The 72,089-nt window shown below is 36.0% G+C and overlaps 1 protein-coding gene across 1 annotated transcript; it reads left to right on the forward strand.

Annotated features, from left to right (window-relative positions):
- Positions 1-23,111: 23,111 nt before the first annotated feature.
- LOC131077888 (uncharacterized) lies at positions 23,112-44,122 on the forward strand. Its single transcript, XM_058015481.2, has 3 exons — positions 23,112-23,484; positions 23,760-23,861; positions 42,968-44,122. Exons 1-3 carry the CDS (start codon positions 23,334-23,336, stop codon positions 43,582-43,584), a joined length of 870 nt encoding a protein of 289 aa, XP_057871464.2. The 5' UTR covers positions 23,112-23,333; the 3' UTR covers positions 43,585-44,122.
- Positions 44,123-72,089: the final 27,967 nt, after the last annotated feature.

Genomic DNA, 72,089 nt, shown 5'->3' on the forward strand with positions numbered 1-72,089 from the left:
GGAAGTCAGGTGAGCTCAAATGAAAATTGATAGTTGAACTACTGGTTGTAGGAGTGAAACTCAATAGATTGAATAGATTAATTGAGTCAACTGATTGAGAAAAAGAAAACGAATGATTGGAGGAAATAAAGAGGATGACAAAGAAAGCTTAATTTAGAAAAAGCTAACTGAAAGATAGAAATAGAGATTGGAGAGATAAATGATTTAATTAGTTAATTTAGCATGTGCTTGCATTTAGATTTAGATTTTCAATTTAATCTTTGTATGATGTTTACTCAAATAATTGAATTTATTTAATTCAATTTAGTATTTGAATATATTTAGAACTTGACTTTGATTTTCAATTTGGTTTTTGAAATCATGCACATGTAATTGAATTTAGAAGAAATCAAAAGAATATGAAATTAAATGAAATTAGAATTTGGGGATTTGGAAATAGAAAAATTAATTAGTTAATTAAATAATAAAGATTATTTAATTTAAAGGATTAAATCACAATTAATTAAATAATAAATATTTAATTAATATTTAGAAAAGAGTTAAATGATTAGATGATTAGAGAGATAGAAATTGAATAATTAGTAATTTATTTAAATAATAAAGATTATTTAAATTGGGGAATTAATTGGAATTAATTAAATAACAAATATTTAATTAACATTTAGAAAATGGTTAAAATGATTAAATGATGATAAAATAAAAAATAGAATAATTAGTGAGATTATGAGAAAATATGAAATAGAAGAATAAGATTAATTAAATTAATTAAATAACTAAAGAATTATTTAATCAATTAGAGGAATAATTAGTACGTGATCAATGAGACATTTTTAGGTGTCTACATTTGCCCCTCTTTGAGACAATGTTAGAATGACTTTGTTTCAAAGAAAACGAAAAATTCTGCCCCAATATGCCTTGGTACTGCTGTATAGTGTAAATATGCCCCCTCGGAAAAGGTGGTCAAAAAATTCAAAAATTGAGACCATGTTTTCGATATCAATTTAACGAGCAAGCGTGTAAAATTTCGTGCGATTTCGAGATCGTTTGAGTAGGCTACAAGGTGTTTGAAGCTAGCGGGGACCATGGGCGTCGAGGTGTCAAAAAACCCTAATTTTGTGCTATAAATAGAGATTTTTAGGTTTTCATTTGCTCATTAGCAATTTGGTAATTCCTTGGTTTTCTCTGCAATTTGTGTGCTTTTTTCTGAGTATTTGATCATCATGGTTGGTTATAGAGCTCGATTGCACCTGTCTGATCAAGTACGTTCATATCAGAGACCTCCTGGGACTGGCAGCATGGTATTTTTCCATTTTTTTTGCCTATTTTATGCTATTTTCCAAAAAAAATTCCATGACCAATTTTTGCACTATGTTACGCAATCGCTTGTCGATGTTTACGTATTTGTTGTTAATGTATCACAAATGCTCTAAATGCTATGCATTCGCCTTAAGTGTTACGCTTTTGTGTTAAACATGCCGCATTCGCTCATTTCTTTATGCAATAGTGTGTATTGTAACACATGTGCTCATTTCATTACGCATTAGCTTTAATCGTCACACAAGAGTCATAATTGTACCGCATTAGTCATAACTATCACGCATTCGTTGTACACGTAATTTTTGTCATGCATTTTGAAAATATTTTTGTTTTTCGAGATTCGATATTTGATATTTTCAACATTTTCTCGTTGTAGGACAACATTGGAGTGTTATACTGTCGACAGAGCAGAACTAGTGGACTTGATCTTCGAGCTGACTTACTTGATGAGGAGATTGAGCATATTTGATAGCTTGGTCTATATCATGTTTTACACTTGCTAGAGGTTACGGCCAACAGGGCCATAATTATAGCTTTGATAGAGCGGTGGCACTCTAAGACTTGTTCTTTCCATCTTCTGACTGGTGAGGCATCCATTACCTTAGAGGATGTATGGCGTATACTGCATATTCCTATTCATGGTGAGAGAGTTGTATATGACCATGATGATGGCATTGCTAAACTATGTGCACTTTTAGAGTGTGGGATACAGGACTTGCAAATTAGTGGTCATTATGACATCCCTCGTGCCCGATTAGACTATGATGACATGACTATTGTCTTATGCGGTGTTGTCGGTGGTTTACTGATACCTGACAGACGAGGTCATGGATTTCCAGTTGGATGGGGCAGAGTGCTCCATGATATGATTGTTCATCATTGATTGTATGTGTGGGGTCCTTGTCTACTTGCCATGTTGTACTATTAGTTGCATGGTATTGTGTATCTAGGATACAGATCTATCAGTTGTGGTGTGACTCTGCTCCAGACTTGGGCATGGGAGCATATTTCTATCTCTAGGCCTGTTATTCATGTAGATTTGCAGCCTGGTGAGCCTTATGCTTTTAGGTACACAACAGGTATTAGACACAGGGGTTCAGGTAATACCTTGTATTGGAGGCATCAGTTTGACATATTGCAGCATTTTATTTGGAGACCATACTTAGATTGCCCCGGTTGGGAGGATGATGCAGTACACTTGCCTTTCTGCCGACAACAAAGATATCTGATCGGTAGGACCTTTGAGACCCAGCGGATTATCAAGATGTATCTTCCAGGGAGGGTTCTGAGACAATTCGATGAGGTATAGGTGACACTAGTGGTTACTGCTTATTTTGCTCATGTATTGCGGGAGGTATCTATTTGGGGTGTTTGCATACAGCCACATGTTGCTTCTGCTGAGTTTGATTCTCTACAACCATTAATCTAGGGTTGGGGTATAGGTACAGCAGATCCAGGGATGACGACAGAGTATGATGTGTGGTTTGCTAGGCATAGGCCAGTGCCTTTGACTGATCTTGTTGTTTCGATTATAGCACAACAGATTCGCCATCCTAGACAGTGGTTGAGGATAGACGTAGGGGAGAGAGCCCGAGGAGGAGGAGAGGGTGGAGCCAAGAGAGGAGGTGAAGATGATGAGAGAGGAGGTGAAGATGATGAGGGAGGAGGTGGGGGAGATGAGGGAGATGAGGATGTAGACATTGGTGGAGACACCAAGTCTATTAGCAGTGAGGATAGCGATGATTCTTCTGAGTCATTGAGTAGTGAGGATGGAGGTGATGATGAGGATATGCCGGAGCTGGAGGATGTGCCTATTGTCGAGGCTAGGAGAGGATAGGTTGGTGAGGAGGATGAGCTACAGACTCTTAGAGCGCAGGTCCAGAGTTTGGAGGATGAGGTCGCTAGATGAAATGTCGAGCAAGAGACCTACCATGCAGATTATGGTTCCCTTGAGGCTGAGAGAGATCGTCTCCAGAGGGAGAGAGATGAGGTAGTGTGGAGATGTCAGATTACCATGGATGCCTTTGATCAACTTTTTAGAGTAGGTACTGATGTGCGTGACCAGTCAGAGAGATACTTCACTACTACGCAGGAGGTTATTTATTATAGACAGGCATATGAGAGAGCCATCCTTGAGGGTTAGAGAGAGCCTAGCTTCAGTGCGTTTATTGGGAGGAGATCGAGTAGATCTACTTCATGATGGACTAGCAGTGGTGGCATTATGGGACCACCTTGACATCTTGGGGTAGGATCTAGTGGACAGGATCCACCTGCTGACAGAGGCAGTGTTGGTTCATCATGTTATCTGAGCCTTTGGGCTTATTTATTGTATTCACACACATTATCATTTTTGAGTTATATATATATGATATACAAGTTTTGATAGTGATCTATTTATGTTTTGCTTTCCATGTATGCTTATATGATGCTATGAGTTTTATGATGCATATCTATTTGATTCTATGCAATGGTAGTACATGTATGTATTAATGGTGCAAATGAAATCTATTATGAATGCTTAATGGAATCTATAATGAATGCAATGAAATCTATAATGAATGCAAATGAATCTATATGAATGTTTTTTGTATGATAATGGTTGAACCAATTTTAACTCAAATACACCTTGAAGAATTGTTAGTTAGATGATAGAAAGAAAAATTGATGATAGAAAGAATGTTAGAAAGAATACGATTTAGAAAGAAGATGAGAAATCAACAAACTATCAATAAGCAAATGAGATGAGAATGAAATTTGAAAGAATAATGAACCCGTGTCACATATTTTATTGCGTCATTATATATTCATCAATGAGCCTTATTATTGAACAATGAAGCTTAGCACATCAGGGTATAAGGAACCAAAATGCAAGGATATCTCATTGTAGAAACAAACACGTAGCAGACAAGGAGTGAACCCTCCATTCTGGTAATTACGCTAGGGGTCGAGGTATGTGTGGCATCCAATAGCTGGAAGCTCCTATCACAGACACCCACTAGAGCAATTTCCCTAGAATTTCATCGGTTCACACCACAAACAACATACAAAGAAAAAGATAATGCCCGTCATAGCTCCTCTAGTCACTTGTGGACATCCTTCAGTAGCATAGGAACAATATCTGTCGCCAAATGATAAAAGATAAAGACTAACCCGGACAAAATTTAGCAGCTATACTGACCTTGTGCCTTCGTTCTCAGTTTCTTGATGTGATGGTTGATAATGTCTGATCTCAGAAAGTTGCAGACCCCATTTAAGACTGCCCTGTCTGATTTCGAGTGTATCCTCTTCTGTTTAAGACAAGATGATGATCACTTTGTTTTGGATATGATACGATTGATAAGACAGTTTGATTAGTTGATTGCAGATGTTTGACTGGATAGTCATATCCTTTGTTAACTTCGTGGGAAGTGTTTGTTGGATATCTGCTAGGGTATTTATTTCTCACAAGACATTTTATTGCAAATTTTTCTGATTGATTGATTTTCGATTTTTAGTTCTTTTTTCCAAGAGCTTTTTCGATGTTTTTGGATTATGTAGATCGATATTTCAATGTTTTTGATTGATTTTTTCAAGACATTATATGGATGTTTTTGGTTGATTTTTTGAGGATCGTATTTGAATATTTTTGTTATTTTTTCAGGACGTTATATGGAAGTTTTTGGTATTTTATGATTTTCAATGTTTTTGGATTTTGAATATTTCAATGTTTTTTGGATTTTGAGTTTTTCAATGTTTTTGGATTTTTTCAGGACTATATATGATTTTTTGGATTTTTTCAGTTATGCCCCCAATGTGCAGACCTGTATGACATGATGATCTGTAGAATATATGTGGAGACAAATGAATTTTTGACATGACCTATGTGAATGCAATATGCAAGATGAAGATGCATTTCCTATTCGAACAAGGTTGATTGTGTTTATTTTTGCATTTGTAATACACCAATTGAAATGGAGGTGCAAAACCTTTCATAGATAAGTGGTCAATCAATCCCTAAGGTCCCTTGGATCATTCAAATTAACACACTTAGTGACTAGGATTTACAAATGGAGACGCGGAAAACTTCCCCATTGGTTCTTGAGACTTAGATCTTTGTTTGCCCATGTGTGTGCAAATGAGTTAATTCCCACTCTTGTGTTCACTAAAGATCCTTATCATCCTATATGACTAGCTACATAGATTATTCTAACTTCAAAAGCATCCCGAATAGAGCCTCATTGCCAGCAATCCTTGAGAGCTCTGACGAGGTTATAGACTGTAATTTCTCAAATATTGCTCCATTGCCAGTAGGTGTTCATAGCCCTAATGGAGTTACTTGCATGTTCCCATAGTCAAGTTTTTTGTCGCACTTGCATGCGCGATATTTCAGTTATATGTCATTTCTCTTTTTCCTTGAGAGGGATATTTGGCATAGCATTTTTTTCTTTTTGTTTTCTTGCCTTGACTTGTAAGTAATGAAACCTACTTGGGTGTGACAATTACAGTGGCGCTAAAGTATAATTTTAGATTTTTCACTAGTCATATGATCAACTAGGTGTCTAGAATGAATTAGAGATGTATTATGTTTGAGATATAGTAATTGATAGATTTTGGGTTAACAAGTCTCAAATAGTGAAATCACTACCCAACCATGAGTAAAGCGTCGTCATGGGGTAATGTTGTAAATGAATGACCTTAGGACTGATGAGACTAGGATGTGTTATTTATTTTACCCTTAATTTGCCATTATTTGTCATTCCTATGGTATCCATGTCATTCCTGTCACCATTTGGTAAGGAAGAAAGGAGGGAATTTGATAAATATGAAAGAAAAGTCAAAACCAAAACTATGAATGAAAACCATGGTTATTTGCTGACTAAACAGTTTAAACTGCCATAACAGGGGATCTATAGGTGGACAGGTACTTGGAAGAAGGGCTTGCTTGGTGCATGGATCATGAGAATGAGAGATTGGCATGAAGGTGATCTATTTTTGATAGATGGTTTCGGCATAGTCTTGGAATAGCCTAGAATTGTTAAAACTATTATACTGTTTTGATTCAGTGGCCTGCGGCCCTAGAATTGTCAAGGTTGTTATATTGTTTCGATTCGGTGGCTTGCGGCCCTAGATTAGTTGATGGTATTTATTTTGTTTTGTATAAAACAAGTTTCATGGTTACAAACTCGTAATTAGTTAGAGACAATATTAGTAAGCAGTGTTATATAAATATGTATGGGATTGTTCAAAAAGATAAGCCAATTATATATATGAAAAACATTGTTGTTCCAATTATTATTCTCTGATTGTGAGTGCATGGTTTGAAGTAGCAAGCATTTATAGTTTCAGCACTTGGTGACCGAGAAGGCAGGGCCCCCTTGCTCGTGTTATCAGGTGACTTCTTTATAAGTGTGGAGTGAGTAGTTTTATGTTTCGATTGCATGATTACATGTTCATTGTTTTAACAGTGTGATTTAATAAACAGTTTAGTTCAGATTTAACTTAGTATCGGTTTGAAGGAATTGTGAGTTTGCAGAACATTTAATAATCTGTATAGTAGAATATCTTTTGTTTGAATTCTAATATCATTTCTGCATTCGCAAGTCTAATTGGAAATTGCAGGATAAGGAAAATACCTCAGTTCAGAAATCAAGTTATATCTATCCGAACTTATGTTTGATCTGATTGAATGAGCTGTGATTCAGAATTTTGATATTCAGACGAATACATGCTTGAACCGGTAGGCTGTGACTCATAATTCTGGTGTTCTTCCACACTATTCCACTTCCTATCACTACCATGACAGGAAGTAGAACTATTTTGTCTTCACTCCTAAATTGCTTTGGAGGAAAGTAGTTTTATAATTAGTAATAAATTAAGTGAATGTTTTAAATTGATGTTCATAAATTAAGAAAATGTTTTTGATTGAAAGTGTGTGATTTAAGTTTACATGTTTTGAGTGTGAGATTTAATTTGTTAGTTTAAGTGTATGAGCCTTAGATTTGTTCTGAGAATAAGTGTGTAAATTAGAAATGCATTCATAATCACTTAACATACTATCTTCATCCCTTGAGCAAATAGCCATTATACCTCTCATCAGCTTACAAATCTCGGATTGACACTTTAAGGTACAACTGAGGATGTCCGCATAAGTTCCAAGTTAATTTGAAGAGAAATTAGACCGCAATTTTACCCTACAAGGACCTCAAAGACTTCATGTCCGAATATCTAAGAAAGGAGATGACCCTTATTTCTCTTGAATGCAAACAGATGATAAACTTGAACAATTGCCTTGTTTTATTGATGCTGCTATATGTAATTGTGGACATTTTTGAGAATGTGATGCATTTAAAAAAGAAACTATATGTAATGCAGTGTTTTGAATAATATGATATGAAATGTAGAAAGTAAAACCTAAACTACACAACCCTTAGGTATAATATCACTTAAGGTGCATGTTGTTCATAGGGTCAGACAGTGGATCTCCCTCCATGGTAGCCAAATTATATGCTCCATTGCCTATAACCCTTGTTATGATGAAAGGACATAGCCAGTTAGGTTCGAATTTCCCTGGCTTTTCTCGTTGTATTAGGTTTCTTTGATTCTCTTTAAGTACTAGATCTCCTACTTGAAAAGTTCATGGGCAGACCCGTTTATTATAACTTCGTCTTAGTCTGTTTTGATATCCTTGTAGATGGTTGAATGTCGTTTGTCTTTTTTCATCAAGGGTTTCAAGTTCTTGTAACCTCGCTACCCTGTAGTCTTCCTCTGATATGATGTTCTGTAAGGAGACTCTTAGAGACAATATTTCTATTTCAATGAGTATCGCTTTTGTCTCATAGACCAAGGAATATGGTGTTGCTCCTATAGGTGTGTATACTCCTGTTCTATAAGCCCAAAGAGCGGGATTTAACTGGAGATGCTAGTCTCATCCTATGTCAGTGACTACTTTCTTAAGAATTTTCAATATTGTTTTATTTGTATCCTCTACTTGTCCATTTCTTTGTGGATAATATGGCGTGGCAAATCTCTATTGTATGTGAAATTTGTCACACAACTCTTTCACTTCCTGGTTTTTAAATGGACGTCCATTATCTGTAACAAAGCACATTGGAATTTTGTATCTACATATAATGTAGTTGAGCATGAATTTTGATATCTATTTTCCAGTGGTGTATGTAAGAGGAATTGCCTCAACCCATTTGGTAAAGTACTCAGTGGTTTTCAAGATGAACTTGTGCCCATTGGAAGAAGTAGGGTTGATTTTACCCACTAGATCGAATCCCCATTGTGAAAATGGCCATGGTGATGTAATGGGTTGAAGATCTTGTGTTGGTGCATGAATGAGGTCTCCATGCATTTGGCATTGTTTACACTTTTGTACATACTTGTAAGCGTCCTTTTCCATAGTTGGCCAGTAATAACCTATTCTCAACAATTTCTTTGACAATGGCGGACCGCTTTGGTGAGCCCCAGAGATTCCATCATGGACTTCCTTTAAAGCAAGGTGTGCTTCACTCTCATCCAGACATCGGAGAAGAGTTCCATCGAAACCCTTTCTATACAAAGTATAAGCTATAATGGTGTATCTAGATGGCTGACGAATAAAGGTCTTCTTATGATTTCTGGATAGATCTGGTGACATGTATTGAGTATGTAAATATGTATATATTTCATTGTACCAAGGTGATTTTGGACCCACAATTGCACATACATATTTTGATAGGGGAGTCTCATATGTCGGTAGCATCAACTGTTCTATGATAAACTCAAATTGAGTTTTGTTATGCCTCCTAGAAATCCATTCAAATTCTTATGCCTCCTATGGGCTTAGTCATAGGTACCAGGTTGGATATCCATTCCACATAGTCAATAGGTCTAATAAAACCTACATCCAACAACTTTTGTAGTTCTATTTTAACTAGTAATGCAATACTTGGATGCATTTTTCTCAATTTTTGCTTGTAAGGTTTAACTCCCGGTATCAAAGGTAAGTGATGCAACACTAATTTAGAGTCTAATCCTGGCATGTCTGAATAGGACCAAGAAAATTTGATAGGTTGTTGCTTGAAAAAATGAATGAATCTGTCTTTTTCTTCTTTGCTTAGTGATTTTGCCAGATGGATGTTATGTACAACCTCCCCTTCTGCTATGTTTACTTCTTCTGTTTCCTCTATAAGTAATGTTGAACTTTCTCTTTCCCTAGGAAGATTACCCAAGTCACTCTTGCCATTATGGGTAGTTTGATCCTTATCTTCTGTTGTAGAAGAACTCTCTTCTCCAAAGTATGTTGTTCTATTCAGGTCTACAACAAACTCTGCTTTGTGATCACCTTGTGGAAATCCCTCTCTGACTCCTAGAAATTTTGAAATTGCTTCATCATTTTCAAACCAATCATGTGTTGGTTTTCCTTCTTTCCCCCAATCAATCAAGTGTGAATGCACTAGGGGTAAATCATTATTCCCTTCTTTAGTAGACTCTGATAACATGAAGACTTGATTGTTTGAATGACTTTGTGTATTTTCATCCTGTATAAGCTTTATTTGATACCTTGATATTACACTTTCTGGTGGGATAGAATCATGGAGTGATAAGAATTCGTAGTCATGAGAGTCTATCTCACTTTCAATAGATGTTTCATCATATGAGCTATCATCACTTATTTCTTCTTGTTCCTACCTCTGATTCTGTTGTAGATTGGCCGGTCTTCTTTGGACATTAGTTACCCTTCTTAAGCCTGGTATAAGCCTTTGCAATCTTTCTTCATCTATTTCATTAGGTTGAGCCTGCGTTGTTTCTCATGGAAGAAGTAGTGACAATAACCACAGATAGGATTCGGGTGGTGGTGGTAAACCTGCATTTGTTGCCACATTATCTTGTAATGTTGTGTCAACAACTGCATCATTTTGTAACTCAGTGGTAGGTTCTTGTAAGAGTTGTCTCATGTCTTCTCCATCTGATTCTACACTAGGTGATGTGGGTACCTGAGTACTTGTTTGAGATGAAGACAGAAGCGCCTGTGTGGACAAATCCCTTTGTGGTATGTAGTCTGACGGTTTCCTTGGTCGATTTAATATATCAAGGGTACTTTATCTTTCTTTTGTGATATGTTGTACATGCTTATATCTCAATCCTTAATTCCCTGGATTATCATTAGGAACAACAGGTTCTAGTCTTCCTTGTTTATGTAGCCCAAGGCCTGTGGTACCATCATATCCATGTCTCTGGAGCATTTTGAATCCATTGCCATACTGATCTATGGGTATTCTAGGTATCGTCATGTGATCTTCTTCTCTATATATCCAATGGTTAACATCTTTGTTTAGGGATTCTTCTTGTAAGTCACCCCATCTAATGAAAGAGCATGAGTCTGTGTATCTGACAATTTATTTTCCTTTGTCCTATTTTTGCACTGTAGTGTGAGGTTTCCCAAAGGACTTAGGAGAAAGAGACAACTGTCTCCCACTTAAATTATTTGCAATAGAGTACTCTCCACAACCCATATCTTTTATTTGTAAGGAGGATGTTGTAGGCATATCCTTTTTTGTTTCTGTGATTTTTAATGTTTCTAGTTGTGTAGTGAAAGGTGCGGCCTGATTGATAGGTACCTGATTATCCACACTATCTTTCAAGTAATTGCAATGTTGGAATGGGTTTGGATCACCCTTTATGGTGATTTCAATACCATTGTATGGGAACTTGACACACTGATGAAATGTGGATGGTACCGCTTACATGGTGTGGATCCATGGGTGGCCCAATAACATGTTATATCCTAGTTCTCTGTCCAAGACTTGAAAAGTGACCTCTGTCGTTATAGGTCCTACTTGTACAGGTAATGTTACAATGCCTTTTGATGGACATTCTTCATCATCGTAAGCCTTGATATTTATCCTCTTGGAAGAATCAATGTGAAGTTCAGAATATCCTAGTGCTTTGACTAGCTTTAAAGTACAAATGTTGAGACCGACTCCCCCATCTATGAGTACTCTTCTGATTCTTCTCTTATGAATGTAAGCTTCCAGATGTAGTGGGTCGTTATGATGCAGTCTATCACTAGGAATATCTTGTTCTCTGAATGCAATGTGTGTGCCTTGTGTCAGATTTCCTACCATAGACTGGAAGACATTTTCATCTATATCTCTGTCTACTATTGAATCTTGAAGTGCTTTGTCTAGTATAGTTATATGAGTGGGTGAAATATGCAATAGTTCAAATAATGATATCTGTGTCGAAGTTTTCTTAAGTTGCTCAACAACATTGTAAGTCCCTACCAGTGGTGGATGATTTGGTGGTATGCCTTGTAAAGTTACCTTTGATCTGTGAGTAACCACTACACAGTCTCTGTCTCTGGGAGTTATGGTGATCGTAGCTACTGTATCATTTGACTTACAAGATTTGTCGGTATCATAAGTTGTTTTATCAAGATTTATGTTAAATCCCTCTTCATAGTCTTTATGTGTATGTTTTGACATCCATGATGTGTTCTATGAGTTCATCTTCAAACCAACCTAAGTGAGATGGTTGATCATGCCCCCAGTCTTTGAGACAAATATTTTTATCATCATCGTACTTCGGTGCCTCTGATATCATGCAAATTTGGTTATCATCTCTATGAGTGTCTTGATATTGGTCATCTTGATCAAGTGTTTCTTGTGAATCATTGTTTGCTATATCTCCTGAGCTAATGGCATGAATAGTGTATCCTATGGTAGCCATTGTATCTGCTACCTTGTTTTGTATCCTTGGGATCTATTCGAAAGTAATTTTGCTGAAGTGCTCCTTGTAATCTTCGACCAACTTCTTATAAGGCATGAGTTTTTCATCCTTCGTGTTGTAATCATCATTGACTTGGTTTACAATCAATTGCGAATCACCATAGACCTATAACTCTTGTATTCTTCATTGTACAATTGTACGAAACCCTATGAGGAGAGCTTCATATTCAGCTATATTGTTTATGCATTGGAAATTGATCCTAAATGACTTAGGTATAACATCCCCTTGAGGGGTGATGAAAAGAATCCCTTCTCCAGATCCATGACTTGTATATGACCCATTAAAATATGACTTCCATATTACAAAGGCAGTTAATGTAAACACGGATTCATCTGGAAAGTCTATCAACAATGGGTCAATGTCCTGTATAGGAGCCTCTACTAATTGATCTACTATAATTTGTCCTTTGATGGATTTTATGTCTATGTATTCTATATCAAACTTGCTCAGGATCATAACCCACTTAGCCAATCGCCCAGTCAATGTTGCTCTGCTCAATAGGTACTTGAGTGGGTCAAAGCATACAATGAGTTGTACCTGATGACTCAACATGTAATGTTTGAGCTTTAGGGATGCAAAGATTACTGCTAAGCATGCTCGCTCTATAGGGGTATAATTAAGCTCATAGCCGATCAGAGTCCTACTTATATAGTAAATGGCTCTTTCTTTTCCATTTTTGTCATGTTGTGCCAATAGAGCTCCTAGAGTTGAGTTTGTTGCTGATATGTATAACAATAGAGGTTTTCCTGGAGTAGGAGACATTAACACTGGTGTGTTCAAAAGATAATCTTTCAGAGCTTGGAAAGCTTCTTGGCATTGTTCTGTCCATTTAAAAGTAACTCCTTTCTTGAGTAAATGCTGAAATGGGTGACACTTATCTGCCAACTATGCTATGAATCTCCTTATGGATTACAGTCTTCCTTGTAACCCTCTGAGTTGTTTAAGTGTTGACAGAGGTTGCATATCAATGATTGCCTTGACCTTGGCAGGGTCTATTTCAATTCCTCTGCTTGACACTATAAACCCTAACAGTTTACCTGTTGTTACACCAAACACACACTTCTTCGGGTTTAATCTGACATTATACTATTCCAACTGATCAAATATCTGTGTAAGAAATGCAAGGTGACTTTCTTTTGTTTGTTATTTATCCAATATGTCATCCACGTAATCTTCCATTATGTTGTGGATCATGTCACGAAACAATGTTGTCATGGCTCTTTGGTATGTTGCTCCAGCATTTTTGAGACCAAATGGCATCACATTCTAGCAGTATGTGTCCCCATGGGCATGTAAAGGTCATTTTATGTTGATCTTCTGGTGTAATTTTAATTTGGTTGTATCCTGAAAAACCATCCATTAAGGATAGCATCTCATTTCTAGCTGTTAGGTCAACTATCATATCGATATTTGGTAGCGGGAAGTCATCCTTAGGACAAGCTTTATTTAGATCCTAGAAATCTATTCAAATTCTTATGCCTCCTGTGGGCTTAGTCATAGGTACCAAGTTGGATATCCATTCCACATAGTCAATAGGTCTAATAAAACCTACATCCAACAACTTTTGTAGTTCTATTTTAACTAGTAATGCAATACTTGGATGCATTTTTCTCAATTTTTGCTTGTAAGGTTTAACTCCTAGTATCAAAGGTAAGTGATGCAACACTAATTCAGAGTCTAAGCCTGGCATGTCTGAATAGGACCAAGCAAATTTGATAGGTTGTTGCTTGAAAAAATGAATGAATTTGTCTTTTTCTTCTTTGCTTAGTGATTTTTCCAGATGGATGTTATGTATAACCTCCCCTTCTGCTATGTTTACTTCTTCTGTTTCCTCTGTAAGTAATGCTGAACTTTCTCTTTCCCTAGGAAGATTACCCAAGTCACTCTTGCCATTATGGGTAGTTTGATCCTTATCTTCTGTTGTAGAAGAACTCTCTTCTCCAAAGTATGTTGTTCTATTCAGGTCTACAACAAACTCTGCTTTGTGATCACCTTCTGGAAATCCCTCTCCGACTCCTAGAAATTCTGAAATTTCTTCATCATTTTCAAACCAATCCAGTGTTGGTTTTCCTTCTTTCCCCCAATCAATCAAGTGTGAATGCACTAGGGGTAAATCATTATTCCCTTCTTTAGTAGACTCTAATAACATGAAGACTTGATTGTTTGAATGACTGTGTATTTTCATCCTGTATAAGCTTTATTTGATACCTTGATATTACACTTTCTGGTGGGCTAGAATCATGGAGTGATAAGAATTCGTAGTCATGAGAGTCTGTCTCACTTTCATCATATGAGCTATCATCACTTATTTCTTCTTGTTCCTACCTCTGATTCTATTGTAGATTGGTTGGTCTTCTTTGGACATTAGTTACCCTTCTTAAGCTTGGTGTAAGCCTTTGCAATCTTTCTTCATCTATTTCGTTAGGTTGAGCCCGTGTTGTTTCTCGTGGTAGAAGTAGTGACAATAGCCACAGATGGGATTCGGGTGGTGGTGGTAAACCTGCATCTATTACCACATTAGTCTGTACTGTTGTGTCAACAACTGCATCATTTTGTAACTCAGTGGTAGGTTCTTGTAGGAGTTGTCTCATGTCTTCTCCATCATTTTGTAACTCAGTGGTAGGTTCTTGTAGGTGATGTGGTTACCTAATTACTTGTTTGAGATGAAGACGGAAGCGCCTGTGTGGACAAATCCCTTTGTGGTATGTAGTCTGATGGTTTCCTTAGTCGATTTAATATATCAAGGATACGTTGTCTTTCTTCTGTGATATGTTGTACATGCTTATATCTCAATCCTTAATTCCCTGGATTATCATTAGGAACAACAGGTTCTAGTCTTCCGTGTTTCTATAACCCAAGGCCTGTGGTACCATCATATCCATGTCTCTGGAGCATTTTGAATCCATTGCCATACTGATCTGTGGGTATTCTAGGTATCATCATGTGATCTTCTTCTCTATATATCCAATGATTAACATCTTTGTTTAGGGATTCTTCTTGTAAGTCACCCCATCTAATGAAAGAGCATGAGTCTGTGTATCTGACAATTTATTTTCCTTTGTCCTGTTTTTGCATTGTAGTGTGAGGTTTCCCAAAGGACTTAGGAGAAAGAGACAACTGTCTCTCACTTAAAGTATTTGCAATAGAGTACTCTCCACAACCCATATATTTTATTTGTAAGGAGGATGTTGTAGGCATATCCTTTTTTGTTTATGTGATCTTGAATGTTTCCAGTTGTGTAGTGAGAGGTGCGGCCTGATTGATAGGTACCTAATTATCCACACTATCTTTCAAGTAATTGCAATGTTGGAATGGGTTTGGATCACCCTTTATGGTGATTTCAGTACCATTGTATGGGAATTTGACACACTGATGAAATGTGGATGGTACCGCTTGCATGGTGTGGATCCATGGGTGGCCCAATAACATGTTATATCCTAGTTCTCTGTCCAAGACTTGAAAAGCGACCTCTATCGTTATAGGTCCTACTTGTACAGGTAATGTTACAATGCCTTTTGATGGACATTCTTCATCATCGTAAGCCTTGATATTTATCCTCTTGGAAGAATCAATGTGAAGTTCAGAATATCCTAGTGCTTTGACTAGCTTTAAAGTACAAATGTTGAGACCGACTCCCCCATCTATGAGTACTCTTCTGATTCTTCTCTTATGAATGTAAGCTTCCAGATGTAGTGGGTCGTTATGATGCAGTCTATCACTAGGAATATCTTGTTCTGTGAATGTAATACGTGTGCCTTGTGTCAGATTTCCTACCATAGACTGGAAGACATTTTCATCTATATCTCTGTCTACTACTGAATCTTGAAGTGCTTTGTCTAGTATAGTTCTATGAGTGGGTGAAATATGCAATAGTTCAAATAATGATATCTGTGTCGAAGTTTTCTTAAGTTGCTCAACAACATTGTAAGTCCCTACCGGTGGTGGATGATTTGGTGGTATCCCTTGTAAAGTTACCTTTGATCTGCGAGTAACCACTGCATAGTCTCTGTCTCTGGGAGTTATGGTGATCGTAGCTACTGTATCATTTGACTTACAAGATTTGTCTGTATCATAAGTTGTTTTATCAGGATTTATGTTAAATCCCTCTTCATAGTCTTTATGTGTATGTTTTGACATCCATGATGTGTTCTATGAGTTCATCATCAAACCAACCTGAGTGAGATGGTTGATCATGCCCCCAGTCTCTGAGACAAAGATTTTTATCATCATCGTACTTCGGTGCCTCTGATATCATGCAAATTTGGTTATCATCTCTATGAGTGTCTTGATATTGGTCATCTTGATCAAGTGTTTCTTGTGAATCAGTGTTTGCTATATCTCCTGAGCTAATGTCATGAATAGTGTAGTCGTATGAGACCTTTGTGTAGTTAGCTGTATTGTCTTGGGTACCTGATGTGGTAGCTTTCCCTTTGTCATGCTTAACAAAAGGATCCTTAAAAATTGTATGATTTGTGTTTGCTGAGGTTTTATCGGTATCAATTGTGATGTCCCCTTGGTCTATCATATCTTGGACCAAGTTTTTCAATTTGTAGCAACTTGTTGTTTTGTGATCTTTAGTCCGATGATAATCATAGAAATCATTATCATTCCACCATGTTGGTTTGAAAGGACCTGGTTCATACACTCTTACTTCAGGTAAAGTGATCATGTTTGTCTCTATTAACTTTTTGAGCGCTGACTCAATAGGCTCTCCTAGAGGTGTGTAATTTCTTCTTGGAGCATTTACCCTGGGGTATCTTGTGTTCATGTTTTGTGTAGCATTTACATTTGTTGAGGTTGTGTTATTCCCTATATGTGGATTAGATGACTGACTCATTCCCAAAGATAAAACGGGTTGAGTTCTGTTTATCGTTCTGGCGTCTACAATACCATCATTGGTCACATTTTTGTTTTTTGACCAAAACTAGATTTGTCATTGTTGTTGGTGTTGCCATACTTAATAAGACCTTGTTCTACTAGTCCCTTCTCACATTTGAGAGCCTTTTTCATGATTTGTTTGAATATGGTTAAACATTGCATTTGTATCAGATATTTAATCTTAGGAATCAAGTTTTCTATGAACATATCCACTTGCTCTGTTTCTGGGATAACTGTCTTGCACCTCCTATAAAGAGCCCTCCATCGTTGTATGAAGGATGCAAATATTTCATTCTCATATTGTTTAACGACACATAAGTCCATCAAAGTAACTAGGGTGTCAATGTTATGTGAGAAGTTTGCAATAAATTGTTCAACTAATTCTCCCCATGATGTGATGGTTGGTGTAAATGTAAAAACCATTCTAAAGCCGAACCTCCCAGACTTTTAGGAAATAGTCTCATTAAATAAGTATCTTTTGAGGCAACTTCTATACATGTCGTAAAAAATTCTCTGATATGATCTCTAGGATATCTATCAAATTTGGGTGTTTCAAAATATTGTGGGAAAGGCGACATGTATAATGTGTGATCAAATGGATAAGGACGTAGATCCTGCATTGTGTAGCTTTTCTTGTCGTTACCGGTTTGCATGGTTGTCATTTGTTGTTGCAAATTTTGTATTTGTTGTGTCAAAATATCTGTTTGTGTCAAAGGTAGACCTTGTGTTTGTGTATGTCCCACAAAAGGATTCGTGGTTGCATAACTAGGAGGTTGTTGGAAGGTACCAAGATTATAACTTTGCGTGTTGTGAATTCCACTAGGTACTGTGAAATAGGTGATATGCGAACCCATGTTTGGTTGAGTTGTACTTGTTGTGTTGGCAAGACCTATATTTGCATTTTGATGACTATATGTTGATCCCATAGAATAGGAAACTGGAGGTTGGGTTGCACTTGTTGCTTGTGTTTGAATAGGTGCTGAGACACTTGATATTATCGATATGCTTTGTGTTAACATTGATCACCGAGGTTGATGCACTTGTTTGAAAGTTTGCATCTGCATTGACATTTGTTTGGATAGGTACGTTTTGAGGAAGACTGGAGGTCGTTGCTTGTATTTGTGTCATGGGTGTTGTTTGACTGTTGTCTTGACCTAAAGTTTTTCCCGGTGGTAAAATCTTTGTGACATCAAAATCCTCAGGTAGTTTTGCCCCATTTTGTATTAACAACGAAAGATACTTGTCCCTATCGCTATGTATAAGTGCATCTAGGATCATGAGGACATGTGGGTCTTGTTGAGCTGACTCAATTTATTCCTTTGTCAAATGTTGTTGTAATTCGTTTAGGGTGGACATTGTCTTTGTACCCGAGTGTTGACTTGTTGACATGTCCATATTCCAAGTAGGGTTTACTGACTGTGTGTTGTTTGGGTTCATTATTCCTTTCGCTTTTTGTGACCTTGTGATGGGCATCTAAAATTTCTTATATGAGGGTGGTTCTATGCAAGACAATGACTTAACACTAGACTGTAGATGTAAATATGAGGTATGCAAGGCTATATTAGACTCTCTATTGAGGATTTTGATGTGAGACCTGCTGAGCATTTCTAATTTCTCTAATGCAAGTCTTTCCATTTCTTGACTAAGTTGTTCAGCCTCGATCTCTATATCAATTCTATGGGAAATCTTAGAATCAATGCTTATCTTGTGTATGACTCCTATATATTGAGGTGCGCTTCTTCTTAAGTCCCAAGTTAAGTTAGCTAGACCATGAATGATTTCTCGTTGACCGCCATTTGGCACTAGATTAGGTTGCTCGAAGGGGAGCAAACCATCACCTGGGAGACCCATGAAGACACATGCTATGAATCTATAACTGACAATGGACTTAGATGTATATGAGGTCTAGATGACAACATATATGATAATGTAGGACTATGTAAATAATATGGATGATAATGCAAAAGACTTAGGACGATAATGAGGATGTAAGTGGGACTAAGAAAAAGATGTAGGACGATAATAAGGACGTAAGTGGGACTATGCAAAAGACGAAGGAAGATAATGAGGATGCAAGTGGGACTATGCAAAAGACGTAGGACGATAATGAGGATGTAAGTGGGACTATGTATAAGACTGCCTAGGGTCACAAGTATGTAAGGACTTTTGAGTTTTGGTTTCAAAATGGACTTTGTTTTCTATAACTTCGTGTGTGGGATAATGTTTTGCAGTTTTCCAAATCTGAGAACAATTGCTTAGAGGTATGTATAGTTGACTGACTCAATTTTCATACAATCTTGGAAAATCTAAAGATATGTGGGATAGGGCCTGAAATAGCCCAAGGGACTGACTCAATACTGGTCTATCACAATGATATATAAAAAAGCATGGAATACAATCTTAGGCTGGAAAGTGGACACCATTCAATGAGGCCCCTGCAACAAAGTACCGAAACAAGACGGACAGATAGAGAGTCTGGCAACATTGGCTCCACTCCACGACACACACTTCTCGGGCATGCCAGTCTCTCTTACCCCGAAGATCTGAAGATCTTATCACCGAGGGATTTCTGTCTCATAATGTAAGGTACATGAGGGGTATCTATGGGGTATGATCCGCACTCCCGGAATCACTGAATGTAGGATTTTTGGCAACTAAATTGGTTCGTAGTATTAGGTTTCGTGGGATCCCGATCCAACGATGAATTCTCATAGCAAGCCACTTAAGACTTTAATTGAGCCTATCAGTGTAGGGAAGGCCCCCACATACGTCGAATTCACTCAACACTCTAGCCGCCTGACCAATATACTTATATAGTGGCTCAAAAAACTCGTTCAAGAGTACGCTGGGAGAGATGATATCCCCAACGCATCCCAATTCGAAGTACCTCTGTGGGGTGATGAAATCCCCAGTCAAAGATACCCCTCACTACGTAGAATAAAATAAAATTTGGATGTCATTGTCACCTTCCTCCTTTCTCCCAAGACCCCGAAGGCGGGTGGAAAGTTGGTTAATGCAACAGTAGGTCCACCCCAAACACGATAAAAATTCTTTACCTTAAGAAAAAAGAAAAATGATTTAATTTAATGTAGCCTTATTCACGTTTGTTTTATAGTCCAAATTTAGGTGTTGAATACGCATGTGCATGTCCATTTTAAACACCAAATCGAAATATGAAAGCATACATGTCAATTATAACCATTTTATTGATTTTAAGCACTAAAAGACAAAGTGTGAGATACATGCATGTCAATTTTAGCCCACGTTTATTTTAAGCACCAAACAATGATGTGTAAGATTATCCATGCATGTCCATTTTAACTGTTGTCGATTTTAAGCACCAAAAGATGAAGTGTTAGGTGATGCATGCAAAAATACTAATCTAATCCTTTTTGTAAGTCCACCACAGGCTGTAAATAGGAGATTAGTAGTAAAATCAAACTAACAAAAAACAAAAACTCAAAACTTTACAGAAGCAAATGCATAACTTTACCTGTGCGATTGCGTGATACTTATAGATCGAATGCGTAATTCTGACAGACCGAATGCATGATGATATCTGATCGATTTCGTAGCACTAACAAGTTGATTGCGTAACAGACAGGCAGACAACCAAAAATTCAAAAAAATAAAAAAAATAAAAGAAAACTAAACCCGATCAGGAACCTACAAAACCAACTGTGAAGCCCTAGCCAAATCTCTCATCATCCATTCAATATTGATTAGATCATATTTAACTTGATAAGAAAGAACTAAGCTATTATATCTATCAAAGGCTAGTTGCTCTTCCAAATCTTGTATCAATTTTTCTGCCTGGAGAACCTTTTGATAGCGTTTGGCTTCTCTTCTTTGTTGTTTCGTCCTTCTTGCACCTGAAATCCTGATCTGTACTTTTCTTCCCATAAACTATTATAATGAAATCATGAAATAGAAGTAATGTGTTTGCAGATTAAACCAATTTTAGACAGAAATAGACAGATTAAATAATAGACAATAAAAAATTAGACAACAGGTTTCCCTGCGAATGCGTAATCCAGAAAGGGTGATTGCGTGATCTGAACAGGGCGATTGCGTAACCTTGTCAGAGTGAATGCGTGACCCTGAGGGGTTGAATGCGTGATGCTGTCTATGCGATTGTGAGACGATGTAATCACGATAGCGTGACGAAATATCTGTTCTCGAAATCTGTGTGAAATCTATAAAAAAATACAAAAATTCATACGACTTGCAAAAATTATACAAAGAACAGAGAAGGTAAGTTAGGTGTATTTCACGTCGGGTTCACCAAAATCTATGCATGTAAAATTCATCTTTATAACAAGTATTCAATTAGAAATCAAAGGGAAATCACGAATCCTTGCCTAATCAAAGAATCTTAACAAACTAACAATGAAATAATGCAATATCAAACAAATAGGAATTAAAATAGTTCAAATCAAACTCCCTATTCCAAGATTGCATATAGCTTCCATTGCTCTTCTCTTCTCTATGGTATGATGGCTCTCAGATATTGCGCTGGTAACTTACAAGTGACACAAAGATTCAAAGTTTGTGATTGTTGAAAATGGAGATTGGATGCTTAATTTATAGATAATTGGAGAAGATTGATTGAAAGGTGGAACAGATTGATCAAGAGGTGGAATTCAGGTGAGCTCAAATGAAAATTGATAGTTGAACCGCTGATTGTAGGAGTGAAACTCAATAGATTGAATAGATTAATTGAGTCAACTGATTGAGAAAAAGAAAAAGAATGATTGGAGGAAATAAAGAGGATGACAAAGAAAGCTTAATTTAGAAAAAACTAATTGAAAGATAGAAATAGAGATTAGAGAGATAAATGATTTAATTAATTAATTGATTTAATTAATTAATTTAGCATGTGCTTGCATTTAGATTTAGATTTTCAATTTAATCTTTGCATTATATTTATTCAAATAATTGAATTTATTTAATTCAATTTAGTATTTGAATATATTTAGAACTTGACTTTGATTTTCAATTTGGTTTTTGAAATCATGCACATGTAATTGAATTTAGAAGAAATTAGAAGAATATGAAATTAAATGAAATTAGAATTTGGGGATTTGGAAATGGAAGAATTAATTAGTTAATTAAATAATTTAAAGAAACTATTTAATTATTTAGAAATGGAATTTAGTTAAATAATAAAGATTATTTAATTTAAAGGATTAAATCATAATTAATTAAATAATAAAGATTATTTAATTTAAAGGATTAAATCATAATTAATTAAATAATAAATATTTAATTAATATTTAGAAAAGGGTTAAATGATTAGATGATTAGAGAGATAGAAATTGAATAATTAGTAATTTAGATGATTAGAGAGATAGAAATTGAATAATTAGTAATTTATTTAAATAATAAAAATTATTTAAATTGAGGAATTAATCAGAATTAATTAAATAATAAATATTTAATTAACATTTAGAAAATGGTTAAAATGATTAAATGATGATAGAATAAAAAATAGAATAATTAGTAAGATTATGAGGAAATATGAAATAGAAGAATAAGATTAATTAAATTAATTAAATAATTAAATAATTATTTAATCAATTAGAGGAATAATTAGTAGATGATCAATAAGACATTTTTAGGTGTCTACAAAATCAACCAATAAAAATACACAATAAAGTCAAGATATGACATATACAATAGTGATCATCTCCTTCAAGCCATCAATACAATGACATTTCATTGAATGAAAATGTTTTAAACATCATTTTCAAAAAGAGAAAATTTGGATTTTTGTCTTAAATTTTTTTAATATAGATAAATAGAAAGACAAATAAATGACATTTTATTGATACGTGACTTTTTTTGCATCAACTTTTCGGATCATGATCCATCATTAGGATATGAAAGAAGGTCAATTGATACAAAAAACAAGTCACACAATTATATCCGAAGCAGCTATTATGAATTGTGGAAATTTGATAATTTTAAATGACATTTTTACAATCATTTAAAATAAAGAATAAAATATAACTATATAAAATTTGTTCAATTTTTTAATAATAATTATTACATAATTACAATAAAAATTCAATTATATTTTTAAAATTTATATAAAATACGTGTAAGGTTATTTTTATCAAAAGATTTACATTTTTCTAGATTGATAAAGATAGGCTAGTGACTTTATACAAACTTCCAAATCCCATACAGTGACAAACAATTAGACGGGACCATGCTGCTATGGAACCGTAACCTGCTTTCCCCAAAAATTAAATTCCAACCAACGTGGAATTGCAGAAAACACAAGTCTTCACAAAATCCCAGGATGAGGGATACTTTCAAATACAAATAAAGAATATCATAGGTTTTTATGGCTAGTCGGGGAAACAATCTGGTAAACCATGGACCGAGTATTCTCAGCTTCTTTCTCCCGATCCTGCACCCCATTCTGCCTGCCATATAGTGCTCGGACTATTGCTGGTTACTCTTATTCATGCCCTAAATTCCTCCGCCGAATGAGCGATGTATCATGGCAAAGACCTATTCATTGTGGTAATTTCACCCAAAACTATTTACCCTCTTGTTTGAATTCTTTCCATTTCATTCTTAAGTTTTAAAATTTTAGCTTTAAAGCCACAACTCATTCACAAAATAAAGATTTCAGGTTACACACATCGAGTTCTTATCCATTACATCCCAAATTCTGAATCCTACCTTTCAATGTAATATGATATTCGCTGTTCACAAAACAAAGATTTGAAGTTACCTCTCTGCAGTTCTAATCAATTTTATTATAAATTCTAAAAATCTTTGATTTAATGCCTCAGGATATTCACAAAATAAAGACTCGAGTTTACCTGTATTGAAGGAGGTTCGAGCAACTGACCTCTCATTGCGTGCATCAAATCTGCGTGAGACTCCTGTACGAGGTATTTACTTACTGTTGCAATGCCGTAAACTTTAGTGATTATTGCAATGGTTCATTATTCCTGAAATAGATATAGTTATGAAACCCGTAATGTAGTTTAATGAAAAATTTCACGGGTAAATTTTATATTGTAGCATTGCTTTCTTAGGAATAAGATGAATATACCTTATCGTTTATCTAAGTAGCGATTGCCAACTGGAGATGTAGTCTTACGGGCATGCCATTCATTATTAAGAATATTTATCATAGTACCAAAAATCTAAATTTTGGGATTAACTTGGCCAAGATTTTTTTTTCAATTAATTGAGAAAAAAGTGTTTAGGGTTAGGGAAAGAACTAGGAAAAAATGCCGTAGAAATGAGAAAAAACACTCAGAAACCCTAAGCCTTAAACCCTAACCAAAAAAGTGTGAAAATTAACTGAATAACCATGATGAAATCATGATTTTTGGTCAACAAAAATGTCAAAAATCAGTTTGCCTTATCAGTGAATATTTCTTTCTGCTATATCATCTAACATAGCAGCCACCTTAGTGTAAAGATGAAATACGAGAGTCACCAAAAAAACATTGAAATAACTTCCAGACGAATTGGAAGTTGTAACAAATCCTCTCCCACCAAAAAAATGAAATACCTTTTGAGCCATAAAAAGAAGGAAAAATGGCAATATTTATAAAATATGAAAAACATATAAATGTTATCATGTCTATTGCAAGCAGAAATAACTTATTTTATATTAAATATATTGATTTAAAAGTCATTCAACAGGGTCAATGTTGAACTACTCAGTCATGAATTTTGAGAGTTAAAAAAATTTAAAACATCTTCAAGCCAAAAAGAATATGCATTTATTCCATGAAAATGGAAATGAAAGTTGCTTGTTGTGGTGGTTTTGGGCTTGCCACTAAACCAAATTGTTTTAATTTGTGTTCCATAATTAGGCCATTATATACTTTAACTTTCTTTGTAATTGCCAAAATTTAGTACCACAAAATCCTTTATTTTATAAATAAATTGTAGTACAAAATAAGGGTTACCACGTGTTATTTGATCAACTTGTTAGTTGTTAATAATTACTTGGAAACAATGATAAATTATGTTATTTAATTACCACCTGAGTGAGATGCTTTTGTGGGCAGTATGCTTGTTGATATGCATGCAGGAAATGTGCAAGTTGAGAGAATGCACGGCAACTGTTTGGCAAAATACATGAATGAATTGTGTACCATGGTCTGTAATGGATGCGGATATGTTCAGGATAGCCAATCTGAGGAATTGTTTCAACCCAGTGAAACAAATTGAAAGGATGGGCATGCAGCTAAATCTTCTTACACATGCCAGTGACCTTGCAATGATTTCCAACTGACGAAACATGTGAGGGAAGGCAGGTCCATAGCTGCATTGTCAAAGCTAGACTTTCAGATGATGTTTCTGTTGCTAATGCACTTGTAACCATGCATGTAAAATGTGGGAGGATGGAGGATGCATTCATTGTATTTGATACATAGCCTAATTCATACGTGGTTTTGAGGCCTGCTGGAAATGCCCAGCATGAACATGGCAAGGAGGTTCTCAAGCTCTTTATTCAAATGTGGAATGCGAATCAAAATCCAAATCAATTCACTTATGACAGTGTTATGAGATATTTTGGCACCAGTGGATCCATAGAATGAGTGAGGCAGATGTATTCCCATGTAATAATAAATGGAATTGAGAGGCATGTCTATGTGGGGAATAACCTTGTTACAGTGCATGCCATATATGGAAGTATGAAATTGACACCAAAGACATTTGAGGAAATGGTGAGGCTAGAGGTGGTCTCATATACTGCACTGCTAGCTGGATTTTTGCTCAAGATAAATGTAGAGTCAATTTTCTATCTATTTTGCAATGTGCCGCAGTTAATCATGGAAATGGACAATTTCATCATTGCCACTATTGTTAGTGCATCTGGTACCCTAGAAGCCACTGAAATACATAGCCATGCCTTAGAATGTTTTCGACAATATGCTTTGCAAAGATGTGGCCTCAGATAACTCAATGATTTCAGAGTGTGGTAGGGGTAGACATGGAGAGGATGCTCAAATACTCTTTTTTTTGTGATCAACAGTAGAGTTGATTAAGAGGAAAATCCTTCATTCTCCTCCGGCAGTTCGAATCTTTTTTAATGGTCATTGTTGTTGTTATGCATACATAAGTTTTTAATTCTGGTTATTTTTCTGCTGCTTTGTGATAAGCATTGCAGTTGTTTTAATAGGGGATTATATAAAAATGTATAAGGGTTTGGATTTAGATTTATATGGCAAATAGCAAACTCAGTTTCCTGCATAATTAAGTGTGACCATCCACCAATTCAGACAGTTGTAAAATCCCTTTTCCAAATTTTCTTTTATTTTGTTTTGTGAATAGTTTGTAGATCAATGCAGTTACAAGTTTCGATTCAAGTTCATGGAAATATGTTTGACATTCGCATGTATTTATTTAAATACAGCATAGGATTCAAAAGTTGGAATATTAATATAATTTCTGCTGCTAAGGTCATATTACAATATTTCTCAAATATCACTCAGAAAAATACAAGGAGAAGATCTTGTTTCTGACCTTATTTCTGACTCAAGAAAGCTGAATAAAGTGATACTTGCATAATGACTTTAATCTTCCACATTTAGGCCCAAACTGTATTAGCAGCGGCAGAGATAATACTCCTCTTATCTAGATGCAGGCTTGAGATACCTTGCCCTTCAAAATAATAGCCGAACTTACGCCTTCAGAGATAAAATGGTGGCACAAGAATTTGCCTGTCTAATTACTTATTCTCACACCCAAAGGTAGTGACTGGATACTGCTCCAAATGTTTCAGTTTGCACCCTGCAGCTAATAAAGGTAACACACCCCATAACCTCACGCCTCTGCCACAGCAAGGAATCAACCTCCAAATTTATTCTAAACAGCTTCAGCAATAGAAACAGGTTGATGTGCAGCAGGAGTAATCACACAACCAGCATATATAGCTGTTCATTCCACATTCCCAGCTGTAGCATTATTCTCATTTGAACGCTCAACCCTTATCTTAAACGCCCTTCAAAAATGCATTCTTCCAATTGCCCAACCTGTATAATCTTTATCAACAAATGCTAGTTGCTCAACTTCATGAACCTTAGATTTCAAGTCATTGCAATAAAATACCAGTAAAACATTCCCAAATTTGAAATTTGTCTCTGTAAAGACTTAACAAATTCTATAACACAATGTTGATGTGCAGCTGTGAAACCTGAGTGATTTTGCCTTTAACTAGCTAGGATGGATAGTTTCACCATTGAAACCGGTTGCCAAAGGGTTTCTGTCCTAGGGTTTGGCTCCAGAAGAAGCTCACAAATTCAAATAAGAGAAAAAATCCAAGCATGTGAAAATAAGCCTCAAAATGTCCTTTTTATAACGATCCCCGAAAACCATTAGAAGAACTTTTCAATTTTCCGCTTTTTTAATATTTTATTTAAACCCGGGAAATAAGGTGACTTTATTAATCTCCTTTGATATTTCACTTTAGTCACTTTATAAAGCTTATTAAATTTATTAAATAATATTACCCATAAACTATGCTTTATAGGATAATATTAAATAATTCCTTTTTATTTGACTTTAGTTTATGGGATTTAAATAGGCTAATTAGTCGTTCTGGACTACTCTGCGAAAAGGGACATTACATAGGCTTTCATGGTGGCCGTGCCTGCGTGTTTGTGCTACTTAGCGTTTGCTATAGTGGGTTTTCTAATATGTTACTAGACTGCTCACAATTTACAGAAAGTTTTCATGATCATAGTTTTTTGACAGCTTGTGTTGATTTTGCTTATTAGTAAATGTCATCATTTGACTTGAATTTTAGTGGGGTCTAATCAGAGTATTTTCTCATGTAATGTATTTTTTCTTAAAAAATGGATCAAAGTCATATTTAATAGGCTTCAGCTAATTATCTAAAGTAAAGCGAGAAACTCATGACAATTTAGCAAATCAATTCAGATGTCAATCAACAAAGTGAGAGCTAAAAATTCAGCATATTTAACAGCACTTAAAATGGTTCAGTTTTGTGAAAGTTTTGGTTATTTTATCAAATTGAGCTGAGTTGACTTGATGTTTCTACAATGAGACAAAATCAAGTTTGCCCATTCCCTTGACAAGTAATTAAACCAAGTTAACTTTTTGAGTCAATGAGCTCGAAGGTGCAATCAAAGGTCCCAAGGAATGATGTTCTGCTTCCTACTGATCAATATTTCCATATACAGTCCTCAAATTCTCTTCTTCAGTGTAGTTGTGGAAGTCGGCCATGAAGCTGATGCCAAGAAGCCAACTCCTCAATATGTCACGTAACATGAGGGTCTAAATTAATATGGAAAACATGTGTATGGGAATGTGTGCATAGTTAAATGTGATTAGGGCATAAATTTAAATGAATAGGATATAATAAGGGTAGGTATATAGGAAAATGCGACCTGGATAAGAATTATGTAGAAGACAAATGCATAGGAATAAGTGTGGGTTACATAGGGCAAGGGACTCGACTTTGCACAAAATTATGCCATTATTCAATATATCTATGCATCAAGACACTCTTCCCAAAAAAAGCAATAAAACTAAATAGGAAATGGCATGAGTACACAAATTTCACCATGACAAATATATATATTAATTAACATGATAAAAGCTCTGATGATTTATCAATGTGATCTCATCCTATTTAAGAACCTGCAATCTATTTTTTATCGTAACCATTTAGAAAGCTTTAATCACAAAGGACTTCAAATTTCAATCTATCTTTATGTCAGTTATTCATGCAATGTCCAACAAAAGAGTATGGTTATCACTCATTTTAGTTTTTCCTATAGAACCATGCATTCTACTCATTTCTGCTAACCTGCATTGGACATAAACCATATTAATTTATTGGTCATCAGAAAGCCATCTTTGGTCTCTACTGGTTAACCTAATTTCTTATTTTTCGACTAATTAATTTGGCACTATGTGGGCCAAACCTGTAATACATTGAGAACAAAAACATATTACAAAAATCCAAAATTTTCCAAAACAAAATTCTGCACATCCCACCGGCAAATACTACATCTCGTTGTCATCATTCTCGGCCATTTTCCTCTCTTCATCTACCTCCTCTACCACTAGGGGGGGTGTCAGCAGCAATGGGCATCCCACTGGTCCCGTTCTCCCATCTCTTTCAGCAGTCCTATGCTGCGTGAGACTTCCAGCTTGTGTGCCTCCTCATCCGCCTCGACGCTCCACACTAAAATTGGTACCCATGGCCCATTGTAGGACAGGGTAAGTCACGGCCATTGTTTATCCATTGGCTTCAACCCAAACCCTACCACTGCCATATCCAGGTACCTCTCAATTCGTACCCTCTAGCTTGCTTTAACCAGCTTTTGCATGAGTCCTTTCATCACCACCTTCTCTTGGGCCTAAAGCAGCCACACCATAAACAATGAGGCAATGCCACTAATAACCCGATACCTGTAGGTGGATGCTAGGTAGTGTCTGCCCAAGATAGTCTTGATAGCTTAAGTGGTTCCAGTTCTGTAAGGTTGAAAATCTTGCTCAAACGATAGTTGATTACCTTGCCTCAGAAAGCCATCTCATTTCTTTGCCTCTAAGTTGATGGTAGAATCCATCGTTGCATGCCTTTCTATCGGTCTTGCAGGCAAATAAAGGAGCCCACCTCGTCTATTTACTGCATTAATGCCTCCTTGCCGCAGACTTAAATGCCACATTACTCCTGGGTCAAATCGCCCACTTCCATAGTACTTGGGATAGGATCCAAATCTCCCAGCTCCATTGCCTCTCGATCTGCAATCATTTTGGTTGCCAACTTGGACAGTTTGTTCACTTCCCCATTGCCTTCTCAATAAATGTGGGAGAGTTTAAAATCATCCAATCCTTCTAGACATTACCAAATTTGTGGAATGAGTTTTTTGAGTCTCTAATTTTGAGTATCTCGTTGATGGATTGCATTGATCAGATTTAGCAAATCCCCTTCCAGATGGAGCTTCTTGAAGCCTAGACGTCTGCACATTGTTGCTTTGATCAATGCCGCTTGTAACTCGGCTTCATTATTTGTTCCTTCTAGGAATTTCACTGCCTCAACTGCAACTGTATTTCCTAACTGATCTTTGAGAATGCATCCTGTCCCTAATGGCCTTGGATTACCTCATGATGCACCGTCAAAATTCACCTTTACACATCCTTCTTCCAGAGGAGTCCGAACCACATTCAGTCTCAGATTGAGAGAGGGATTAGCCCCTCTAGCCCCATAAATGGGGGGACAAGTTAACTTTATTTCACTTCTCAACATAAATCATGTTTATATGCCTACACATTTACAAAGATATGATAAATTTTCTCTCTGCAGACATACATTTCCTTCTAGCTGATCTTAATTTAGAGTATAAAAGCTGGTCAATGTACACCGTAATTGAGAACATCGGTCTTATATGCTTTGTAAAGACCAGGTTAGGTATTTTAGGTGTCTGATCAACTGTAAATACTTAAATATGACTTGGAACAAAATTTGCTTCATTACTTTCAAAATTCTATGATCTCTTGGAGAATTCAATACAACTATGATCACTTGGCCCACAAGAGGCAGGAACATCCAACTATGACCAGTACCATCCCTTGGGGTAATCTAACTTGCTTCTTATGTCAATCATAGGACTGTAACTTCTCATTGCCCTCCCATGTAGGGTTAATTCTCAAAGCCCTTGTCCCTCTTGTGTCCTCATCTTGGTTTAGAAAGTCATGAATGTCTCTTTTTGGACTGTCATATCTTCATCCATGCAACATAGGGTTGGCCTTTCTCTATCACGTTCTATGGACTGTCATCTTATCTTTCAACCCCGCCTTTGATACAAGTCTTTAACTATGTTCTTGTAGTTTTCCATGTAGACCAAATCCTTGGATTGTTCCAACAATTCTAGATTGTCCTAATGATCTTTATTCACTGTAATAACTGATATGTCTCCCATATAATTATCATTGCAGTATGAGCTCATGTTTAAAATTGTCATTCTATACATTTATTACTGTCACAGTCTTTAAACTTGGTGTGCCAACTGAGCATTAACCCCACCCTAGGACCATCATATCTTTTTGACATATCTGTCACTTGTTGACTTTGCCATTACCTTGCCATTTTGGAACATTGTGACTGTCCTATGCTGCTTCTTATTATGACAGTATATTTTGCTTTTGCACGATTCAGTTTCCTCCTAATAGGCTGATCACGCTTTCATTCAAACCCTCTATGCTCTGCCATGAAGTTCCTCTTTCTTTATCCACTCTGCCATGTCATTGATGCTTATCTTTAGACTTTAAGGCATACCGCCCTCTTTATTTTGCAGATGGTTGTCATAACTTATTATTCTCTTTCCATGTGCAACCCTCTTTGTTTGAGACTCTTGCATGATGTCAAATGACCGAGTGTCAATTGTGATTTTTGAGTAATGATTTGCACTATGACCCTTGTCATTTCTTCCCACTTATTCTTGATCACTATCTTCAGGCACATTGCATAATGCATAGTGCTGTTCTCATAGGCTGGTAGAATCACTGCTCTGATACCACTTGTAATGTCCCTTTCTGTACATACCCTAGTTCTTGCCCTAAAGTCAAATCCTAGTTGAGATCCACAAGAATTATTATTTCGCATCAAATCACAGTTGTAATATTAATATCTGTATGCCCGAATCTGATTATATCGGGTCTGCCCCTGTTCAATCTCTTGCTGCTCATAAGGTCCGAAATTAACTACTCATGAAGTCTGAAATAATCTGCTCATAGTTTTCACACTTTTCTGCTCATAAATGTTCCTTAGATCTGCTCTAGGGTCTGCTTTTTTTTTTAATTTTTACTCCAGTGGTATCCCCACAAGCCAGCCCAGCACCCAACCAGCCTTAACTTGGACTTACATATTGCCAAGTTGGGGTTCTGGAAGGGGCGAGCTGAGGCGAGACTAGTCCACTAGGGATGTACCTAGCCGCCTGCAAGCCAGGTACATCGGGCGAATCCGGGCCTCGAAGTCGAACCCAAGACTAATGGGGAGCAAACTCACGGCCCAAGCCAATTCTGCTACCTGTGTGGGCTAAAAACTTTTAAAAATTATAGGGTCTGCTTATTATACCTTGAATAGATATGATAATCAATGGAATGCTTATAATCTGCTGTACTAATATATTTATATGTTAGATGTAATAGGCCTGCTCTGATTTGTAAAATCCTTCCTCTGCTTTTAGTTGGTCTGATCTGATTCTATTCCTTCCTTGATGCTCTTTTTTGGGGAAATTGTTCTATTTTTATATCTTTCCTTTGGGGCAGGGAAATACCTCTTCACACATACCTTTTCCCTTGGCAAGAGTTGTGTCCTTTAAGATTGAGCACTTGACTTAACAAGTCTTAGGTGGGCCCCAGTAATTTCTTTATTTTATATATTATCATTATTATTATTTTATTATCTATTTTGAGTCGGCTATCTTAGATAAATCGATGGCATCCTGATTCATTATTAATTCAGGTTGGCCCCATTAAATAAATTGTTGGCAATTTGAATCTTTATAATTCAAGTCGTCCTCCTTAATGTAATTGCTCATAATTAAATTCCCTATTATCTAGGTTGGCCTTGAAATATACACTATAATGAATATTCTAGTTGGCCCTATTTATTTTAATTGCCTGGGTTTGACTGCTATAAAAGCTGTGATCTCCTTTACAAATGCTGCAATCCTATACATGTTCTAGGATATGACAAGTAATACACAAATACACATAAGGCATGGAGAATAGATGTAAGGCATGAAGCGTTCATGTAGGGCATGAAATAATACACAAATGCACAGAGGCATGAAGTATACATGTAAGACATAAAGCAATACATAAATACATGTAAGGTACAAAGCATATAGCAGAAAGGCACTCATGCAGTAGAAATGCTAAAGACACATCAGTCATGAGGTAAGACATAAATGCACATAAGACACAAGGCATACATGTTGAAAACATATCAGACAAAGCAAACACAAGGTATACATGAGAAAAGCACCCATATAAAATATACATGGAGTAAGCATGCTCAACACACATTAGACAAGAAGTAGTTAAACACATACACATATAGAAATGCAACATTGGCCTACTTGAGTTTATTTTTGACTTATTTAAGAAGCGGGCTAAATAGCTAAACCTAATTGAATGGCGGTTAAAGTAGGTTTGTCGCGCAGGCTGGCAGGATTAAATCTCTGATACCAATTGTAATGTCCCCTTTTAAACATGGGGGTTCCTTTTTTGGAAGTGTACGGCTGACAATATAAAGAAACAATGCACCAATTGATACCACTCATTGATTTGAGCATTTGTGTTAGTATTTAAACTGCAGTAATGACTTAATATATTAGGATAGAATGTTCTCAAATAAAGCATTGGAAGATATAATGGAATATTATTATTAATACTGGATAGATATCATGGGATATAATATATTATCTGCAGAAGCAACTCCACGCAGCAACCCCTGATAAATACATATATCTGAATATTTCAAATTCAGAAATCTCCATTTCATACCCTTTGACCATTTTATTTATTTTTTATTATTATTATTATTATTATTAAATCCTATTTAAAAATGGGGACATTACAGTTGCATATAAATGAAGGGGTGGCCTCTCTTGGCAATGAACATGTCTTTCCATGTGGCTTCCCTCTTTGGAGAAGATATAAGAAGAATTTGAATATCTTTCTAATATTAGAACAGATTTAAAGGAATAAAAATAAGAGCTTTGGAGCAGATCTAAAAGCAAGATTATGACAGATTTATTAGCAAAAATATTGAATATTATATTGCAGATTTGTGAGCAGAAATATTGCAGATTTGTGAGTAGAAATATTGCAAATTTGTGAGCAGATATTAAGGCAGATTGTTGATGAAGTTGTGAGCAGATTTGTAAAGGAAATTTAGTGCTGATCTAAGGAGAAGTTTAAAATAGTTTTCATACTATTCATTTGCAGGTTGGTGCCTCCTAACTGAGGAGATCAGGAGGTTGGTGCCTCTCATTAAAAGAGATTGGTGTCTCTTTCTAGGTTGGTGCTCAGTTGTGGGGATTGGTGTCTTCAGTGGGTTAGTACCTATGAAATTTGTAAGAAGGTTTAATACAAGCAATATTTTGCCGTAGGTTTCTCTCATAAGGCTTTCCACGCAAAATCCTGTGCTTAGTATGTGTGTGGATTTCTGTGATTGCTTCATTGTGATTATTAAAGTTTAATTAGTTAAAAATTGTTTTATACCAATTCATCCCCCCCTCTTAGTATAAGTTTGTGCTCTTCATATTGTTGCTGGTACAACAGAGCCAAAATCCACATAAATCACTACAACATCAAACCCCAACTCCCCCAACAAGTATGAGTACCCCAAACACATGAAAACCGATGGATATCAGACTTGGATAGTTCTCAGATTAATTGCAGGTCTGAAATACAGTATGTTGTTGGTACAACAGGTCTAACTATCATAAAACTCTTAGACATCATCAAAGTTCACCTTATTTTTGCTTGGTTTCAAGAAGAAACCTCCTTCAATCACTTCACAAGCCCACAAACATCTTAAATCTGCACCATAAATCCTTGTATGCCCAAAACAAATGCAAAAACACAAAAAATCTCCATTGAAACACAACTAGAAAAATAACATAACCATGCAACACAAATTGGAAGATCTTCACTTTTAGCACCAAAACAATTTCTATATGAAATTTCTCCAATGGATGTTTAGGGTTTTTGTCTCCAAAACCCAATATTTTCAACCACAAGTGACTTCTAGATGAAATCACTCTTTCCAGCTAGGAGGATTTTCATTCCCGAAATTTGTATTCCAAGAGGGTTTTTATCCTCAAGAAATATGATAAGAACTCATGTTCTTATTCAGAACAAATAGCAAATGCAATATCCAGTCCATAGTTGGCAGATTCGTATTTGGCAAAAACTCAGCAGACCCAAAATTTGCAACTCAACTAAGACTTGAGAAAAACGTGGCAAAAAATTTGACAACTTAAAAATTTACGTAAATTTCTTTAAAGCCACTTTTTCTGCAAAATTTAATCACAAAACACATTTAGTGAGTCCATAAACAAGTACAAAAGTGTTTTCTATTAAATTTGATTCATTTGAATACAGATTGAGTACAAAATTGCATCATCATGCAGAATCGTGATATAATTGTTGATTGTAACTAGGGTATAGGGGTTCGGATTGCCTTAAGGCAACATCCGAACTCCTTTAGGACCGGTTCCTACCCTAATGTGGCCCCATCCTAAATCCATGCTAAAAACACATCAATTAAATATTGCACCAAATAACATTAGCGCCTAAAATATAAGGAGGCCGACTTCAAGAAAGGGCCGAACCTTAATAAAGGGCCGACCTTAATAAAGTAAAGAGGCATATAAATAAAGATCATTTTGCAAGTCAACATCATCAAGTTCAAATTAAAATCAGAATGCAAATTAGCTCTGCTGTGCGAACCTAAGGAAAAGGGCGAATTATTCAATTTGGTGTAATATTGTCCAAGGGGACATAGCATATCTTGAGGCAAGTCATTGAAGCATACAAGGACAGATCTGATCTGTCAAGATCAGATTCGAGCTAAGTATTGTACTGTTATTTAGAGGAGAATATATAATCTGACCTGTGGGTCTTTCATGCTGGGTTTTTCCTCCTTGGAGGTTTTCCTAGGGTATGCTTGTTTGTCTTCTATCATATTTCTGATTTATGTTGTCTTACTAAGTTCTGCAAATCTGATTACAATCTAGGGCACAATTTAATGCATGTTGGTTCACTAAACTACTGCAAATCTAATACAAACCAGGGCGTAATTTAATAAGATAAATCTGATTATCATACCTAGGGTTTAAATTAACATGGTATCAGAGCTCTAGGTGTTACTAACTTCTGATTTTAGCAGATCAATTGTTGCATATAGTTGTTGTTTGTGTTCAGATTAAAGATGTCAGGTTTAAAGGCTGAAGATAGGCTTGAGGGAGCCATTGACTTTGCTACTTGGAAAGTTCGTATTCTGTTGATCCTTGAAGAAAATGACCTACTGAAATTTGTAGAAGAAGAAAGGCTGTCTCCTCCAGAAGATGCTGAAGAGCTGAAACTGTTCAAGAAAGATTCCCTCAAGGCTAGAAGGATCATAATTGAGTCCGTCAAGAATCATCTTGTCACTGTCATATCAAAGTTTACATCTGCCAGAGAAATGATCAAACACTTGGAAGGGATCTATGAAGTCAACAATCTCAGCATGGCTCTTGCTCTAAGACAACAACTTCTACACATAAAAATGAAAGAAGAAGATTCAATCGTAGCCTACTTCATGAAGATCAATGAACTAAAGGACAAGCTAAGGACTCTTGATTGCCAAATCTTAGATAAAGACCTTGTTATGATTGCATTAAATTGTCTACCAGATGAATGGGAACCATTCATTCGTAGCATTGGTGGAAGAGCTGATCGTCCCAACTTTGAGCGTCTTCAATCTGATTGCATCGAAGAGGAATCTCGAATTGAGGTAAGAGGAAAACTCAAAAACTCTCTCAAAGATAATCATGTTCTCTTATCTAAATCTAGGAAAGGTGGTCATTGGAAGAAAGAAAAGAGAAGCAAAGATTTTAGATCCTCCTCCTATGATCCAAGGAAAAAGTCAAGAGATTCCTCCCACATTCATTGCTTCAGATGTGATAAGTATGGTCACTATGCCAGAGATTGTCAAAATGACCCAAAGGAAAGGAAAGCTAACTTAAATGAGGTTGCCGAACAAAGTGAAGACTACCTTCTTATCTCTGCTCTTTCCAGCAATGTTCCTACGGATAGCAATTCGTGGATACTTGACAGTGGTGCATCCAGACACATCTCAGGATTTTGTGAGCATCTCTCAGATCTGATTGAAAAAGACACCAATCTTCATGTTGTAATCGGTGATGATGCTTGATACTCGGTAAAAGGTTATGGTACTACCTCTCTAAAACTAGATTCTGGTATTTCCTTACAACTCTGTGATATTCTATTTGTACCTGGTATTAAAAGAAATCTTATTTCTATTTCGGCTTTAGAAGATAAGGGTTTGCAAATAGCATTTTCTGAAGGGAAAGTACTTGCTTGGTCTAAGAAATCTAACTTCAAATCTGCTCGTATTATTGGACATAGATGTGATAGTTTATATAAGCTTGCAGCCAATCCAATTCAAGCTCTCATTCATGAGACCCCTGAATCATGCGAGTTATGGCATAGAAGATTGGGTCATCTTCACTTTCAAGCTCTTCCCACTCTCGGTAAAATGGTCAAAGGTATGCCTAATCTCAGTTTATCTCATGATGATACTTGTAAAGGTTGTGCAATGGGTAAGAATGTAAAGAATCCCTTTCATAAAAGTGATAGTAGGGCTAAAGAAAGGTTAGAGCTTATTCATTCAGATTTATGTGGTCCCATGTCAGTAGCATCTCCTAGCGGGTTCTTATATTATGTTATCTTCATAGATGATTTCTCTAGGAAAACATGGATCTATTTTCTTAAATCTAAAGAGTCTGAAGAAGTCCTAAACAGATTTAAAGAATTCAAAGCCTTAGTTGAAAATACTACAGGAAATCGAATTAAATGTTTGAGGTCTGACAATGGAGGTGAATACACCTCAGGTAGCTTCTATGACTTTTGTGTTAAAGAAGGAATTAAGAGGGAGTTCTGTGTTCCCTACAACCCTCAGCAAAATGGAGTTGCTGAAAGAAAGAACAGGACCATTGTTGAAGCTGCAAGAGCCATGATTCATGATCAAGACTTGCAACCTTTTCTATGGGCAGAAGCATCCAAAACTGCAGTTTATATTCAGAATAGATGTCCTCATCAAGTCCTAAAGAATGTAACACCTAAAGAAGCATTTTCAAGAATCAAACCTGACATCAGTCACCTAAGGATATTTGGAAGCCCTGTGTATGTTCATGTGCCTAAAGAAAAACGAACCAAGCTGGATCCATCTGGAAAGAAAGGCATCCTAGTAGGATACAGTGAATCTTCCAAAGCTTTCAGGATCTACATTTCAGGTCAAAGGTATGTTGAGGTAAGTAGAGATGTAACCTTTGAAGAAGATATTGCTTTCAAAAGATCTAAAGGTTCATTAATCAACAATGATGATATGATTATGGAAAAACAAGATTCAATTGTTGATGCTAACCCTGAGTTACAGGAGGAGTCTACTGATCTCCCAGATCAGGAAGTTTAGAATGACTCATCAGAACCCATGCAATCTACCGATATACCTCAGGATATTGTGGTCTGCAAGAAGAGACCACTCTAGGTTAGAAATACAATTCAAGATGCTGAAGGGTTTGCTGCTCCCAGAGGAACCTTCAGAAACAGCAAGAGTGTCCAAAATCATGCCAACTACATTTCTGTGATGTGCAATATAATTGAGTCTGAACCCCACAATATTGGTGAAGCTATGTCCCATCATGCTTGGAAATTAGCCATGGATGAAGAGTATGGGTCTATCATCAAGAATGATGTCTGGGACATTGTACCCAGACCCAAAGGCAAGTCTGTCGTTTCCTCTAAATGGTTGTTTAAAATTAAACATAATGCTGATGGTAGTATTGAAAAATATAAAGCTAGGTTTGTAGCTCGTGGTTTTTCTCAAAAGGAAGGAATAGATTATGAAGAAACCTTTGCCCCTGTTGCTAGATATACCTCTATTAGGTCTATAATAGCTATTGTTGCAGCCAAAGGTTGGGAGCTGCATCAAATGGACGTCAAGACAACTTTCCTCAATGGAGTCATTGAGGAGGAAGTCTATATTGAGCAACCAGAAGGTTATGTAATCCATAAAAGAGATTCTCATGTTTGCAGGTTGAAGAAAGCCTTATATGGGCTCAAACAGGCTCCTCGCGCTTGGTATGAAAGAATTGATAAGTACTTACTAAGTTTAGGGTTTTCCAAGAATGATGCTGATGCTAACATTTACTTGAAAATTTATAATAATGAGATGCTTATTTTAGTTTTGTATGTAGATGATTTATTTCTCACGGGTGAAAATAAATTAATCATAAGATGTAAAAAGGAATTAGCCTCAGAATTTGAAATGAAAGATTTAGGTCTAATGCACTACTTCCTAGGGTTAGAAGTATGGCAAAGAGCTAATGAAATCTTTTTAAGTTAGGGAAAATACACTATTGATATTTTGAAAAGATTTAGAATGATAGATTGTAAACCTATGCATACTCCTATGGAATCTAACTTAAAGAAGTTAAGTGTTTCTGCAGCTAACTCAGATTTTGCAGATCCTTCTGAGTACAGACAGTTGATTGGCTCCCTGATGTACCTAGTCAATACTAGGCCAGATATCTGTTATGCTGTGAATGCTCTCAGTCAGTTCATGAGCTCACCGAAACATGTTCACCTGGTTGCTGCCAAGCACATTCTAAGATATCTACGTGGCACGATTGGTTATGGGCTGAAGTATACACTTAATACCCCAATCCTCCTGAAAGGCTACTCAGATTCAAATTGGGCAGGAAGTGTCAAGGACAGGAAAAGCACTTCAGGCATCTGCTTCAACTTGGGCTCCGCAGTAATCTCTTGGGCATGCAGGAAGCAATCTTCGGTAGCATTAAGCACTGCAGAAGCTGAGTACATTGCCGCATCTGTTGCATCCAGAGAAGCAGTGTGGCTCCGTAAGCTTCTTGTTGGATTATTTGGTCAAGTCAATGATCCCACCACCATTCATTGTGATAATCAAAGCTGTATAAAGATGTCAGTAAATCCTGTATATCATGATCGGTCCAAACATGTGGAAACACACTATCATTACATTCAGGATATGGTGCAGAGAGGCGCCATTCACCTAAAGTACATTAGCACAGATGAACAGATTGCTGACATCCTCACCAAACCCTTATCCAGAGTGAAGTTCGAGTACTTCAGAGACAGACTCGGTGTCATGGAAAACGAAACCCTGATTGAGAGGGAGCTTCAATCTCAGTGACTATTGGTAGCACTTTAAATCATTCTTTGCTTGTGTGCAAGAATGAATTTCATCCAATCTATGCTTGTGTGCTAGATGGATAGTTGTAATAATGTAAAGACCCACTGATGTATTACACTTTCTATGCTTGTGTGCTAGAACCATCCTATGCTTGTGTGCTAGGTGGAAGATGTAATTCTATGCTTGTGTGCTAGATCCATTCTATGCTTGTGTGCTAGATGGAACGTAAAAGGTTCAGATTATGTATTCTCCTCCTCCCTAGTTAAGAGGGAGTGTTGATTGTGACTAGGGTATAGGGGTTCGGATTGCCTTAAGGCAACATCCGAACTCCTTTAGGACCGGGTCCTACCCTAATGTGGCCCCATCCTAAATCCACGCTAAAAACACATCAATTAAATATTGCACCAAATAACATTAGCGCCTAAAATATAAGGAGGCTGACTTCAAGAAAGGGCCGACCTTAATAAAGTAAAGAGGCACATAAATAAAGATCATTTTGCAAGTCAACATCATCAAGTTCAAATTAAAATCAGAATGCAAATTAGCTCTGTTGTGCGAACCTAAGGAAGAGGGCGAATTATTCAGTTTGGTGTAATATTGTCCAAGGGGACATAGCATATCTTGAGGCAAGTCATTGAAGCATACAAGGACAGATCTGATATGTCAAGATCAGATTCGAGCTAAGTATTGTACTGTTATTTAGAGGAGAATATATAATCTGACTTGTGGGTCTTTCCTGCTGGGTTTTTCCTCCTTGGAGGTTTTCCTAGGGTATGCTTGTTTGTCTTCTATCATATTTCTGATTTATGTTGTCTTACTAAGTTCTGCAAATCTGATTACAATCTAGGGCACAATTTAATGCATGTTGGTTCACTAAACTACTGCAAATCTAATACAAACCAGGGCATAATTTAATAAGATAAATCTGATTATCATACCTAGGGTTTAAATTAACAATAATAGTTAGTTGGCAATTATTATGAATTCATTTTGATTGCCTTTGAAAATCATTAATATAATTCATTGTAAGATTTGGTTATGGAGATGGCTACCCAAGATCTAGAGGCCTAATGGAAAGCACAAAAACAAGAGAGAATCAATATGATAAGAATACATAGTATTCCTATCAAGAATGCAATAGAATTGATGAATGTACATGAGAGACCCTTTGGTTAAATATGCCAAGGTGAAACATAGGAAGGCATAAGATTATGACAAGTGTCTTAATCTTATGACATGAGACAACAATGAAAGAATACATAGTATTCCTATCAAGAATGCAATATAATTGGTGAATGTACATGAGAGACCCCTTGGTTAAATATGCCAAGGTGAAACATAGGAAGGCATAAGATTATGACAAGTGTCTTAATCTTATGACATGAGACAACAATGATAATCTATCACCCACATAAGGTGGAAAAATGATAGTGTGATATGTCCTCTAAAGGTGGATCACCCATTTAAGGTGGAAAAGTGATAACGTGATAAAATCACTAAAGGTGGAAGTTCAACATGAGGTGGAAAGTGATAATGTGATAATACCACCTAAAGTGGGAGTTTTACTTAAAGTGGGAGTTTTACTATGTGGTCCCTAAGTAAACTTAAGTGATGTGTAATTAGGACTTGGAGAAGAACTTACTGGGTACAACACCTTAATTACACCAACACCTGCCTTTAAGTGCAACTTAGAGAGGATGTACAGAAATGCAAGATAGGTCTTGCTACTAGGCCATGTTAGTAACCCATGTACAAATGCAATGCAATCTCTCACAAATAGAGAAAAGGAGAAAACCTAGTGGGAAAAAACTCCTTCCCAAAAGAGAGATGAAAATGCAAAATACCCTCAAAGAAGAATGAGAAGGACAAAACCCCATGTGAGGAAAAAGTCCCCCCCAAAAGAGAGAAGAAGAGAGACCAAGTAGCCCCTCCTCAATGTAAAATGTGAAACAATGGTAGATGCTCTAAGCTGGATGTAGAAGCTAGTCCATGATTGTCAAACAACGATTCTCCCCTTAGGAAGAAACAAAACCAAAGGTGTATGTATGAAGTCTCCCCAATCCTGAAAGATATATGTAGGAAGAAAACTCAAGATGTATGAAGTCTGAAAATTGCTCTAGTGTCCCCATGTTGATGCTGAAAGTTGGGTGTACTAGGCCACACTACTGAAAAAGACAATCCAGGATCTGGTGAATATGAATGAGAAAAAGATCCAAAGATTCAAGTGTCTTCTCTAAAGACAAAGAGGCAAACTCCAAATGTTGTACTTAATTATCCACAATCATGTCAAACTCGAAAGAATGATCATGTAGAGAATGAACAAGAGGTTCAGAGTGCTCTCTCACAACAACTGAAGAAGGATCATCTCCATCAAAGAGAAGATGAATGTCATCAATGGTGTCTCCCAAATCTGCAAGATAGTACTCCGAACATATCTGCAATATCTCTCAAGTATTCATCACAAGGAACTGTATCTGGAAGACAATGCATAAGAACCGTTATACTATGATTTTATAAGCTGTAAGCAATCCATTGTGCTCCTTTTGTTCTATTTCTAAGAACCGGATACTTTGTAGCATTAGTCATGTCTTATAACACCTAGCTATGTGAAATTAGAATGTCAGACAACCCTTAAAATGTGTATGTGATGCCTCTGCTTTCGTTTAGAACATAATCACATGGCATACAACCTTTAAAATGTACGTGATGCCTCTGCTTTCTTTTAGGACATAATCATATGTGACATTATTTATTTCGGTTTCTTAATTTTTATATGCATTCCAATATGGCAATATCGACGGTAAATGTTCATTATTGTCTATAAACTTTGGGGAACCTATATTTGCTGCTTTTTGCACAATGAGAGTATGATTCTGAGAGTGGTCCATCTTGTGAATTTATTGAGAATATGATTCTAATTAGTATAGCACCTTATAAATTTTTCACAGAATTGCATGTGTCGTAGAATTTCCTGACAAATGTGGGATGTATGTGGAAGTACCGTTGCATTGACATGGGTTATTGTTGTTACAGGAAACGTGATTCGAAGAGGTCAAGCTTTCAAGCAATTAATAATTCTAGATTTGAATGGAGTTTTGGTCAGGACATATCCTCGACAGCAGATAATTAATGTTCCTAAGGGACCATCAATGCTTTTGAGATACAAACAGATATATTTTCGGCCGAAATTGTCACATTTTATTGATAAATGTCTTGATTCATTCGAAATTGGGATATGGTCATGTCTTAGAATGGATAATATTAAGATTATCCTCAGAAAGTCACTTGGGGAAAAAAGGATGGATAGATTGCTTTTTATCTGGGATCAGAGCTGGTGTACAGTACAAGGGCATGAGAACACGCCATATGGAAATATTAGGCCAATTTTTCTGAAAGATTTAAGTAGTGTTTGGCAGGCTTATCCACAATATGGACCAGAAAACACACTCTTCATAGATGATAGTGAATACAAGTTGAAAACTAATCAAAATCTGAAGTATGTTTGCCCTAAGACATATGATCCAGAAGATAAAGAAATCGACCAGTCTCCATTCTTTTTGTGGAATACTATCATAGATCATATGGATGAATGTAAACATATTACTGGTGACGATCACAATATGATCAGAACTGACCAGGCACATGTTTAACGCTAAATTATTCATTAAATGGTTTTGATATTAAACTTGCTTATGTAAATACTTTTTCAGGGGAACAGATGAACACTCTTATTCTACCTTTAGAACTGACATGGACAAACAAATTCATCATCCACCTACTGTACATTATAATCAACAAGGTCAGCCATGTGGATTGAATGCATGCTACAGTACAGGGTAAGATACGATGAGGGGCATCTAGAAGCATCTAAGACAACAGACAAGGCCCATCTTCATTTTGGTTGTTATATATTCAATGAAAATTTGGTTTCTCCTGTTTCTAGCAATTTATGCAAGAATCATTTGCAGTGCTAAAGAAAGTCTTAACCTTGAATCAAAGCGATTAATATGATTTACAGTACACATTATTTGCATTGCAAATGGCTGGCCAAAAATACTTATGTAATCAACCCGAATCTAGCCTTCTAGGGTCTAAAGCCTTGCAAGGGAGCTCATTGTTTTGAAAGATGTTAGAAAAAAGATTTTTTTTTAATGTATTCAAGTTCTTATGTGGGCTTATTCTGAAACATGTACAGTATATTGTAGTAAAATAAATATGGTAACTGATTTTAAATGCTTAGCATTGAGGTTTATTGTTATTAATTTAAAACCAGAGTTGCTTGAATTTGTGTTTTTATAATTACTGGCCATTTCAAAATGCAAGATACCATCTTACTGAAATTTGGAAAAGCATTACCTGAACATATATAAAAAGAAAATATTTTCTCCAAAAATTAAATTATATGAAATTTTTTTTTTCTCATGGGTTATCTCAGATTGATTTTGAATCAAGTAAATTAGAAAAGCTTTAATTTTGAATCAAGGACAATATAGGCTTCAGGACCTTTAGGCAGTAGAAAAGCTTAAGTTTTTCCTCTCTGGTGGATGGTTGTAAAGCTTTAAGTCCTGACTTATCCAACTGCTTTAGTTTTTGAGTGGGTGCTTTCATGGCTCCTCCTCGCTTTTTCCAAGAGGCCATCTTTTGTAAATTTTAAGATATCAAGTTCGCCCAATGGAATCAAATCATCTCAGAGGCTGAGGCTTCTATTAAACTAGTTGAAGAGAGTTGATTTGTAGATTGTCAAGTGATGGGAGGAGATTCTTACGGTGGAAATCCCTATCCGGCTGTGTATGGAAAGTTCATTGGTGCGTGGCAGCCCTCCAAGTGCACGGATCAATGTGTTGACTAGGATTGGTAACCCAAGATTGATTGATTGGTGCATGTGTGGGAGTTTTTTAAGAAACCTCCTTTGAGAAAAGGGCAACAATTTGATTTTAAGAGTATATCAGGGTTTTTGGGAATTTGTTGTTTGTATCTTGACCAACGAGCTCCCTTAGAAGAAACACTATCAAAAGTTTATGCTTGGGTTAAGTTGCCCTTTCCTCCTATGCACCTATGACATGCAGATGTGCTTAAAGCCATTGTAAATACAAATGGCATCTTCAAAACTTGGGTTGAACTTCAGAGAAGATATTTAATGGCTCGAAACTATGCGAATGTGAAAGGCTTTTTAAATTGTATACTTGAAATTAAATGATTTGACCTTCACTTAAAAATTGGACTATAGGTAGATTCCTTTTAAATGTAGTGTGTCACAATCGTGGTCAGTTTCAAAGATTGCCGTAATTGACCGAGGAAGACAAACGATAGAGGCTCAAAATGAAGGATTTTAGCAAGTGAAGCACACAAATCAATGATATGTGGAAAAAAGAGGGCCTTCCAAGAGAAAACCTTTATTTCAAATCCTTTTAAAGCTTTAAAGATAGAAGATAGTATAATTGAAGACAAAATATTGAATTAGAGGAGGAAGCATTACAAGGATAGAAGAATAAGTATTACTAAGTATTACTACCCCCTTCTCTCAACTTGAGGGAAGGTGCATCCAACACAAGAAGAAGAAAAGGAAATAGAGGAAGATGAACTTTCGCTATTGCTAATTCCAACCAAAGACAATAAAATATTGAGATTAGAGCAATAAAATATTGAGATTAGAGCTAAGGAAATGATTGAATAAATTGTAATAGAGAAACAAGAAACATTGGATTTAGTAATAGAAGCCTAGCCTCTCCAAAGCTAGAATATGAGAGGTCTAAGCAACAAAAACAAAGGAATTTGTTTGAAAGACCTTTTGAAAAATGAGAAACTTGACTTCTTGCTAATACAAGGAATTAAATGTGATAGTTGGATTAGAATTTATTTGAGATACGTCTTCAAACCTTTTGGTTGTACTTTCTAATGTTTACTTTCCAAATGACACCGGTGACAAGAAAACTTAGAGTGGAGTGCTATTGAAGAAAATGCAAACCTTACAAAGTCTATTAATTGGAATCTTTGGGCAAGGGATCTAATTTTGGTCTTTGATCAAAGCAAAAAATAGAGGCGGGCTACTTGTAAGGGATAGATAAGGATAAGATGTTGATTTAGGAGCATCTAGGGGTGTAGGGCAATCTTGCATTGTCCAAAAAAATAATGTCAACTTAAATTGTAGTTAAAAGTGGGCTTTTGCCCATAGTTCAAACAGTTGGTAAGGTTGTGCCAAGGATTTGGGTTCTTCCCATGTAGGTCGAAGGTTCAACTCTCATTGATCGGGTTTACCCAACAATTGGGTTGTTTGAGCTCGCTCAATTGTTCGGTTGGGTTGCTGGATTATCTCATGATATTAAAAATAAAAGGTTAAGGGTAGGTGAATAAAAATAAATGCAAGCATCTATGGGTCCTTAGGTACCTAGTAAAGTGTCTATGAGGGCATAGGGGGTTGAAAATATTCAATATTTGTGGCCTATGTGTAAAGACAATTGTAATTTTCAAGAAGGGAGGGGAAGTGTCATGCATTCATATTTATTGAATGGTTACATAAAAATAGGAACACACACCTTTTTAGGTACCTACTTGGAAAAATTGAAAAGACACCTCTTTTGGTGGTCTCCTGAGGAAGTTGGAAGGTCATCTATTGGCCATGTGTTGCATTTCTTGATTGCCATGTGTTGCTCTCTTAAAGGGGATGTGAGAATTGGAAGCGGCATAAGAGAACTATAAATAGGGGCTTGAGATAGAGGTTTAAGCATCTAGAGTTGAGAGTTGATCCAGAGTTGAGTGGATCATTGAGAGTTGATCCAAAGTTGAGTGGATCTAGAGGTGTGGATTTTCAAATTGGAGTGATAATTTGAAGTTGAGAAAAATTCTCCTTCATTTGAGAAAAAATCTCCTTCATTTGAGAGATAAGTTGCACTTTTTCTTGCAAGATTGGTAAAGCCCATGAGGCTAAGCATTGCAATTTCTAAATATTTTGTTTTTTTATATTGAAGTAATAGAAAATCAATTCTTTCTATTATGCCTTGATGGCTTCTAGATATAATTGTGTGATTGCTTTTGGAAATACTGTGAGATGGATATAACATTCCACCAAAACAAGGCATCACATCTTGCTAGAAGACACTCAAGTCTTAGATAGGGAAGACAATTTTTTCAAGAGCAAACTTTTAGAAGCTATCCAAATTTCTAGTCATGCTTCCAAACCCAACCGTGATGGCGGTTGGAACCTTAGTTTCTCTTGACACCCTTTGTTACCCCACCTTCAAAACTAACACCCTACACCCTTGTATTCACCCTCCTCTTCTCCTCGTCAACCCTCCTTGGCCCCCACCACCTCACCCACACCCCTTCCCTAGACCCTTCCCATTTTTCTTCTCTCCTTTCCTCACCAGCGCTTGTTTTTTTCCCTTTTTCCTTTGGATTGTTTTCCATTGCTACTTGCCTTTTTTCCATTGTTTATTTGGGGCCTTTCTCTTTGCTTTTGGTGTTTTGGCCCTGTGTGTGTGTGTGTGTGTGTGTGTGTGTGTGTGTGTGTGTGTGTGTGTGTGTGTTAGAAATTAGGATGTTAGGATACTAATCATTATAAACAAGATCATAAAATAAATGAAATGAGAATCATACATGCATAAAGGTACACATTACACAAGATATACATGGGAAAACCATTTCAGGTAAAAAACCCCATAAAGCATCATTTTATTAAAACACTTACAAATATAGTCTATCATAAAATAAACTCGAACCTGGGGACACTCCTCCAATACTTCCACATGGCCAATAATAGCTCATATGCATAGTGATATTGTAGATAGGAATTTGGGAAAACATCAAAGCAATATAACAATTAGGACAACCACAAAACCTAGATTGCAATGATAAGAAATCCTAAAAACATTCAATAAAGGCATGAAGATGAAATACTAAAATAAAATGCAAACCAAAGCATGTATCTCCTTCATTGTTCCTCCATTGTCCTTATTTCTCCTTCAAATTACTTTGTTTGTGGATCTCACCTACAAGTGCAAAATGCAAGTATGAAAGCAAGCAAGATTGACAAGATGAAAATTGTAGCATAAGGATACTAGAAGCGTGGTTGATCCATTCATTGAAGAAAATCATCCAATTTATAGACAAATTGGAGAGAGGACAAGATTAACATGAAGAGATTTGAAAGGAAATTCAAATCAATAATGACAAATTATGCACAAATTATGACAAGATTGACATGCAAGATTGATTGACAAAAATTATGACAAAATTAAAATGCCATTCCCATGACAAAAAGGAAGAGAGAAAATAGCTTCCATGATTGCAACAAATGGAAGCATAAACATAGGAGAAAATGAGGGAATGAAATTAGGGGGAAAAATTAGAGAAATTGAAGAAAATAGGAGAAATAGAAATTAGGTGAATTAATTAATAGGTTTTCATCCATTAATTAATTCATGAAAGAGACCTAGGACTAAATAAATTAATTTATTTAACCTACCAAGAAGAAGAAAAGGATTAAATGAACAAATCATAAAACCCTAGAAATAAGAGGACAAGGAATTAGGTCAAGACAACAAGAAATGTAGGTTCGATCATGATTCTAATTGACAAAGGACCAATGTTGATAAATGATTGAGACTGGTTGACAAAAATCAATGACAAGTTGACCAAGATTGACAAGGAGATCAAATTGATAGGTGGCAATTGACGAGGAACAATGACTAATTGATCCAAATTGACATGATTGAAAAGGACAAGGATTGATGACAAATCGATCGCAAAATGACAAGATTGACAAGGACAAGGATCGATGACGAATCGATCGCAAAATGACGAGATTGACAAGAGGACAAGGATCGATGACGAATCGATCACAAAATGACAAGATTGACAAGTTGATAATCGCAAATGATTACTAAAAGATGATTGAAAGATTGACAAGAGGACAAAACCCTAATTCTATCATCGATTAGGATTGACGATGTCCAAAATGATGATAAATGAGCACGCACCATGATGCGACAGGATAAGATCGACCAAAATCATGACTGAAGATTGCTATCGACAAGACCTAATTTGAAAGCGATAAAAATGAGGAATGCAGAAGAAGGACTCGATGCTTGCAAATGATAAAGACCAAGTGCGCAACATAGAAGAAATGTTAATGCAACGCAAAAACCCTAAAATAAGGCAATGCGCGAATGTTAAAGTATGACTCCGCAAGCGTTGACCATTTTTAGACGTCTACAGATGCAACTCACCATAAAGCTCCAAATTCACATACTCTCAAATGAGAGAGAACCTCCTTAAATATAGGAGGAAGGGTGGCTTCACTAGTCACACCTTTTCAATAACCCCCACTCATAAATAATTAATAATCTAATAATTATTAGATTATAATTATTTCAAATGGGATATGCTTATAAAGCATATAATATATAAGCTTTTATAACCTTATATTAGAACCTTATATATAATGTTATAAGGATGTGATCCCTAATAACATTATATTCTAAGACTCCCCCTTAATGTTAATAGGGGATCACACGTCAATTTCCATAAAAGAAAAAATGAAGTACCCCAGTAACGTAGGTCTTCTTTGACAGTGATAAACAGAGACACAAATATATGCCAACATGAAGATCATGCATCTGGGACTACATGAAAGTCATCTTGTCACAATTTATAATCCTAGTGTTTTAAAAATGATGCTATGAGGTCTTAAAAAATTATATTGGAGCCATGGTCCCCTCAAATTAGCCTCTCCCCAGGTTCATTACATAGTGCCCGTAGGTCTTAATACAATGCTTTTACAAGTGGAATATTTACAAGGAGAAGAATTTACAATATGCTCGTAGGACTTAAAAACATCTGCCCGTAGGTCTTACGATAATGTGCTTGTAGGACTTAAAAATAAAAGGATTTAGCCACTAGGTGATGTCATTTACATGCACACTCCCCCTCAATGGCATCACCTAAGGCCAAGCATTATTTGAATTTGGAGCATATAATGCCTAAAGGTCTTATGCCTATTTGGTCTTAAATCTAGGATTTAGCCACTAGGTGGTGTCATGTACACTCCCCCTTAATGACATCACTTGAAAGCCAATCACTGCATAGAGGATTTCAAAGTGATGGCTAAAATTACAATATATAGTATGTGCCCATGATCTTCAAAGTGTCTTTATTATAGAATGATTTCACTTGAGTGAGGTGCCCATGATCTTCAAGGTGCCTTTATTATAGAATGCTTTCACTTGAGTGAGGTGCCCATGATCTTCAATGTTCATTTTGATCTTTAGAAATGATATTCTCTAGAAGGAGTAAAGTAACTTCAAGTAATATGGTACTTTCATATGTATCCAAATGGAACTCTTCCATAAATCTTCAAGGCCATATTGATTCTTTAAGAGCTACATTCATATTTAGTCCATTTGATTCAAAGACACATAGAAGATAGTCTTCTTATTAAAGTATTGCACCATCCATGTAATAGCACTTGCACCATATGTTTTGAAGGCATAACCTCGCCATAGAAGAAACAATATAGTTAGTAACATAGTAATCAATTAAATTTGATTTTTGGTGCAAAGAAAGAACATAATAGTATGCATTTTCCATTTGCCAATAATAATATAATATTCCTCATAAATGTAAAATATAGTCCAATAATTGGTAGCAAGGAGATCAATGTATATTTTCATGAGAATAAGCATGAATAATTAGTTGTCTTTGTTAAAATACAAAATAGACATGCTACTACATATAGTAATGATCCATAGAAAATTTTAGGCAATGAGTGAGCTATCCTTTCCAGGTTTGCTCCCCATACAGTTTAAACTCAAGAAGTATTTAGAGGGTTTTTTCAATACATATATTATATATAATAAAAAAATGTAAAATATAGGTAAATATTCTACCCCTTATCATATTTAATCTTATAGTCAATTAACAATTAATGAGATATCATGTTATCTTTTTATTTAATGTTGTTATAAATTTTGAGAACTTTCACACTCCAATAGTAAAATGGGGCAAGCTTAAGTCTTTAACTTTTTCCTTTTGAAGAATATTTCATGGATTTTTAAGTTGTAAGATTAAGAGACTTTCTCATGCAATTGGGCCTCTTCTTATTTCCCATATATTGACCATAAGCCTTGCCTTATTAGGTATGTGATAGTCATCAATAGTGCAATCTTCTCTAGATTCATGGGGCAAAATCAATGTGATTAAAGTGCCTTTTTACCTACATATTGCAAGAATTTCATATTTACTATATAGAAATAGATGCTTCTTAAGCTTGCACACACAATAATACTAGTTCCTTGAAAATAATTTTCAATTATATTTAATAGCATGAAGTTGGAACTTAAGTTTATCACCAACTATGTTTATATAATCCATATTGTAAACATTCTCTTGTAGGTGCTATCTAAGATCATGCTCCAATTTAAATTACCAAGTAACCTCACATGTTCATATATCATGATTAGGAATGTAGACCAATATTTTATTGAACATGAAGTTAAAAAGTATAAAAGATTTATAAAATTTTGAAATGAAAAATATTGTCACTTCTCATTAAGGAGGTACATGACCAGCTATCAAAATGAGACATACCCAGCCATCTTAACACAGATTGTTCTTGATTATGACATGGTCGAGGCATAAATCATTGAATGATTTTCAACTTTGTTTGTAGTTCTATAGGCAACAATTTTTCCATAATTGATTTTTTTATATAGACAATATTACCATCCGATCTGAAAGGAATGTGCTTGTCTTGAAACAAGATGAACAAAGACTTAATAAAGGTTATTAACACCCAAAATGTAGAATTTTTTTATATTAGTTACTGGTGGTTCGATAAGATTCTTGAGCGATAGAGCGTGGATGAGCACAAAATTTGAAATACATGTGCATGGATAAGAATATCTATGCAATGACCCTTTTTAACACTACACATTGTATTATCAAAAAAGTGCAAATCCATGCAGATTGACAAATAAATGAAGTTTCCTACCTAGTATATGTGTGCGTGACTTGGTGCTTCTAGGATTATCATAAAACTGCAAAAGATAATCATTCACCATAAACAATAATAGTCTTTGGGAAAATGGTAGCGTGAAGGAGGACATAGAGAGCATGGTCGGGGTGTTTCTCGGACATAAGACTTTGACAAAGGTAAGCATTAATTAGTGGAAGTTGGCTGATATAAATAGAGGTTTGATTGAGCTTTTTTCACCTTAGCAGGTATTTCCTTGTTGTATTGACATCTTTGCAAGCATTGTATACTATTGGCATGAATATCTAAAGAGTATTGTGGACCTACATAGGTGTTTTCTACCATTGCTTCATATTCTAGATGCAAGGGGTGAATGTTATCTCTTCTTCCAATGATAATATTGGCCATTACATTTGCATGGCATAATAGTGGAATTGCTTTCAAGGTTGTTTTTGCTCAGCGATCCCTTCCATGACTAGCTCATCATTCTCTTTAGCTAATCCATCAATGACTTATTTCCAACATGAAATGACATAAATAAGACCTTCTGAAGACCATCCATGAGAAAAAAAAACCCACATTTAAATGACATCAACCAACAAACAAGTATTATCTCCTCATTTATCTCACAAGCTGGAATGATAACAACCTTCTCCCAATCTCTTAATAGTTTACAGAATCAAATACAAATATGGAAGATAACGACCTTCTCTAGAAGCCGACGAGAAAAGTAGTTGAAGCTGTGACCACCAAACATTTCATTGTTTGAAATTGAACTTGGAAACCTTTCATTAATTTAACAAATTGTTGATAACTGATTGAAATTTGATCTTTATATAACCAGCCTGGAAAAGAGGTGGTCAAGTTTGACTTTTATACAAGGGTACTCAGGCATTAATATGCTTTAACTTATTTTGAAATCAAATGTGTACATAGAATGCGAAATTCATTTCAGTCACGAGATGTATTGAGAACATATCAAATGATTCACACACGTCATGAATGATGAATGCAATAGTAGATGAATTCGTTTAGACACTGACAAGCTTCATAGCCTAAGCAAGGATTCATAAATGAATTAGTAAAGGTTGCAACTCCTTCAACCGATTGCAAAGAAAGCCCTTTTTGACTTTTATAAGGACAAGTGCTATTTCCTTGAGTAATATAAGGACACAAACTTGTATGAAGGATTACATGAAGATAAGAAATTCGACATAGATGAAGGCTTCAATAAGTGATTCAATTTCTTTGAAGATTTCATTTAACAATTCTTATTTAAATAATGGTTTGATTAAGTTTATACTTAACAAACTTAAATATACGGATAAATTAAAATGTTGATTGAATGTTGCAATGTATTTTTCATATTATTTCATAAAAGAAAACGTCATTATCTTTTATCAATTATGATCAAATTACAAGTAAAATGTTGTTTGATTGAAATGTCATGTTCAAGAGCAATGGATTTTATTTTCCTTTGATAAGTTGAAAAACAAGTTTTTGACTTTTATAAAGACATCAAATTAAATAAAAGACATCATGAATTCAATTTTAAGGTTGAACACCTCAAGTTTCTAAGTCTTATATCAAGCTTTTTTTTTATAATTTCTAATCTCACATATCTCTCTAAAGAGAAACAACATCTAACTTTCTAAAGGACTTGATCTAGTAACTAAAGCACAAATTTCTATACAAGCACTAAAAAATAGTTTTGTGACTATGTACTTCTCTTATAATGGACTAATTTTGAGTTAATAAGATTATGAAATTTGATGTTATTAAAAATAAATATGTTACACTTCACTTAATAATCAAATATTTGACCCTCACAATCCAATGCTAAACAAAATGAAATATTATTGAAAATATCACACTTATAAAAATGAATAGTTAGAATTTCCTTGACCTTGATAAATTTATTTTAAATCAATAGAGAAGGCACACTAAATATATATCACAAATGTCCTTGCACATGTGTTGATTTAGCATAAATGATTTTTCCATCAAGTTTTATATGTCTTCTAGTATAACCTGTAAAAATGATTAGTACTAGCCTAACCTGTTCTGATACCATGTTAGAAATTAGGATGTTAGGATACTAATCATTATAAACAAGATCATAAAATAAATGAAATGAGAATCATTCATGCATAAATGTACACATTACACAAGATATACATGGGGAAAACCCTTTCAGGTAACCCCATAAAGCATCATTTTATTAAAACACTTACAAATATAGTCTATCATAAAATAGACTCGAACCTGGGGACACTCCTCCAATACTTCCACATGGTCAATAATACCTCATATGCATAGTGATACAACTCACCATAAAGCTCCAAATTCACATACTCTCAAATGAGAGAGAACGTCCTTAAATATAGGAGGAATGGTGGCTTCACTAGTCACACCTTTTCAATAACCCCCACTCATAAATAATTAATAATCTAATAATTATTAGATTATAATTATTTCAAATGGGATATGCTTATAAAGCATATAATATATAAGGTTTTATAACCTTATATTAGAACATTATATATAAATAATACAAGGATGTGATCCCTAATAACATTATGCTCTCTCTCTCTCTCTCTCTCTCTCTCTCTCTCTCTCTCTCTCTCTCTCTCTCCACACACACACACATGTATGTATGTATGTATGTATGTGTGTGCGTGTGTGTACACACACACACACACACACACACACACACACACACACACACACACACACACACATATGGGTGTATATTTGTCTTGTTAATTTATTTGTATGCTTCTTGTATTCATGTTTTTTCTTGTTTACTCTGGTGTTTGTTCAATTTTGGTGTTTATTCTTCTTCTTTTTCTTTATTGTCTTTTGCCTTTTCTTTTATTAGCCTTTTATGTTTCTTTTATTTCTATTCTTTTTCAACATTTTTGATCTTTTGTTTGTTGAAACTACAATCTAAGTACAATTAGGTGTAACTTCAATTATACTTATGTTGTGATTTTTGTCATTGTGCTCCTTTCTCTTGTTTTTTTTTTTTTTTTTTTTTAGGTGTATTTTTTTATTTTATTGTATTTTGTAACTTCTTTTATTCCTTTTTTTTGTCATTGCGCTCCTTTATCTTCTTTTTCTTATTTTTTTATTTATTTTTATTTTAGTGTATTTTTTCTTGGTTATTTTAGTTTTTATTTGTGTTTCTTATTTGGTAGGTTAGTGTTTTATTGTTAGTATTTGTTATTTCCATCTCTATCATTGTGTTTTTGTAAAGTTAGTATATGTAATATTTATATATCTAATTGTAATTTTATGTAATGTTAGTATCGTTTGAGTTCCTTTAATGTATTGTTAGTTTTTGCATTTTGTTTTTGTTCTTATTGTTAGTTTATGCATTTGTAGTTTATGTTGTTAGGATTTTTTGAGTTCCTTGGTTGTTTGTTAGAATTTGATTCTTTTTTATATTTTTAGTTTTTGGTTTGTTTTCTCTTTTCATTTTCTTAGTTCGGTGTATTTGTAGCATTTGTATGTGTTTCATGTTTTTTTTTTCTTTCAAAATTATAATATATGTTCATATTTTAGTTGAAATTACAACATACATATCATACAAGTAATCATATGTTTTTGATTAAAAAAGCAACAAAAACAATGGTGCTGGCCCTACACAAATATAGACCAAAAAGGCCTCAAACAACTGGTTAAGAATGCTTATTTCAGTGGTGGCACTCCGCTTGGGATGTCAGACTAACAACTTTGTTGTCAAAGTTGTTGTAGCCTAGCATGGCTTGAAGTTGGCTAAGAGCATCAATGCCAAGTTAGTGTGGCTAGATGGAGACTTTAGTAATATTATTTAATGTTTAAAAGGCCAACAAAAACCCTCATGGACCATTGGAAAATGGATTGAGAAATCTATAGAAATTATAAAGGCATTTCAAAAAATTCAAATTACACATGCCTACCATGAAGCAAATGGACTTGCATATTATTTTGCTATCGTGGGTGTTAGTAGTAATAATGAAAAGGTATGGAACCTTGGAGATCGTGTTTCAACAAAGGTTTTTTTTTTTTTTCTTTTCGCAAAAGGCTGAAGCCTATAATATATTAGATATAATAAAGTAAGAAATTACAATAACAAGAATATAAGAGTAATCCAAAGAGGGGGAAAATCACCCTCGATTGAAAGCAAGATCTACCCATTTCTAGATTAAACAGTATACTAAAGAAGCTGATGTAAAGCGGAAAAATCGAACCCTAGTCGTTCTCCCCTCCCCAACTCCGAGGAGAGAGAAGGGAGAGTCACTAGGGTTGATGGTTTTCACTTAGGGGAGACTTTACATTCAAAAGAGGGGTTGAAACCCACAAGATCCAATCCCACGCAATGCAAGATTGGATTCTAGATGAGTTTCAAGGGTTAAGATATCAAGGATACCCTCTTTTGTCAAGAATGTAGAAAGATTGAACTAGGAATCCATGAAAAAGTGAGAAAGATTCACTTATAAACAGAGATAGGAATATAGGATGAAGCTGCGGACCTGGAATTAGCAGTAAAATGTCGAGATGGTGCTGTTCTGCAAATTTGAGCGAAAGTTGACGGGACGATGGCGCCCGGCGTGCACACGGTCCTCCGAAAAATCCGCGAAACGAAGGTGGATCTGTTCGTCTCTGCACAAGGATTCCAGATCTTCAATTACAGTCGCGTACCTGCAACCTACACATAGAAAAGAGAGGACGATTGGGGGGTTAGGGATGAGGGGTTTGCCTTTAGGTCAAACCCCAGTTTTGGAATTAACCAAGAAATGAGAATGCTGTAAATGTAAATGTTTGTAATGTAAACAAGTACTGATACCTTGTTGTAAGAATGTTTGTATTCTTACATGCGAAGGTGTAATGTATGTTGTATGTAATGTGTTGTAAGTGATCTCCTCTTCAATGGTTGAATCCTTGTCTTGAATGCAACACTTAGCCTTGAATGGAGACTTAGAATGCTCAATTGCTTGAAGGAATACTTGAATGCTTGAATGTTTGAATGTTTGAATATCATTTTTCGCCTTTTTCCCTCTACCAAAATGGGAGAGGAAATGTAGTTTATATACTTGTCAATTAGGGCTGATAGACTAATTTTCCCGACCTTAGGCCGACTAGGAAATGTTATTTTCCAATTTGCAAACATAAAGACCTGAGACCCAAAAGAGACTGGGCCCAAAAATAGGGCCAGGGCTGGGCGCCATGGTCCCACCTCCAGGGGTAGCAGGGTGCAAGGAGGATCAGGCCAGGGTGCTGAAAAATGCAGTTTTTGGTGTCATGAACAAGTTTCGGGGTCTCCATTCAGGTTCTGTGTTGCATCGCCATTGTGAAGACCCAAATGCAGTCGAAATTGCAAGTGTCGCAATTTTAGGACGCTACATTTATCCCCCACTTTAGCGGGAGTATAAGCGTACGCTCATACTTCCGGTAAAGTACAAGGAAACAACATTGAAAAACTTTCACCACGTCAAGGAGGCAAGATACACCAAGCCCCCAGTGGACTAAGGATCTTATGACTTCGATTGACAAAGTAAAAGGGAAGATCACGAGAGAGAACCATGACTGTCAGTAGTAAGGTTCCCTCACTATGAGTCATGCAAGAAAGATATCAAAAATTTTCAAGGCAAAGCTAAATTTGTCAAGAAATTTTCAAGTATCTTGAAAAGATATGAACGGGATGTATGCCCCCTACGTTAAAGCGATCACACACGCCTCACCGGGGGTGATTGCTTTAAGGTAGTGATACATATAAGAAATGAGAAAGGAAAGGAGCACGTTATCACAAGGATTTAGCCCCCAAGTGTGAGATAAGCCCAAGGATAATAGACACAGAACACAAAGCAGAAGGTGACTTCGCTTTCCTCGGGGTCAGTATGCTGTATGATAATTCATGTATATCATATGTATGTATGCATAATTGTTCTTCATTCCCCAATCAAGGAAGGTCACCTAGAAGAAGGGAACACGTGTCTTTTGAGTCAACATGAGAGAGACCAAAAGAGATCTCAATGTTTTGCATCGTCCTCAAGTAGACCACACTAAGGACAACAAATAGAAGAATGAGAATAACACATAGAAGAAGTAACAAAAGAGAGGAGGAGAGAGTCTGCTATGCTAATGAACTAGTCTAGCACATCATCTACCCCCCGATCTTGCTGATCAATATTTCGGGAAGGTAGGAAACACGCTAGAGGAGGAACATCCAACACAGTAGATGGAGCTATCACAAGATCCAAACAAGGGCTATGTTCATGTTCCGAGCCACGTTGTTCTTGTCTAGGAGCTAGGATAAGTGCTTTAGAAAATTCGTTAGATAAATGGTTATCAACATCAACATATTCATATTTACTATCAGAATGAACATGAGTAACATTTTCATCATAAATAACATTTTCATCTATGTCATCATCAAGATTTATAAAAATAGGATCTTTAACTCGCACAGGATCAAGGCCATCATGCATCTTATGTTTAGGAGATTTCGGCTCATTCGTCGGCTGAGGAGAAAATGGAATAATATTGGCTGAAGGTGTTTTTGGGGATTGCAAAGTTTGAGAAGCAGCTGCCTGAGCTCTAAGACGACGCTTTCGTCGGCGTTCACGTGCAGAACGATTTCGTCTAGTCTTAGTAGGAAACTGAGAAGATTGAGGAGGAGGAATGTTCTCATCCTTATCACTTGGGTGTTTAGGTTGTGGTCTCTTAGGTTGAACAATAGGAGAAGAGGAAGGTCTCTTCTCTCCATAAGAGGAAGGAGGAGGAACTGCTCCATACAAAGGAGGAATATTTGGTTTAGGAAGGATACCAAGTCCATCATGACGAGGAGGTATAGGTCTACTTTTAGGAAGTTTATTAATCATAGGCATAGTCACATCCATAGGGATGGGTTGGGAATCTTCTTGAGGAAAGACATTAGTTTTATCTTTCAAAGGAAGAACTTCCTTCTCAAGAACGATAGGAATATCAAGTTTGGGTGTTCTAGGTTCGCTTAGAGATAGGATCATATCTTTTTTCCACTTTTGATAAGATTTAAAAAGATGATCACTTCGCGGAGGAAGAGATTGAAATTGTTTAGGCCAAAAGTAATCAATGGGAACGCTAGAAGTTCTTTCAGCTGGTTTAAAGAGACTATGATTGACAGTAACAACTTCACCATTATGGGGAAATTTCAAACACTTGTGAATAGGAGAAGCAATAGCTTTCATGGAAGATAACCAAGGACAACCTAGCTTCACACGAAATTGTTCGGATGATGGAATAATAGCAAAGTCCACATCAAGGGATTTGTTATGAACCTCAATAGGTAATGTAATAGAACCAATTGCAGGAGAAGAAAATGCATCAAATAGTTTCACAACCACATTTGTTTCATCATAGATCACTTGATTCAATTGCAAAGTAAAAATAAATTCTTCAGTAATGACATTAATCATACAAGAAGGATCAATAAGCACTCCATGGCAAGGTGTATTCTTGACTTTTGCAACTATATATAAAGGACCATCAGGTGCCCTGATAGTTTCACTGGAATCAAAAGTGATGGAAGGTTCTTTAGGGATTTTCTGCTGTTCCACAAAGTTAATCACATTCGGAGTCATAGACACAAGATCATCAGGTGAGACAGAGGAATCAGTAGTATCAATCGCATTAGAGGTATGAGAAGGTAATGGATCAGTAAAAATCTGAAGATTTTGGTTAGGAGGAGCTACAGATGTATTGCCTTTATCATTCACACCAGAAACAGAGATAGTATTATTATCAATCAAATCTTGAATTTTACCCTTTAAAGCAAAACATTTTTCAGTATCATGCCCAGGATGACGATGAAATTGACAAAAAGATTTGTTATCAAAATAGGGTGAATTAATCTTTGCGGGATCTATTTGCCTTATAGGAGGAAGGGTAAGCACATTTTGTTCCAATAACTTATTCATAATACTATGCAATGATTCATTCAAAGGAGTAAACTTTCTTTCTTTCTTGAAAAACTTAGAAATAGGAGGCACACCTGATGCTGCATTCACATTGTTGTTGATGATGTTTTCATTGAATTTAATGGACTCTCTGTTCGGTTTAAACTTCCCAAATGGTTGTTGACTACCATCACCCTTATCACTTGGAGCCATAGGATTTGCTTGTTCCATTTGACTCACAGTCAGTTGATAATTGTGAAGAGTTGTGCACAACTGTTGGAAAGAAGTAAACTCAGAAAACAGGAGTTTTTCTCTAATATCTTTTTGTAAATTAGAAATAAAGATTCTTTGAATATCATTGTCAGGTACTGGAAAAAAAATTTGAGCATACAAATGCTTATATCTACCAATGAAATCAGTCACTTTTTCTTTAACACCTTGTTTGCAATGCATTAAATCAATCAAAGTAACTTTAGGACTTATATTGTTTTGAAATTGTTGAATGAAAGCATTTGCAAGTTGTTCGAAAGAAGAAATAGAATAGGAAGGCAACGAGCAATACCATTGTAGGGCTTTATCTCTTAATGTTCTAGTAAACAGTTTTGCAAGCAACCTTTGGTCATAAGCAAAATCAGTGCATATTGTTTGAAAGGTCTTAACATGTGTTAGAGGGTCACCCTTACCATTATAAAGCTCCAAATGCGGAATTTCAACATGTTTAGGGGGAATAGCTCGAACAATGTCAGGAGAAAGTGGGCTCGCAACATCAAATGTGGGCACACTAAACATAGATTGATTCATAGAGGCAATTTGTTGCTGTAAAGAAGAGACACTTTGTGCAAGATTGTTAATGGTAGCTTCAGTCAAAGAATTCATATTAGACGTGTTAGATTGTGATGGAGGTGTTATGTTATTGAAAGAAGGTAGAGAGTAAGGTGGTGGGACACTATGATAGTTAGTCATAGGAGATGATTGGAAAGGAGGAACACTACAAGGAGGAATGGAATGATTAAACGAATTGCCCCCTTGCGTCATGTTCATTTGTGGTGATATAATAGGAACACTCATTGAAGGAATGAGTGAAGAAGTTGGATTGAATGAAGGAAGAGGGTTGATTGAAGAAGAAGGATTGCCCCCATGACTGGTGATCATAGGAGGAATGTCTTGTATTGAAGTAGTCATTATGTTTGATGTAAAAGTAGGTATACTAGCAATAGGAGTTGTCAAAGGAATAGAATGATTAACTTGAGTAGGAGGTTGTGTATAACCCAAAGTTTCGGCACAACTCTTCATAGGCATCACATTCAAATCCACAATGTGTGCAATACCACGCAAAATATCAATTCCATTCTTATCACTTTGAACCATATGCTTTAGACCCTCAATTAAGGAGAGAGCTTCACTATCAGGGTATTCTTGAGACATCCATTGTCGAAAATCATCAAATTGGTTATCCAATTTTGAAAGTTGTTCTACAGAGACCTCATGGAGAGCTTCTTCATCATTAAGAGGATTAGGGGAATTACCCATGTCCTCGTTAAAAAGGCCATTCAAATTAGGTTCCATCTCCTCAGTAATTAAACCTTGGAAAGACCTAATTCTAAGGCTTCGTCTAACGGGAATAGTGTAAGTAGGGCTTATTGTCGTAAAACTCATGCACTAAAGAGAGAGAAGATTTTGAATTTTAGAGGTAGCAAATTTCAATAAAATCAGCCAATCTCCTAGATTTAAGCTGTTAAATATAATCAGGACAATCTCCCGAAATTTCGGAAAAAATGTCCGGGACCGTGGCGAACGGAGTGCACACGGTCCTCGCAACTTTTTTCGAAATTTTCAGGGATGAAAGTTATGATGATTTTAAAGCTAATCTGAAAAAATTGAGTGATTTTATGATCTGTAGATAGGCCAAATTAAATTTGCAATCTCGAAATTGAACCCTACCAAGATTATTGAAAAATGCAAATTTTGAATTTTGAAAAAAAAAGAAGAGGGAAACTGAAATTTTGAATTTTATGATTTTAGAGGGAATACCAAAAGCAATGCAAGTTTTAAAATTTAAAAGTTGACTCGATTTCATGCAAAATTCGAATTTGAAAGTGGAAATCAAGGTTGTTGCAATTAAACACTTAATTTCAAAAGTCACAAACTGCACAAATTTGAATAAAGCACTGAAATTTTGAATGAATGCCAACACACTTTTCAGATTTAGGACTGTAAGAAACACAATTTTGACATGAATTTCAATTTCAACAATTTTTGAATGATTAAAATCCTCAATCCAAGCAATCGCTAGACCAACTTTGACTTTAATTTTGAAAGTGTTAAATTTGATAAAATCAGCCAAAATTTTGGATTTTAGCAGAAAAATACAGTAAGATCTAGCTCCCGAAATTTCGGAAAAAATGTCGGGGACGATGGCACTCGGGGTGCACACGATCCTCGCAACTTTTTTCCAAATTTTCAGGGATGGAAGATATTGTGATTTTATTGCGGAATCCAAAGTTACAGCCGATTTGGAGGTGTTTTGATCAGTGAAATTATCAGTCAAAGGTTGAATCAAAGAGGTTTTAAAAATTAGGGTTTTGACACTTAACCACTTAATTTTTAGAATTAAAGCACAAATATGAATTAACAATTGGCAATAGAAGGGTAGATCTGAAACAAGCATTAACAATTAAACATTTCACAAGTTTAATTACTTAAAAAGAAAATTTTAGGGTTTTTATGCAATCAACCTCTAAAATTTTGCAAAAGATCAAACATGGAAATATAATTAGGAAAGCAAAATTTTCAGATCTAACCATGAATAATCAGAATGAGGATGTTCACGTCAGGTTCACCAAAATGTAAAGCGGAAAAATCGAACCCTAGTCGTTCTCCCCTCCCCAACTCCAAGGAGAGAGAAGGGAGAGTCACTAGGGTTGATGGTTTTCACTTAGGGGAGACTTTACATTCAAAAGAGGGGTTGAAACCCACAAGATCCAATCCCACGCAATGCAAGATTGGATTCTAGATGAGTTTCAAGGGTTAAGATATCAAGGATACCCTCTTTTGTAAAGAATGTAGAAAGATTGAACTAGGAATGCATGAAAAAGTGAGAAAGATTCACTTATAAACAGAGATAGGAATATAGGATGAAGCTGCGGACCTGGAATTAGCAGTAAAATGTCGAGACGGTGCTGTTCTGCAAATTTGATCGAAAGTTGACGGGACGATGGCGCCCGGCGTGCACACGGTCCTCCGAAAAATCCGCGAAACGAAGGTGGATCTGTTCGTCTCTGCACAAGGATTCCAGATCTTCAATTACAGCCGCGTACCTGCAACCTATGCACAGAAAAGAGAGGACGATTGGGGGGTTAGGGATGAGGGGTTTGCCTTTAGGTCAAACCCCGGTTTTGGACTTAACCAAGAAATGAGAATGCTATAAATGTAAATGTTTGTAATGTAAACAAGTACTGATACCTTGTTGTAAGAATGTTTGTATTCTTACATGCGAAGGTGTAATGTATGTTGTATGTAATGTGTTGTAAGTGATCTCCTCTTCAATGGTTGAATCCTTGTCTTGAATGCAACACTTAGCCTTGAATGGAGACTTAGAATGCTCAATTGCTTGAAGGAATACTTGAATGCTTGAATGTTTGAATGTTTGAATATCGTTTTTCACCTTTTTCCCTCTACCAAAATGGGAGAGGAAATGTAGTTTATATACTTTTCAATTAGGGTTGATAGACTGATTTTCCCGACCTTAGGCCGACTAGGAAATGTTATTTTCCAATTTGCAAACATAAAGACCCGAGACCCAAAAGAGACCGGGCCCAAAAATAGGGCCAGGGACCAGGGCGCTGGGCGCCATGGTCCTGGGGGACCAGGGTGCTGGGCGCCCTAGTCTTGAAGGACCAAGGCGCTGGGCGCCATGGTCCCACCTCCAGGGGCAGCAGGGTGCAAGGAGGATCAGGCCAGGGTGCTGAAAAATGCAATTTTTGGTGTCATGAACAAGTTTCAGGGTCTCCATTCAGGTTCTGTGTTGCATCGCCATCATGAAGACCCAAATGCAGTCGAAATTGCAAGTGTCGCAATTTTAGGACGCTACAGCTGAATATTCAAAACCCTCCTACCATTCACTGATAAAGAATCCAAGATCAACCCAAGAAGATTATAACTACTAGTAAAAGTAAGACTTATCTAGATATCCACAATTGGAGCAACCATCATCAAAATCTTGTTTAACAAATCCCAAGGACATCCTCTAAGGCTTGAGCATATAGTTGGGGGTCTTCTTTTAACTGAGCAACCAACAACCTTTTTTCTCCTTCTGGAAGATGTTAAGGCCTTACTGTCACATGATTTATCCCAAGCTAGCCAATCTAAATTTTTTTATGATTGATAATGTCATGTTTTAATATGATAGTCCGTGTGATTATTAAGAGAACAACCATTGTAAGGAATTGCCTCATAGCCTCGCACGCTTTCTGGGTGGCTAATAAGTTTTTTTTTGGTTTTTTCTATTTGTACATTTTTTCCATTGTTGCAACCATGGGAGGTGAGAGGAGAAGGGCTGGACCTCTGAATTGTGAAGAGGTAGAAAAGGACAAAACCATTTGGCAAATTCTGGAATGCAAATGCGAAACCCCTTTCATCAAGAGGCTTCATGGATGTGATGCTAGTGTGACTGAAAAATTCATAAAGGGTTTGAAGGAGGGGCATATTCAGATATGTGGCAATAATTTGGAGATTGATGAAAAACTGATAGCAAAGGTCACTGGTTTGTCCATGGATGAGGCAAAGTTTTACAGAGACAGGAAAATGTCAGATGCGACAATTAAATTTTTTCCCAAAGATGACAAGGAAAGGAAGAAATTGGCCAAAGTTGACAAGAGCAACTATGATATGGGTAAAATTAAAACTATTTGGTGCTCTATTCTTTTTTTTCTTATGAAATATATTACCCTAGACGATAGGTTCACTAGGGCTTTTGGGCACCATTTCGTTCTATTGAATCATTTTAGGCACAAGGTGCAAATCTCTTTCCCTTTCTTTTTCCTTTCTTACATTTGTTAGAATTCATGAAATGCGAATCCCACAAGCCTAGTATCTTCTGCAAGAATACTTATCACACATACATAGAAAATTGAACTACACAATAATTGAAGACAATAACTTTGAAATTGATTGAATTGCTTGTTACAATGAAGGATATGTCATCGTTATAAAAAAATCTAACTAAAAAGATAGAAACCCTAAATGGTGGAGTTTACAAGATAGTTTGAGTTAAAATAGAATGCATGAATCAGTCATGTATGCACAAATAGGATAATAGACTAATTAAATGCATGAAACTCTCGAAATCTAAACATAGCTTGCTTTTCCTAGTTTGCATTATGCATGGAGATAAATATTAATTAATTATCCCTAATTAATTAATTAACTAAATAATAAATGCCGATAATTAATTACTAATTAAGGTATCAATTATTTAGTGAATTAATGCAATTAAGTGAATAATTAATGTATAAATTATTTACTCCAACATGTCCCCTGAATGCACAACTGGGGAGAGGCAAAAAAGATGTAGCAAAAAAGCATGCAAAGATGAATGCATGATGGGTCTCGATATAAAGACTGATGAGGTACCCATCAACAAACATGCAGGTTTCTCAGAAATGAAGCAAAGGAGAAAATCCAGTGGGAACAAAACTCCTCTCCAAAAGAGAAACAAAAAAGAAAGTACAAAACCAATGTCTCAAGAGACTCTCTCAAGAACATATGTACAACCAACCCTCCCATGAGAGAGGATCAAGGCTCCAAATCCCCCCAGAATGATAGAACCCTTGTGTCGATGATCAAACTGACATGGCTCCAATGTGGAGGAATCAAAGTCAATAGACAAAGAAGAGGAAAAACTTGTATGTAAGGCAAAACTGGAAGGCCTAGATGCTAATCAAAGGAGAATGCACGATGATCCCGTAAAGGAAGCTCCATTGATGGTGGGATAACAAATGTGCTAGATTTGTCATTTGAGAGGGAATGAACATCCTCTAATATGTCCTCAACAATATCAGTAGTGGGCTCAATGTATGGAGCTACAATGTCAGGCGGTGTTGAAGAGGAACCTTGCTGAACAAATGCAAACTCAACATGAGGTGGAGGTGTAGAAGTCACAACACTGGTCTCAGGAACAACACATGAGTTCAAGTCACCTGAATTCACCTCAACATGCTCTTGAGAAAAGAGAGTGATTCTCAAACAATGGAGAAGGTGGACCAAAATGAGAAAAGGAGTACAAGCGAGAAGAATGATCAACTGTCCCTATGGCAACAATGTCTCCAGTCCCGCTGTCTCTAATGTGCACTGAATCTTGTGTGAACTCAACTATCTTCCCTGTCCCGCTGTGAGCAATATGATAAATAGAGAGAAGGTTAGTAGACAAAGATGGTACACAAAGTACATCACTGAAAGTGCCGTCATCAATATCCATAGAACCCTTCCCACATACTGTCATAATAGTGTTGTTGCCCATCAAGATGTGTGGTGTAGGAGAAGCCTGAAAAGATGAGAAAATATCCAGAGAAGAAGCCATATGGTGTGAAGCACCTACATCTAGTAGTCATCAAGAAGAGGGTGGACTAGTGGTTGCACATAATGCATGGCCGTTTCCATTGGACTGTCCATCTATCTGGAATGAAGGAGAAGAAGAAGACCTGTCAGAAGAAGAAGAATGATTATTTCTCTTTGCAAGAAGAGCTGTCAAATCTAAAATTTGTTTCTCATATCCATCAAACTTCTTCTGATAGCATTGTGACTCATCATGCCATGGCTTGTTGCAATAAGCACACATAGGTCTTTCTTTCTTCGATGATTCTCCCTTAGGAGGTGTACCAGAGGTGTTATATGAACTAAAATCCTATCCTTTCCCTATGGTCTTTGGATTCTATTTCTTTCCTTTGCTGGATGAAGCCTTTGTGTCCGTCTGAGTTGGTGTAGTAAGAAGAGCTGAAGATTTTGAAGGCTTCAATGTACCCATCTGAATCAACTTGGACTGTTCTCGCATGAGTTGAATGACAGACTCATCAAGAGAAGGCATTTTGTAGCTGGAGCCCATAACATCCTTTGTAGCATAGAAGGTAGAAACAAAGACAAAATAATTCAGACCAAGATTTGCAAGAATAGAAAGGATCAGTTGGTCATCTTTCTTCTCAATACCAGAATGCTTTAGCTAAAGCCTCAAGGACTTAAGCTTTGTGAAGAGGTCTTGGATTGTGTCAAAATTAGAAGGATTAAGGGATATCAACTCATTCTCCAACTGATAACTCCTGAGTGTGTCTTGCTTACCAAATAGAAGCTCAAGTTGTGCCCAAACTTCTTGTGGTGTATTACAAGATTGAACATGAAACAAGAGATCAGGAGAGATACTCATGCAAAGAGTGCCAAAAGCCTCATCACATCTATTGAACCATTTACTCTTTTCTACAATACTTGTTGGTTCAAGTTCTGTACCCATGGTGACTCGATATAACCCCAAATTCTTAAGAGCGATCTCAATATGAGACTTCCACTTGAGAAAATTAGAAGTGGTAAGAAGAGGCACATTGCTTTTCTCCACGATGCTAGAAAAAGTACAGATCTAAGATAAGAAAAATCAGAACAAAATTCATCTGAGAATAAGAATGGTGGAGCTCGGATCACAGGAAGGCAGAATAGGACCAAAAAAGGCACTATTGAATTTGAAAGGAAGAGACATAAATCTAGTAAATAATATGCAAAAATGGACCTGAAATTTGGATAGAGCTTTGAATTATCTTTCTGACAATATCTCGTTTGCAAAAAATGAAGTCCAGATGCACAAGATATGCACCTGGAGTGCAAACAACAACTTCCGACTTCAACTAGCAAAGAAATCTTGCGAAATGAAAAAATAAAATACCTCCACCTCTAGATCGTTCTTGGAATCAGCTTATCGATGATATCTCATTTTCCAAATTTCTACTCCATATGACCAAGTTAGAGCGAAAAAACCAACCTCCTGTCAAAAAACCTTGGAGAAAAAAACAACCAACCCCCTGGTGGCTGGGTGGTCGAGGTGGATGAGTCGTGGCAGAGCTAGGTGGTGGTTCTCCTGGTGGCGGGAGGATGTCAGACAACTATTTAATAACTACTAGTGGCTGGTAGCTATCTGCGGCTTGAAGCCGCTAGCGACTGAGCTAACTGTTAGTGGCTAGGCTAGCCGTAGCTGTGAGCGACTGTGAAAGTTGCTGGGGACTGCCTAGCTATGACTGTGAGCAGTTAGTGTTAACCATCGACGTTTTTAAAAAACAATTTTTTAAAAAAAATATTTTTTTGACAAAATTTATAAAATTTTGTACCTTTTTTCTGTAGTACGAACTGATTAGGAAAAATTATGCCCAGATGCCACCGTCACCGAAAAATAGGCAAATTATATATCAAAATTCATGGAGTCATCCTTCTGAATCCAACCGTGAGGTCCTTTTTGGCCCAAAAAGCTCCAAATTTTCAGGTACCCTCTGGAACAGAGAAAACCCTGAAACTTTGAACCCTTGCAAAATGGACTTCATGTATCTGACTTCAGTGAAACAAAAGGCGATCCTGACTTTCTCAAGACTTATGGAACTTATTGTGTACTCCAAACTAATCCAAGATGAAAAATTTGCAAATAATCTCTTAAAAAAATCAAATAAGAATCTTCAGATCTGGAGCTCTGATACCATGTTAGAATTCATGAAATACAAATCTCACAAGCCCAGTTATCTTCTGCGAGAATACCTGTCAAACATACATAGAAAATTGAACAAAAAAATAATTGAAGATAATAACAATGAAATTGATTGAATTTCTTTGAAATTGCTTGAGTTACAATGAAGGATATGACATCCTTATAAAGAAATCTAAGCCTAAAGATAGAAACCCTAAATGGTGGAGTTTACAAGATAGACTGAGAGTTAAAATAGAATGCATGAATTAGTCATGTATGCACAAATAGCACAATAGACTAATTAAATGCATGAAACTCTCAGAATCTAAACATAGTTTGCTTTTCCTAGTTTGCATTATGCATGGAGATAAATACTAATTAATTATTTTTAATTAATTAATTAACTAAATAATAAATACCAATAATTAATTACTAATTAAGCAATCGATTATTTAGTAAATTAATACAATTAAGTGAATACTTAATGTATAAATTATTTACTCCAACACCATTAATCCTAGTATCAAAGACCATAGGAAGAACAAGAAAAACCTGGTCCTTCATGGGGGTTTGTTGTTATTGATTCATGAGCATATCAAATCTCAATCCTCTCTGTCAACTAGAATTCCGTATTCCTCATATGATGCTAAGGAAGATGAGTCTGTTAGCCTCTCTTCTAATGAGGAGGAGTGGAATACAGATTTGGAGGATTCTGACTTCGAGCCAAAAATAAATTTGAAGTAAAGCCACAAAACCAAAACCGAGGGAGCAGAGCCTCCCTTGTCATCACATCTAATTCTGAGTCTAGGCCCTCCTTCAATGCCATGCTGAATAAGTCAGAGCCTTTCTTAAATAGGAATGACAGATCCCCTTTCTCAAAAGACCTTAGTGTGAGATCTCCTTATGTTAGCATGGACCAAGATAATCCTGATAATGTTTTGGCTATTTCCCGTGATTCTGCAGTTGATAATTTTAGAATGCATAAGTGGGCCTTCAATGAAATTAAGAAAATCAATGTCAAACTTCGTGCTCTGACTAGTAAACATGACAACCAATGTGTTGAACAAAGGAGTGTTGAGTAGACAAAATCTATTGTTGTCTATGTAGAAAATGGTGAGCATAATTAATGACCCGAAGAAAGAATGTGACAATAGAATATCAAATCAGGAGGATAAATTAAAAAAACAATATGAGGACAGATTGAAACAACTAGAAAGCGAGTTCCAAAAAGTTAATGATAACCTCATTTTATTGGTGACTTACAACCACAAAGTTGTGAAGAGCTCAGTTGATAGCATATATACAATGGTTGGAAAACTAAAAAGCCTACATTAGGAAGGGATAATGATTGATGCAAAGTTTATCAAGAGGAAACATGATGAAAACACCGGTCCTTCCAATAGGACTAGAGCCAACTTGAAGAAGAAAGTTCCTAATCAAGACAAATAGGATTTGAAGAAGATTTCTCTCAACATGACACAACTGGAAGTTGAGGCTGCAGAGGCTCTAACAAATTTGAATTAGGTTCTCCTTTTTGCTATCATTTTTTTGGTTTCAGGCTTTTTGCTATCTTTTGGATGCTATTTTTTTTATTATGGGTATATCTCTAAGCAATTTTTTGTAATTTTTCTATGTTAAAGGGTTTCAAGTCCTTTCAAAACTTGCTTGTTCCTTAATAAAAAAAATCTGGTGAAGAATAGGCCATTAACAACAAAGACCCACACATACAACTTATAACACAATAGCAAAACAACTAGTAACCCACATCAAGGGTCGGGAGAGAAAAATTCACAACTCGAGGAAGAGTTTGGGAGGAGGAAGAATGATCTCTCCTTCGTCAATGAATAACAATCCAAGCAATATTATCATTTGGAACACCATAACAAGGGGGATCAATATGGGAATCCCCATAGTGAGACTGTCAATATAGGGAAGAATGTTCCCAAGGAAAAATGGCAGCCACCAAAGGCTGGAGAAAAATAGGAGCAACAAGCAAAGAAGGATACATTGGGCAAAAGGGGACCACACTAGTAGCAAGAAGTAGAGACATATCCACAAGGTCTAAGGAGGCCAAACCGACCACATGAGGCAAAACATCATAGTGGGAGAAATCTTTAGTAGCCTGTGAAGAGTTATCAAAGGAAGAATCATAAGCCAAGACAATCAAATGATCATCATTATCATTCTTCCACCAAGTGGCAGTGCCCTTACAACATGGGAGAGAACAATCCATGGCCAAGTGACTAGTAGAGAAGTAGCAATGACATCAAAAGGGTAGACTATCATAATATAGCGATTGAGTCCATGGCCTATCCCCAAACATGAGAACCACATCTGCAGAAACGGGAATAGAGATGTCAATATTGATCAGGATGCATGTGAAAGTAGAAAGACCCATGGAAGAGGTGGACTTGAACTATACACATGCATTTTTAGTCTTGATATTACTTTTTTTTTCTTCCTTATTGGGTTTATTGTTTTTTCATGTTGTTTATTTTATTTTTCCCTTTCCTTTTTTCTAATTTTATCTTTTTTCCCTTTTTCTTCCTTGGTTTGCTAATTTTCCTTTTTCTCTCTCTTTTTTTTCTTTCTCGCCCCTGATATCATGCATCTTCTTCCCTACCTTTCTCTTTTTAGTCACCTTGATTTGCTGCTATTTTCTTTTCTCTTTTCAATCTTTCTCACTTTGATGATGGATCATAGAGTGTGATCTGAAATATTGATGGAAAAAAATCAATCACACAGTTATATCCATAATCCATCAATACAATTGATCATGGATTGTGGAAATTCCATGCATTTATTTCTATTCTTGTAGTTTATATGCAATTTTGTTATACAATGCATGAATCTTGGGTGGAGTACGCCTCATATAGTGTAAAAGAGCATGTGTTTTGAGTATTAGGAGAGTCTCCTACATCCGAGGTGGAAGAGATTAGAAGTCTATTTGATCTTAAAGACCTTAACCTAGTAGAGAAAACTATAGTTGGTCAAAGAAGAGTTGGGTCAACTTATATAGTAGCAAGGCATGTTAGATCCATTTTTCTTGGTGATTAGTTGGAGGATTTCTTTGTGGCTTGTTAGGAAATTCTCCAATCTCATTTCTAATCATAAGTTAGTTAGGCTTTGTTTGGAGTGGAGATTCAATTGGAGCCTCATCTTTTTTAAATATTCTTCTTTGGCTTAGTCAAGAAGAGTTTGACTAGAATGTAAAATAGGCTTCAATTATTTTCTAATCCTTCTTGGGTTAGCAATGGGTTAACAAAATTTAGAATGTGCAATCTTGTAGTAGAAATTGGATTCACATAACAAAATTTAGAACTTGGTGGCCTTAAAATATAGTTGGAGGACCCTGAGGAAAGGATTGCTATTGTGAGTCTTGTGGAAGACCTTATCAAGTAGTAACATAGTTGCTCCATTTCATTATTAAAATTCTTCAAAATTTGACAAAGCTTTCTGGAAGTTAAAACCTTGTATGATTTGGTTTTCAAAGGGAAACCACAACATTAATATATTTGCAAAAGGACTCTTAGAGAAAACTCGACTCCATTTTTAGTATCC

This window comes from Cryptomeria japonica, chromosome 4, assembly GCF_030272615.1.
Source record: "Cryptomeria japonica chromosome 4, Sugi_1.0, whole genome shotgun sequence".
Lineage (NCBI taxonomy): Eukaryota > Viridiplantae > Streptophyta > Pinopsida > Cupressales > Cupressaceae > Cryptomeria > Cryptomeria japonica.

Coding starts and splice junctions, on each gene's coding strand:
- LOC131077888 (XM_058015481.2), top strand. CDS start 23,334: ATGGACCGAGTATTCTCAGCTTCTTTCTCCCGATCCTGCACCCCATTC. Junction 23,485..23,759: donor GCAAAGACCTATTCATTGTG/GTAATTTCACCC, acceptor TTAATGCCTCAG/GATATTCACAAAATAAAGAC. Junction 23,862..42,967: donor GCGTGAGACTCCTGTACGAG/GTATTTACTTAC, acceptor TTGTTGTTACAG/GAAACGTGATTCGAAGAGGT.